Source organism: Apium graveolens, chromosome 7 (genome assembly GCF_009905375.1).
Source record: "Apium graveolens cultivar Ventura chromosome 7, ASM990537v1, whole genome shotgun sequence".
Classification (NCBI taxonomy): Eukaryota; Viridiplantae; Streptophyta; class Magnoliopsida; order Apiales; family Apiaceae; genus Apium; species Apium graveolens.
Window position 1 is genome coordinate 32,418,060 of NC_133653.1, and position 72,089 is coordinate 32,490,148.

Below are 72,089 nucleotides of genomic sequence, written 5' to 3' on the forward strand. Positions count from 1 at the left end.
AAGTTAACATATTCATTCAAGACTCTAGTATCTTTGAGGATGTTAGATATATTTGACATGTCATGTCTAATCTGTTGTGTTTAGTTTCAGAACTTAATATCAGGACGTACTAGAAATCAGAACTTACTGAAGTCAGAACTTATATCAGAACTTAAGGCCGTCAGGATTTATATCAGGACTTAAGTACGGATACTTCAGATAAGGAAAGCAGCTGATTAACAGAAAAGGATCGTGACTAAAACAATAGAAGATATGCATGAATAGTTAGAAGACTAAAAGATTGTAGAAGATAATATCTGATTGATATATTTTAGGAGACAGAGTTATTTTCCATATCAATTAGAAGATATCTTGTAAATGTGTACTATATAAACACAGCTTAGGGTTTACACTATATGTGTTATCATTATCGAGAACATTATACATTGTAACCTAGCAGCTCTTAGTGATATTGTTCATCACTGAGAGAGAACAACTGTTCTATTGTAACAAAGTTTATTATATTGAATATACTTGATTACTATTACATACTTGTGTTTGAAATCAATTTGATTATATAAACACTATATTCAACCCCCTTCTATAGTGTTGTGTGACCTAACAAGTGGTATCAGAGCCTTTCTGTTAACACACATACAGTAAGATCCAAACAATCAATCATGTCTGAAGAAACACAAACTCCAACTAAGCTCACCAAAACTCAAGATACTCAAAACACTCAAACCCACAGTCGATATGAGACTATTAGGGTTCCCATACTGAGACCATCTGAGTATCCTATATGAAAAGTGAAGATGGCTATGTTTCTGGAAGCTACAGATCCAGAATACCTTGATAGAATTAATGAAGGACCATATAACCCTACCAAGCATTCTGTTGTAGTTGTTGATCAACCAGCAAAGACCATACCAAAGGAGAAAGGTGAATACACACCTGAAGATATCTCATCTATTGCCAAAGATGCAAGGGTAAGGCATTTGCTGCATAGTGCAATTGATAATGTCATGTCAAACAAGGTAATTGGATGCAAGACTTCAAAGGAAATATGGGATGCTTTGGAGACAAGATGCCAGGGAACTAATGCAATCAAAAAGAACAGGAAGACTATACTCACTCAAGAGTATGAGCACTTTGACTCAAAAGCTGATGAGTCATTAACTGATTTATATGACAGGTTTTCCAAACTCTTGAATGATCTGTCACTGGTGGACAAGGAATATGATCTTGAAGATTCAAATTTGAAATTCCTTTTAGCTCTTCCTGAAAATTGGGATTTGAAGTCTACTACCATAATAGACAACTATGACCTTACTGAAACTACTCTTGATGAAATTTATGGTATGCTCAAGACTTATGAACTTGAGATGGATCAAAGGAGCAAGAGGCATGGAAGAAAGTCAAGGATAGTTGCACTTAAAGCTGAGGAGGAATCTTCTAAAGTTGTTGTCTCAAAGAAGGGAAAAGGAAAGGCTCTTATCATAAAGTCTGATTCAGAGTCATCATATTCTTATGATGATAATTCAGAAACTGAAAGTTTATCTGAAGTTGATGTTGATGCAGAGATGATGCAACTATGTGCTCTTATGGTGAAGGGTATCACAAAGATAGCCTACAAGAAATTCAGAAAGGGCAAGAAGTTTTCCAGGAAAGGTGGAAGTTCTGATAAGAAAGGGTTCAGAAAGTCTGAAGGCAAAGGAGGAAAGTCTGACAGAGGAGACAACTCAAATGTCAAATGCTACAATTGTGGTGAAAGAGGCCACATATCTCCTGACTGCAAGAAAGGAAAAAGTGATAAAGGCAAGGCACTTGTCACAAAGAAGAAAAGCTGGACAGACACTTCAGATTCTGAAGATGAAGTGAACTATTCCTTGATGGCAAATACTGATAGCAGTACTGACACTGCTGAATTGAAGGTACCTCAAACAACCTTTGTTTTTCATACTGATGATATTACTGAGTTGAGATTATACCTTAAAACCATGTTCATTAGTTTTAGAGATCGGACTTTAACATGTGAAAGATTAACATCTGAAAATCTTGTTCTTAAAAACAGAAATGACTATTTAGAAAAGGAGTTAGTTTTTCTTCATCAAACTAAGAAAGAAAGAGATGATGCTTTGTATGTTAGAGATGAAGTGCTAAAATTGAATGAACCTCTAAAAACTGATTTAGAAAAGGAAAGAGAGATCATCAGAACTTGGACTAACTCTGGAAGAACAACTCAGAATTTACTAAGTAGTGGAAACTGGAAAGAGGGCTTAGGTGATGGAGATGATAAAAGTGAGAAAGGAACTGTGCAAATTGAGCCAATTGTTGTTAAACAGACTGCTAAGTCAAAGGTAAATCCTGTTAAATTTGTAGCAAAAACTGTTATGTCTGATTCTGAAAAGATGAAAGATTCTAAGACAGAAGTAAAAGAAAAGTCAACTTCTGACAAATTAAAACAGGATAAACCAGCTGAAGTAAACATAGGCTTAATTACTAAGAAGCAGCTTAAGCATAAGTTGAAGGAGATTAGAAATGTGAACAAGGTAAAGGAAGCTAGAAAAAATAGGAATGGATAGGAAGGTGTGAATAAAAGCAATAATTATATGCCTGTTCCTAATGCTCCTAGAAAGAAATGTTACAACTGTAGAAACTCTAACCATCTTGCTTCTTTTTGCAGGAAAAATAAAGATATAAATTCTTTACCTCCTAAATCAGGAGTTAAGAGTCAGTCTGTTAGGTTTAAACCACAAAATCCTTGTTTTCATTGTGATAGTTTATGGCATTCCATTTATACTTGTAAGGAATATCATAGTTTGTATTATGATTATTATCAAATAAAACCTTCTTTGAAGAAAGTTAGTGTAATTCCTTCTAGTGTAAATTCTGATGCAAAATCTGATATAAAGTCTGATAAACAGTATGTTAGCATAAACTCTGAAATTAAATCCGCTGTAAATGCTAACAAACTTAAAAAGGCCAAAGGATCCAAGCAAGTCTGGGTCCTTAAGACTAATCAATAGTGGTCTTTGTGATTGCAGGACAACAGGAAAAATATCCTAGTTCTGGACAGTGGATGTTCAGGACATATGACTGAAAATAAAGCCCTGCTATCAGACTTTGTGGAGAAAGATGGCCCAGGAGTTTCTTATGGAGATGGCAACATAGGAAAGACTCTGGGATATGGCAATATCAATCTTGGGAATGTCATCATTGAATCAGTAGCTCTTGTCTCAAGACTTAAACATAATATGTGAAGTGTGAGTCAAATCTGTGACAGAGGTTATCATGTGGATTTCTTTGAAGAATACTGTGAAGTTGTAAGTAATTCTACAGGAAAAGTGGTTCTGAAAGGTTACAAGCATGGTAACATATATGAAGCCAGAATTTCAACAAACTATGATGGTTCTGCAATCTGTCTGTTAAGTAGAGCATCAATTGAAGAAAGCTGGAATTGGCACAAGAGACTCTCTCACTTAAATTTCAACAACATAAATGAGCTAGTAAAGAAAGATCTTGTGAGAGGACTGCCAAAATCAGTATTTGCTCCTGATGGCCTTTGTGATTCATGTCAAAAGGCAAAACAAAGAAAATATTCATTCAAGAGCAAAACTGAATCCTCAATTCTTGAGCCTTATCACTTACTGCATGTTGATCTATTTGGTCCAGTCAATGTCATGTCAATTGCAAAGAAGAAATATGATATGGTTATAGTGGATGAGTTCACAAGATACACTTGGGTGTATTTCTTGCATAAGAAAAATGAAACTGTATCTACTCTAACTGATCATGTCACACAGCTGGATAAATTGGTCAAAGATTCTGTTAAAATCATAAGAAGTGATAATGACACTGAGTTCATGAATTCAATTATGGAAGAGTTCTGCAAAGAGCATGGAATTAAGCAGGAATTTTCTGCACCTGGAACTCCACAGCAAAATGGAGTTGTAGAAAGAAAGAACAGGACTCTCATTGAAGCTGCACGAACTATGCTTGATGAAGCAAAGCTGCCAACCTACTTTTGGGCTGAAGCTGTGCAGACGGCTTGTTTTACACAGAATGCTACACTCATAAACAAGCATGGAAAAACACCATATGAGATGGTGAAGAAAGAGAAGCCAAATATGAAATTCTTTCATGTATTTGGATGTAAGTGTTTTGTTCTTAAGACTCATCCTGAACAGCTGTCAAAATTTGATCTAAAAGTTGATGAAGGAATTTTTGTTGGATATCCACTTTCCACAAAAGCCTTCAGAGTCTACAATTTAAGAACAAGGGTTGTCATGGAATCTATCAATGTATCTTTTGATGATATGAAGATTACTGGACTTTAAGATTTCAATGATCATGATCAGCTGAGATTTGAAAATGAAGATTTAAATTCTGATTTTGTAAATTCTGATGGCTTAAATCCCGATCTTGTAAGTTCTGAAAGGTTAAATTCTGATGTCATTGAAACTGTGGTAACTACTCCAAGAGAAAATGCACCTGTTCAGGGGGAGAAAGCTCAAGATCCTACCACAACTCAAGACTCTTAAGAAGCATCAGAACCTGACACTGGCTCTTTAAGTTCTGATTCATCAAGTTCTGATGAGCCAAATTCTGATAATTCTGGAAACTCTGATTCTTCAAATCCTGAAGGATCCAACTCAAATTCTGAAGTCTCAGAGAGCATAACTACAGGGGGAGCATCAGAAAATAGTGATGGAGACAACATGGATCATGGGGGAGGAACCAGTTATAGAGAACAACTTTCATTTGCAAGGAAGTGGACTAAAGCACATACACCTAACTTAATAATTGGAGATCCTGAAGCAGGTGTCAGAACTAGAACTACAACATCAAATTAATGTCGCTATAATTCCTTTCTATCTCAGACTGAACCAAAGAAAGTGGAAGAAGCTCTTCAAGATGCTGATTGGGTGCAAGCAATGCAGGAAGAGTTAAATGCAATTGAAAGAAATAAAGTCTGGACTCTAGTGCCAAGACCAAAGAACATATCAATTGTTGGCACAAAATGGGGGTTCAGAAAAAAAACTGACAGTGATGGCATAATTACAAGAAACAAACCAAGGCTGGTTGCTAAAGGCTACTCTCAACAGGAGGGTATTGATTATGATGAAACATTTGCATCAGTTGCTAGATTGGAAGCCATAAGAATCTTTTTGGCTTATGCTGCTCATAGAAGTTTAAAGTTTTTCAAATGGATGTGAAAAGTGCATTTCTTAATGGAGAATTGGAAGAAGAGGTATATGTTGAACAACCTCCAGAATTTGTAGATCCAAAATTTCCTAATCATGTCTACAGACTTGATAAAGCACTTTATGGCCTTAAGCAAGCTCCAAGAGCATGGTATGAGACTTTAACTCAATTTCTTCTGAAAAGTGGATTAATAGAGGCACAATTGATAAAACACTATTCTACCTCAACCATGGAAAAGACTTACTTTTGGTACAGATATATGTTGATGATATCATCTTTGGTTCCATAAATTCCAAACTCTGTGAAAGGTTTGCAAAGCTAATGCAGTCAAGATATCAAATGAGTATGATGGGAGAACTTAGTTATTTTGTTGGGACTTCAAGTTAAGCAAAATGAAGAAGGTACTTTCATAAATCAATCCAAGTACACCAGAAATTTACTCAAGAAATTTGGAATGCAAGACTGTTAAACTACATCCACTCTCATGGCCACGGCAACCAAGTTAGATAAAGATACTGGATCATCAGTAGATATTACTAACTACAGAGGTATGATTGGCTCTTTACTCTATTTAACTGCTAGTAGACCTGATATTATGTATGCTACCTGTCTTTGTGCAAGATTTCAGGCTGATCCAAGAGAACCTCATCTAATAGCTGTGAAAAGAATTTTCAATTACCTCAAGGGTACAGCTGATCTAGGATTGTGGTATCCTAGAGAATCAGATTTTAAGCTAACAGGTTACTCAGATGCAGATTTTGCAGGATGCAAAATAGATACGAAAAGCACTAGTGGAAGCTGCCAATTTCTTGGAGGCGGATTGGTTTCTTGGTTTAGCAAGAAACAGAATTCAATTTCCACATCAACTGCAGAAGCAGAATACATTGTTACAGGAAGCTGTTGTGCACAGATTCTTTGGATGAAGAATCAGTTACTGGACTATGGGTTAGAATTTTCTAAAATACCCATTTACTGTGATAATCAAAGTGCTATTGCTATGACAGGTAATCCAGTTCAACACTCAATGACAAAGCACATCAGCATTAGGTACCATTTCATAAGGGAACATGTGATGGAAGGTACAGTGGAATTGCATTTTGTTCCAATAGATCAACAACTAGTAGATATCTTCACAAAACCATTATGTGAAGCTACTTTTACAAGACTGGTAAATGAACTTGGAATGGTTTCAGGTTCTTTCTCAAAATCTGCTTAGTTTTTGTTCTCATGCATCAGACTTTATGATCAGTGTTTACAGATTGTCTTATCTCTATGTAATCTGTGCTTAAACTGTAATATATTAAATATTGATTGTTATCTGATGTGATTCTATATACTCTAATAGCGTTTTGAATGTTCTGTGATTATTCAATCCAATGAGGATTACTGCGCTAGATGCTGACCTAGTAGTCTTTAACATACTAGAAATCCCATGTTTGAAATAGTTATTTATGTGAAAATATATTACACAAGCAAATTCTGATTTTGAGCTTAGTCAAGTTTAAATTGTGTATCTTATTACTAAGTCACAAACTAGATTTTTGCTTCTTATCTGTCAAATTCTGATGTCAGTAAATCTTAAGGATGAACTACATGCTTGATAAGCCTCACTTATCTGAAGAAAAGAAAAGAAAAGAAATCAAAATCAGGTACTCCTTTGAGATCAAGAGTAAATATGTGAAAGGGAAGACCCAAGTGCATTGCTGGTATTAAGTAATATGCATTGAAAAGCAAATAATTTTTTCTTGGTGACTTTTCACATTCTCTGATTACTGGAGAAATACTCTAATAATAGCATAAATTCTGATAGCAATTGTGACTCACTTACACTGAGAAGCCACTGTAAAAAGAATGTCAAAAGATGCATAAAATGAGCATAAAATAGTTGAGGTGGACTCTTGCATAAATTTATTCTATTGTAGACTTCAATATTGAAGACAGATTAAGCACTTTTCTTAGTTATGCCTTATTTCTAAGATATACTGAAGTTTATCAGACTTTAATCATTATCTGATCATTTGTAAATGCACACACTCTCACTCCATGTAAATGATGAAAATTACTGTAGTGATTAAGTTGTTTTTGACAAACAGTTTAGTATTATTTGTATAAATTCTGAGGACAAGTTCTGATGAAAGTTCTGATGATTAAACTCTGAAGTACCCAGTCAGTATTTGTATGAAGAATCACAGAAACAGACATTCACTTTTTGAGTACAGAAGCCATATTCTGATGACTGTTAAGTTCTGATAATAGTCAAGTTCTGATGTAAATTATGATGCTTACGTGGCATTATCTAATTACTTGACTTATTTGTGGTTTTACTGTAATGGTCATATTTACCAGAAAATAATTCAGTGAGATAAAAACAGTCATAATCATTTGGTTAGTGGGAAATGTATTTGCCTTGACAACTGCATTTGCACAATAATTACTGATTATTTCTCGTGCCCACTAACTACTGCTTTAACTATTTACTGGCTGACAGGTGTAAAGTGTCTGTTTTACTTCCAAAAAGAGTTGTTGAGTGGAGAGAGTATATATATGGGAGTTAAAAGATTTTACAATCTTTTACATACTTTCTAATTTTTTTTCTTATCTCTATTATTCTCTCTCTTACAAATATTCTCTGAAGCTCTATCTTTCACAGGCATTTTATCAAACACTTTGCAGACACACATTTTCTCACTTATTTCTCACAGAAATGGCACCAAATGACATCATTTTCAATGGAGCCAAGTTTGTTCCCAACAACTACATGGCTATTCTTAGCAAGAATGAAGCTCCATCAGACCTTCACTTCGTTCAAGACTTTCTTGCTAACAGTGAGATTGGGTATGCATTGACCCAACCAGAAGCACTCTCAGGAACTCAAGTATTGGAGTTTTGGAGGAGTGGTGTTTATGATGATGGTGATGCAAATGGGTCCCCAAGCATCATATTTACAAAAGGGGAGGATGAGCATGTGGTGACTTTGTCAACTGTTCGCAAGCACTACATTTTCCAGAAAACTGTGTTTACAGTTCAACAGTTGAGGAGCCGGCCCTTCAGCAAATGATGGAAAATCTGGGCTATGAAAGGTCTTTGGCAAAACTGGGGCAATTTAAGAGACCCCATATCAGGAGGGAGTGAGGTTTTTTCTTCGACAGCATCACCAAGGCCTTTGCCAACAAGTGCTCCAACTTTGATGCAATCCCAATCCTGAGTCAGCAAATCGGGTATGCTCTCATTAATCAAACTCATTTTAATTATGCTAGTGTTGTGCTAGGATTTATTGGGATAGGATGAAAGAGGACAGAAATACTGTATATTTTGCTAGATTTTGCCAACTTATTTACAGTTTCTGTAGTTCTGATAAGGCCCAACTAGCTAGTGAGTTGATTAAACCCTTTAAACTTGCTAAAAGAGCCTTCACTGGCTTATTATCTACTGATAATAAGAAGACTATACTAAGACCCCTCCAAATTCCCCAGTCAGTCAAACGGGTCTTAGTAAACTCAGACCCAAACACCTATACTGCTATATATCCTGATATACAACCATCTCAACCTCCATCAGTACCTACAAACAATCAACCAGCAACCACTTCTCAACCTCAACCAACTCAACCAACCATCAGAACATATTTCCAGCAAACTCAATCATCTCAACCTCAACCATCATACCTACCATCAGACCTTCATCCTCCAGGCCTGAAAGAGCAAAATATGTTCCTAAATCTCCACCAGGAGAAGAAGGATGATTCTTAGGGATGAATCTGATGATGAAGAAGAGCAAGTCCAGGTTCATGCATCAAAACCTGTGATAGTGGAAGCTGAAAAGGCAACTTCTCAGAAAGAAACTGAAGCTAAAAATTCTGATATTTTGAAGAGAAAAAGAACTTCAAGTTCTGATGCTAATCAAGCAACTCCTACACCATCTAGGAGATCTAAGAAACAGAGAGCATGAAGGCATTTGGCACAACCTCACTCTGAGGATACTGAAGAAGCTGAGGAAGGAGATCAGGAATCTTTGATCTCATATCCAATAGTAATTAAATCTTTTCCACCTCTAACTCAGGCTGAAGACATTGTTCAGGATACAGTGATCACACCTCATGTCTCTCCTATTCATGACAATGTTACAGTTGAGGATTCAGGGTTAAGTCCTGAAATTGACCTTCAAAGGTTGATAATTCCAACTGTGTTGTATCTGGAAGCTCCAACAGTACAAGTGACAACTCCACCTCTTTCTCCATTACATGTTGATATTCCTACAACACCAATTCAGGAGATAAATTCTGATGATCAGAATTTAGATGAAGTTGTACCAGAATATCTAACAGCCACACACACACTAGTACTGTCAGAAGATGATGAAATTCTCTCAAGTTCTGGAGACAGTGCTCCAGTAAATGCTCCCATTCTTGGAAAGGATGCACTGGTTGAAAATTTTGTTGAACAAGCTGCTCTTATTCCTTGGGAAGAAACTCACAGAGGGGTTGAGTGGACCAAGAAATGGAATGAATCTGATTTCATTCCAAGCTCAAAAGTTCTGACAGAGCACATTGCCAAAGCTGATGAGCTGATGACAAATTCTGATTTCAAGACAGAACTCAAAGTCACAGCTCTAAGTATCAAGTCTCTTCAAGGTCAACACTCTACAACTCAAGAAAAGGTTGACAAACTTCTGGAAAAAGCTGAAAAGTTGAATATGGAGATCAAGCTAGATAAAAAGAGGTTTATCAGACCTATTTCTGAGAAAGTTGAAGTTATTGAGAAGGTTCAAGAACAGCAACAGGCCCAAATTACTGAGGTCCTGCAGAATCAAGCATTTTAAAAAGCTCAACTTAATAAAATTCAATCTTCAGAAGATCTTATTCTCTCTCTCCTACTACCAGATGATGCCAAAAAGAGGGATAAGGTAGTTAAGTCTAAATGATCTAATACTCAAACACTGAAGAAAAAGGATGACAATGAGGATGACCAGGGAAACCCTAGCAAGGGCAAGGGTCAAGGTCAAGGGGAAAGCAGCAAAGTTTCTTCAAGGAAACTAATTTCTGATGCTATCAAATCTTCTTCAAAGAAGAAGACAAGTTCTGAAGCTACTCAAACTCAAAATCTGATAGCAAGTTCTGATACTCAAAATCTGATATCAAGTTCGGATGTTCTGATTCAAGCTGAAAGTCAAGACTCTCAGAAATTCTTGCAAACTCTGAAGCTAAAGGGAAAGCAGACCACTGTCTACTACAAAGATCCTAAAATTTAGACACTTGATGAGGAGATTACTAGAAGATTATTTCTCAAGCATAATCCTGGAATGGATTTAGAGAATCTCAAGGAGGAAGAAGCTAGATTTGCAGCTGAGAAGACAAATCTAAATTCTAAAGCTTCTGATGCAAAGAAACCTCCAAGGCCTAAGGCAAAAGGCATTGTGATCAAGGAAAAGTCAAATTCTGAGGCTTCAAAGCCCAAGACAAGATCACAAGTTGATATTGATCCCAAAGATAAAGGGAAATAAAAAATTGATGAACCAGCAAAGCCACGGGAGATGAAGATTCCTCAAATCCTGATGATACCTGTATGCAAACTGGTTCAAGTATTTGATGATGCTGCTGCAGTAGATGAGACTGTTCAAACTCTGAAGAGAAGGAAGATAACTGAAGAATCTAAAACAACCTCTGACACAACTCAAGTTGTTCAGAATGAAGAACAGCAAGCTACAGAAGATACAGCAAATCCTGATCAAGTCATCAAGATATCAACCTCTGACAAAGCTCAAGTTGATTTGAGTAAATTGACCTTTACTGATAAGAGAAAAATCCTATGGAAGAATGTTAATTCATCAGATCCTAAGAAAAGCCAGCTGCTATCTGATTTCATGATTGTTGGATTAAAAGCCAGAGAAGCAAGCGACAGAGCTGGATTAGGTTCTGAAGAAGCTAAAATCAAAACAGGAGTTGAAGTACTTACAAGAGATCCGTTTCTATTGACTGATAAACCTCTTGAAGAAGTTACACAGAAACACCTTGATAAGGTTATATTTGTTCAAGTGGTACTGGATGCTCATGATAAACACAATGTCAAAGAAAATCTGATTCTATTTCTTGACGATGGAAGAATATATCAAATGTCAGAATCAGATGTGCTGAACAAATCTCTGAAAGAACTTCAACTCTTTTATTATCTTTTAGAGATAATGTCTGAGATTACCAGGAGATGGTCAAATTTCATAATGAAGACCATAAGAGATAAAGCAAGAATTTCTGGTTCAAGGGATACAGAATTCATTCCAAATATAGTTGAAGATGATGGAAGTGAAATTCCAATGAAGAAGGATTCTGCTAAACTTAAAGTCATTCTGAAAGAGAAATATCTGTGCTACAATGAAGATTCTTCTCATCCAAGGGTGATCATATTTGGTGATGGTTTGGAAAGGAACCATATCTCAGCATTAAGGACTGCAATCTACCAGGTTGGAAGTCAGGGTGAAGAATTGAAGTAAGTCAAAGCTACAATAACTCAAGTCCTGAGGAATAAAGAATAAAAGCTGATAACAAACTTTGTTAAGAATCACTTTGGATTCAGATTGACTCAGTAAGATTGGTTAAAGCTACAAGGACTGTAAGTTGTAGTTAGTTGTCTTATTAAACTCTCATTGCATTTGTACTTAAATGTTTTTGACATCATCAAATCTATTAACTTGTATATTTTTCATAATTTACAAGTTGGGGGAGATTGTTAGATATATTTGAGATGTCATGTCTAATCTGATTTGTGTTTCGTTTTCAGAACTTAATAACAGGACTTATCAGGACTTACTAGAAATCAGAACTTACTGAAGTCAGAACTTAATATCAGAACTTAAGGCGTCAGAAGATATATATCAAGACTTAAGTGTGGGAAGACTTCAGATAAGGAATGCGGCTGATTTTCAGGAGAATATCTAGACTAAAACAAAAGAAGATATGCATGAAGAGTTAGAGGACTAGAAGACTTGTAGAAGATATCTGATTGATATATTTTAGGAGACAGAATTATATTCCATATCAATTAGAAGATATCTTGTAACTATTGTTATTCCTAGTGAACTAACAATGAGATTTACAGAAGGGGGGTTGAATTTAAATCTCAAAACTTTTTCAAGTTTTGAGCAGTTTCAAAGGCTGTGTGTTTAAGATAAACAAGTGTGTGAATTGCTTTAAGCTAATACAGACAGATATATATTCAAGCACAAAAGTACAGAACACAACAGACCTTAAAAACTTTTCTGGTGGATTTGTTGTTCCACCAGAGATGGTATTTCAGAAAATCTGTGATTCAAGAAGTTGATCACAGCTGCATCCTAGTACAAACTAGATAATTTTTCTCAAGATTTTTCTAAACAGCTCTGGAAAAATTCTTTTCTAATTACTAGCTGCTACTTGGTTTATATAACACCAAGTTTACAAGTGAAGACAAAAATAAAAAGTACAATAATAAAATAAGTTCTCCACTTGTTTCTTCTTCATTTTACTCCAGTGCATTGTTGACTATTGCCTCTTTATACTAGAGTAGAACGGCTGCTTTTTCTGATGTTCCTGAAATAGGCTACCACATCTCAGTTGTCTCTGTCAACCCATGTGCCTCTGTTTGTAGGTACAACTACCACTTGTCAACTGCTATTTAACAGAACATCTGTTGAAGCCTTCATCCGTTGATGGCTTTATCCGTTGATGTGTTAGCAGTTGAAGCTCTATCTGTTGATGCACTCATCCGTTGAAGGATGTTATCCGTTGAAGCTTTAGAGACATCCGTTGAAGCTTTGTTTCTCATCCGTTGAAGGTCTTTAAGTTATCCGTTGACACCATTTCATTTATACAAAATTACAAGGCATGAAATATTTACAATTGGCCTTCCTATCTGCATATCCTTTAGTAGTCAACATGACTTATAATTTCCCTCAACATTTAAGAATTATATCTCAAATTCAGAGACTGAAATGTGCTACAACACTAGATTTATTTCTAAGTAAAGCTACACCATCAACGGATAGCCAAAGTGGTCTTATCCATTGAGGCTACAAACACTAGATTTCTACTTAAGTGTTTTGTTAAACATATCATCAAACTAATGTACATATATTCCTAACAATCTCCCCCTATTTATGTCTATAAGAATTGTAGACATAAATTCAAGGTTAACTTGATGATAACAAAACACTTAACAAATATATGAACTGAAACTAAGTAGAAATTTAAAAGTGCTGCAAAAGTGTATGTACTAGAAGGTAATTGAAGATTTACAGTGTTTCCAAGGGTGCTCCTCTAGCCTGAGAAAATCATCTTTTTCTTCTTTGATCCCTGGTTTTCTTTCCTAGCCCTTTGTCATTTTCTTCAATTTGGAGTTGGAGTTATCTGAAGAATTCAGCTTCATCTTCATCACTGATATCCAACTTAGATTGCATTTCTTTGAGAGTTTCATTGCTGGCAATCTTGAGTTGGTCTTCAAATCTGAAAAATCTTCTGACTCCTTTATCATCTCTGAATTCCATCAACCAATGAGGTGATTTGTGAATTGTAGTTCCCCTTTCTTGAATGAGTAAGGTTCTGGGCAAAGCATTGGGCTCCCTCCAGGTTTTCCTTATGTTGGCAATCTTGTTGAGAATTTCAGTCTTGGCAGTCCTGGTAAAGCCAGAATCCTTTTGTATGGCTGAAAAGACTCTGATCAAGGTAGAGTAGCCTTCATTCAGAATCCTGTAGAGAGGCCATGTTCTTTCCCCAGCTCCTTTGTATCTGAACACCAATCTCTCTGGTAGCTGTCTGTAAGCAGCAATTCCCCTTACATCCTCCAGCTCATCCAGATAGAGTTCAATGTCTGAATTTTCTTTTATGTCACAGATGTGAACATAATCATCCTTAGAAATGGGTGGCTTAGGATTAGGTTTATGTTTTTGAGTGAATTTCTTAGAGTTTAGGGGAGGTGTAGATTTGGATTTTCTTTTCTGTTTCTTTGGTAGTGGAAGAGTGGTTAAAAAGGTAGGCAAATTGATGGTGTCCCAATCAATAGGTTCCTCTTTTGGGATGATTGGTTCACCATGGATGTTTATAGTGGGATCAGCAATAAAGGGTTCAGGTATGGAAGGTAGAGATTTAGTTTCTTCAGTATTGCCTTCACTCCTTCTATTTGCCTTGGCCTTTCTTCTGTTTCCCTTCTGCCATTCCTCTTTTTCCTCCATGCTTTCACCAAATATACTCCCAAAAACCTCATCTAAGTTTGCAATCTTGTCTTCACCCCTGACTTCAATTCCTTTCTCATTTTCAACTAGACTTGACTTCAGCCTTGAGTTTTTCAGCTTCTTTCTTTAACCTTTTGGTTTCTTCCCTCTTGGCTATTGAGAATTTGGGATGTCCTTGCATCACACATATGCTCTTTCCCTCTCTAAAGATAATAGCCATGTTTCTCCTTACTGCCTCATCCATGGTCTCCTTGTGTTTTATGATGCTAGTACCCAAAACTTTGTCTTCATCAGGCTTTGGAAGAGGAAAGTCCACTTCTTTCATCTGAGCAAAGTCTAGAGGGTTCTTTGTGGAGTCCTTGCTGGATCTGGTGTTGGGCTTGAGAACCATAGGTTTTAGATTCTTGAAAGAAGTCTCTCCAACCTTATTTCTCCTTTCTGGCTTGTGCTCCATATTGATTGGTTCAACCTTTGTGCTATGTTTCACAGATATTGATTTATCTTGTGTTGAGCCAAACAGCTGTTGCATCCTTTCATCAATTCTCCTCCTTTGCTCTTTCACTTGAATTTCAGCTGCTGCTAGCTGGATTAAATCAATTCCATCAGGCTTTCCTTTGATTTGAATGATTGGAGAAGTAGTGATGGCAGGAACTAGCACTTTAGATATTTGGATTTTTGTAGATGGCTCTCCTTCCCCTTCCCTTTTACTGTCCCCCTTTTTGTTATCATCAAGGAGAGGGGTCAATCCCTGTGCTTTTGCCAGCTGCATAAGTAGATTTGTTTGAGATTGTTGGTTGTGAAGAATGGTGGCCACAGAATCTTCAATAACTTGAACTCTGTCTTCCAATTTGGCCAGCCTCTTTTCAGTATGTGATTCCTTTTTCAATCTCAACAAAATGTCCTGCATTGTACCAAAGGGCATGACTGAATCCAATTTTTCAGAATTGTAGGATTTCAAGTCAGCAATATCCTTTCTGAGTTCATCCACACTCAGATGATGTCTTACTTGCTGCAACTTCATGAGATGCAGTGAGTCCAAGTGAGCTGTAAGGATAGCCTTTGTACCAGCATGAGAAGTTTTCTGAATGGCCTGTTTGATAGTACTGATTTGTTTGACTAAGGAGACATTGAATTGCCCTGTTGTAGACTCCTTTGTGAAGGCCCATTCAGGTAGATTTGGAATAGAACTAGGGCCTTCATCTCCCCCTAAGTTCATGCTTCCATCAGAAGAAACAAAGTCATCATCATCAGAATTTACTCCAAATTCTTCAAATGACTCACCAGCTGTTGAAGGCATCTTGTTAATAGCAGTTTTGTCCCTTTGAAGAGATGCTGTTGTATGTACTAGATGTAGTGTCTTTTCTGCCTCCACATTGCCCTGTGCAGCCAATACTTGATAGGCTGAAACAGGATGAGTAAAAGTGTCAGCATCCAAGGAAATGTTATCAATTACAGCTTTGTAATGTTGCTGAAATTGTCTTTCCTTTTCAGCATCATTCACAATCATTGACTCACTAGCAATGGCTGGATCCATCCTTATAACTGTTGTACCTGCCTTTCTCTCATTTTCTCTATGTTCTTGCATCAGGGGCTCCCCCTGGCTCACACAACTCACTCCCTCACCTTCACCTACTAAGGTGGTACTCCTCTCACTTTCTTTTGCCATGCTGGAAGAAATAGCATGCATATTTGAGCTCTCAATCTCTCCTTTTGCCTGGGAGCAAACCAGCCTCTCACTCAAATTGTCACTCCCTTCCCTCAGTCCTAGAAGTGATTGTACAGTAATCAAGTCTTCTACACTTGGAATTATTTCATTTGTGTGTGTAGAGACTATCAACGGATGAGGAATAGCCGTTGAAGGTGAAACTGATGGTATCAACGGATAACTGTTGTTAAGCTTATCCGTTGAAGAACAACCACTTGTCAACGGATGAGTGATATCCGTTGAAGAAGGAAAAGAAGTAGAAATTGAAAGTGATATAACTGTTGAATCTGTGTAGATTGATATGAGTTTTGGTGACACAGATCCTTCAATTACATCTGAAAGAATTTGCGGGTGATCCAACAAATCATCTAAAAGATGATGATCACCTGTATTTGAGTGGGGCTCCTCCCTGAGTTGTAAAGAGGGAGAATCAGGAATTGATGGGAATAACATATCCACATCTAGAGATGGTGAAGAAGTGTGTGGTGATTGATGTGTGTTAATTGTGAGAGAATGGGGCTGTGACTCCACATTTGTTGGAGCCACATCAAACTGAGTTTGACAAGGCATAGATACAGATGGATGTATCTGTGCAGTGTGTGCACCCTGTGTAGAAGATTGGGTTCTAGCTCTCTTTCTTCTAATAAAGGCTTTTGTTGGTGAGTGTTTGGCTTTAGTGTCCCTCCCTCGTTTGTGTGTTCCTGGTTGGGAACTATTTTCAATAGTTACATCCTTTTGGGAGGATGCAGCTAGGGATATGCTAGTAACCTTTTCAACCACCACGGCTTTTTGAGAAACTGTGGCTTGGCTAGCTTGGGAAGCACTTTTCTCTCCTTCCTTATCCTGGGGGTTTCTTTGATGTTCACCCCTCCCCTCACCACTCACACCCTGTTCACTCCCCTCAGGGTTAATGGTAGGTGTTACAACTGTTGTCTTTTGAGAAACAACAGAGGTGGTTTTCTTTGTCTTTGATTTTGAAAGTTTAGTTTTGGTGACCTTGGTAGGAATCTGTTGGGGCATTGTCACAGATTCCATGGCCACACTAGAAGATAAAGAAATAGAGGGGTTGGAAGAAGTAGGAGTTGTAGAAGCACTTACCTCACCTACCTGTGGTGCATTCATGATTGGTAAATATACCAATGGCACACTGCTGTTGAGATCCATTCTCAATAAATCTGCAAGAACTCTTTTCTCTTGTGCCCAGCACTTGAGTTTATTATTCTCATTCGTAATGACCAAACCTTCAGCAACATGGTTAGCCAATAACATAAAGAATCTAGCATAATAGATGTTATTAGGTCTATTAGCTTTGTTACCTAATCTAGTACCCAATTCTAGCATAATATAGTTGCTAAAATTAAAATACCTACCAGAAACAAGCATATAGAGCATATTAACAAGAGATGAAGTTATGGCATCAAAATTGCTAATTTTCCCAGAGAAAACCTTGATAAAGGCATCCCCAAGAAAACTCCATTCTTTCCTAAGGCCTTTTCTTCTAATACTCCCTAAACTAGCAGAGTTAAGAGAATAACCTATGGAATCTAACATGCTGGATACATCATTATCAGTGTGTGGTGTCATGGCATTGTTCTCAGGTAATTTAAAACATGCTAGTAAGTCATCACAGTTAACACAGTGATTTTTACCTTTGAGAGTGAAGGAGATAGTCATATCTATGGAGTTGAACTCAGCAGATGTCCAAATCTCCTCAACTACTTCACAGTAAATCGTTGGGGCTTCCAGTATTGCATAGCTAAGTTTACAGTTTTTGATGAAGTCCATCATTTTGTGATAATCTGAGTGGGCTTCATTCTTTTCTACCAAAGCTATGAAATTGTTCTTCTCATAGATGAACCCAGATTGAGACATAATCTTTACTACTGGTGCCATTGTTGTGAGTAGAAATTGCAGAGAATAACTTGAAGGTTTTGCAGAGAGAAAATGGTAAAAGCTTTGAAATTTCAAGAAAGCGTAAAGTAAAAATGAAAAATCAGAAGGGCTTATATACTTTCTCAAATAAAAAAAACATAAATAAGAGATTAAACAATAAATATGTGTAAGTGAATTTCAGCCGTTTAAGAATAAACTGTAAGTATTCTGAAAACTACCTTTAAAACAAATACATACAGCTGTATGTATGAGTATCAACGGTTAAGGCAATAGAATCAACGGCTGTGAAACACTTGAATCGACTGATGTGATATTTCAATGGATAAGGTAAACTGTCATCCGTTGAAGAGCACTTCAGTTTTATCCGTTGACGGATAAAAATTCTAGAAATGTATATGACTTTCAACGGATAATGAACATCCGTTGACAGAACAATTTTGACTTTCAACGGATAGGGAATATCCGTTGATGGAATAATCTATGTTAAAAATCAAATTTGTTCTTGCAGCTAATACATTTCAGGCTTCAATTCAAATTGCAATAAGGACATGAATTTTAAGAGTAATTAAGCATACCTAGCTCACTTACCAATCTTGTGAATGTTGATTCATCAAGTGGCTTGGTAAATATGTCTACAATTTGTTGTTCACTTGGAACAAAATGAAGTTCCACTGTACCTTTTATCACATGTTCCCTAATAAAGTGGTACTTGATATCAATGTGCTTGGTCCTTGAGTGCTGCACAGGATTCTCTGTTATGGCTATGGCACTTGTGTTGTCACAAAAAATAGGAATTCTATCAACATGTAGTCCATAATCAAGGAGTTGATTCCTCATCCATAACACTTGAGAGCAGCAACTTCCAGCAGCAATGTATTCAGCCTCAGCTGTAGAAGTAGAGACTGAATTTTGCTTTTTGCTAAACCATGATACAAGCTTGTTTCCCAGGAATTGGCAGGAGCCTGTTGTACTTTTCCTGTCTATTTTGCAACCTGCATAGTCTGCATCTGAGTAGCCAATTAGATCAAAACCAGACTCTCTAGGGTACCAAATTCCTAGATTTGGAGTCCCCTTGAGATATCTGAAAATTCTTTTAATAGCTACTAAGTGAGATTCTTTAGGGTCAGCTTGAAATCTAGCACAGAGACATGTAGAAAACATTATATCTGGTCTACTGGCAGTTAAATATAAAAGTGAACCAACCATGCCTCTATAACTTGTAATGTCCACAGACCTTTCAGTCTTATTTAATTCAAGTTTGGTGGCAGTGGCCATGGGAGTTTTTGCAGATGAACATTCTATTAAGTCAAACTTCTTTAAAAGATCATAAATATATTTAGTTTGACTAATGAAAATTCCATCACTAACTTGTTTAACTTGTAAACCAAGAAAATAGGTTAGTTCTCCCATCAGGCTCATTTCATAATTACTTTGCATTAGCTTAGCAAACTTTTTACAAAGCTTATCATCTGTAGATCCAAATATTATGTCATCTACATAAATTTGAACAAGTATACTAGAGCCATTAACATTCCTAAAGAAGAGAGTTTTATCAACAGTACCTCTAGTGAAGTGATTCTCCAAAAGGAATTTTGATAAGGTTTCATACCAGGCTCTAGGTGCTTGCTTCAGTCCATAGAGTGCTTTCAACAAATAATACACATAGTCTGGAAAATTTGGATCTTCAAACCCTGGAGGTTGACTTACATAAACTTCTTCCTCCAATTTCCCATTTAGAAATGCACTCTTGACATCCATTTGATAGACTTTGAAATTGGCATGGGCTGCATAGGCTAGAAAAATTCTGATGGCTTCAAGTCTTGCAACAGGAGCATATGTCTCATCAAAATCTATTCCCTCTTGTTGAGAATAGCCTTTAGCAACCAATCTGGCTTTATTCCTTATGACAATGCCATTTTCATCCATCTTGTTTCTGAATACCCATTTTGTGTCAATAGGACTCTTGTTCTTTGGTTTGGGTACCAGCTTCCAAACTTTGTTTCTCTCAAATTAGTTCAGCTCTTCCTGCATAGCTAATATCCAATCTGGATCCAATAAAGCTTCTTCCACTTTCTTAGGTTCCTCCTGAGATAGAAAACTACTATACAGACATTCATCTTGAGTAGCTTTTCTTGTTTTTACTTTAGATGATGCATCACCAATGATCAGTTCAAAGGGATGATTCTTGGTCCATTTCCTTTGAGGTGGAAGATATACTCTAGATGAGGTGGCCTCAGTATTGTCATGATGTGAGACAGAATGTTGATTAGTTGAAACTCCCCCTGAGTTGTTGGTCCTTTGCAGGGAACTTGGAGTTTTATCAACTGATGATGTAAATCGATTATCCGTTGATGAACTATGATCAACGGATGCTTCATTTTGTACTTCAACGGATGATGCACTATGTCTTTCAACGGATACTGCATTGCCTCTATCAACGGATGCAGAATTTTGTGCATTATCCAAGGGCATGTTTTGAATCCCTTTTGAAGTGTCATCTCCATCAGTCTCTTCTTCACTATCATCATAATATATCTCAATGTTGTCAAATTTGAGTCTCTCATGGTGTCCCTCATCTGTTAGTCCATCAATTTTTTTATCATCAAACACAACATGCACAGATTCCATAACAATGTTGGTTCTTAGATTGTAGACCCTATAAGATTTTCCAGCTGAGTAACCAACAAATATCCCTTCATCAGCCTTTGCATCAAACTTCCCTTTATGGTCAGATTGATTTCTCAGTATACAGCATTTACATCCAAAGACATGAAGAAAGTTTAGAGTTGGTTTTCTTCTCTTGAACAACTGATAAGGAGTCATGCCTTTAGCTTGATTGATCAAAGAAATATTCTGAGTGTAGCAGGCATAATTAATAGCTTCAGCCCAGAAATATGTTGGTAACTTTGATTCTTCAAGCATTGTTCTAGCAGCCTCAATTAAAGATCTGTTCTTTCTTTCAACTACCCCATTTTGCTGAGGTGTTCTTGGAGCTGAGAACTCATGCATGATTCCATTTTCTTCACAGAACAGCCTCATTGTCAAATTCTTGAACTCAGTTCCATTGTCACTCCTGATATTCCTAACCTTCAAGTCAGGATGATTATTGACTTGCCTGATGTGATTGATAATGATTTCACTTGCTTCATCCTTTGATCCAAGAAAATAGACCCATGAAAACTTTGAGAAATCATCTACAATCACTAAGCAATATCTTTTTCTTGCAATTGACAATACATTGACTGGTCCAAACAAATCCATATATAGCAGCTGTAATGGTTCATCAATTGTTGTTTCAAGCTTCTTTTTGAATGATGCTTTCCTTTGTTTGCCTTTCTAACAAGCATCACACAAACCATCCCTTGAGAATTCAACAAGAGGAATTCCTTTAACTAAGTCCTTTTTGACTAGATCATTCATTGTCTTGAAATTCAAATGGGATAGCTTCTTGTGCCATAGCCAACTTTCAACTGGACTTGCTTTGCTGAAGAGACAAGTAATAGATTCTGCATCAGTAGAGTTGAAGTCAGCTAAGTACACATTTCCTTTTCTAACTCCAGTTAGAACCACTTTGTTTTCTTTCTTACTGGTGACAACACAGGCTTCAGAATTGAAGGAAATTGTATTCCCTCTATCACATAGTTGACTGATGCTCAGTAAATTGTGCTTGAGACCATCAACTAATGCAACTTCATCAATGATGACATTCCTTGTTGAAATCAAGCCATATCCCATAGTAAACCCTTTGCTGTCATCTCCAAAGGTTATGCTAGGGCCAGCTTTCTCCTTAAACTCTGTGAGCAGGGAGAAATCTCCTGTCATGTGTCTTGAACAGCCACTGTCCAAGTACCATAGATTTCTTCTATTTCCCTGCACACCATAAAATCAATCAAGTTGATTTTGGTACCCAAGGGTCCATTCATGTTAGCCTTTCTCCTAGACTTCATTCCTCCTGCATCTTTAGACTTAGGTAACTTTGAGTCAACCTTGATCTTAGATGTAGTTGGTTGAGGTGTAGGGTTAGTCACAGAATCATTTAGCACATTTGGAATTTGATAAGGCATGGATTGTGCAAATATGTTATTCCATATAGGCATATTGTATGGCATTTGAGGCATACTAAATGCAGCAAGATAAGGATTGTTAAAATATGGCATGTTTGCAAAATGTGCATAAGGATTCTGTTGAGACATAACAGGCATAGCATGCAGAGGTGATGCAGACATATTAGGCATGGAAGAGGGTACAGGTATGGGAGTTTTCTTAATAGATTTGCAATTAGCAGATAGATGATTAACACTATTACAATGCACACAGCTTTTTCTAGGAGCATACTTATCAGGTGTGTAATTGTTATGTTTGTTAACCCCTACCTTCCCATTTCTATTAGATTTCCTTTTAGTTTCCTTTTTATCCTCAACCACTTTGAGTCTATTCTTTAACTGTTCTAAGGTCATGTGTCCTATATTCACCTTACTGAAATCTTTGGATGTGCTTGCTTCTTCTTTGACAAAGTTCTTGGAAGTTGAACCAAACTTTTTGTTGAGTTTCTTTAGATTTTCACTTTTAAAAACATCTGCCTGTTTTAATTGAGGAACCTTCAATGGATGCTCCTTTTCTTCCTTCAACGGATAATTTTCATCATCCGTTGATTCCACATCCGTTGACAGCCCATCAATTAATTCCATTTTCTTTTTCCTCACAAAATGATTCAATTCCTTGTACCTTGACAATTTGAGCACTAACATCCCTAGATGTCTTCCAGGCTTTAATCACCTCTTGCTCTCTCTCTAATTGATTAGAAAGTATTTCTACTTTCTTAACAGATTCAGCTAGTTCATTTTCAACAGATATACAATGTAGCTTGGTTTTCTCTAGGTCAATCAACTTATCTTCTAACACAGCATTTCTATTACTTAAAAACAGATTGTTCTCTTTAATCCTACTATTTTCTTTAGCAAGAGATTTAAGAGACACACGCAAGTGATACAATTCAGTAGACATGTCATTAAAAGCATCATTGCACTCTTCTTTAGTAAGCTGTGTTAAATCAGTAGTGATTACCTGGTTGCTTGATGAACTAACTTCATTTTCCTCAGAATCAGCCATGAGAGCCAAGTTGACATATTCCACATCTTCATCCTCTTCTTCTCCATCAGCTGCCCAGTCTTTTTCTTGAGTAATGAAAGCCTTCTCCTTTTGCTTGAGCAGATCAAAATATTTCTTTTTGTAATCTACTTGGTCAAATTTCTTCTTTTCAGTAGTTGGCTTTCTGCACTCACTTGCAAAGTGTCCACTTATACCACAATTGAAACACTTGAACTTGGATTTGTCCACCATGTTCTTATGAGGTTTAGTGGCTCTAGTGTTTTTCTTAAATTTCATCTTTGTAAATCTTTTGGATAGAAATGCAAGATGCTCATCAATACCATCAGAGTCATCTTGGCTGGAGTTGTCTTCATTCTCAGCAACTTGCTCCTTACCCTTGCTTGATTCTGATTTGCTTGTGCCATCTTTGGAGTTTAATGTTGATCTCACAGTTTCTTGTCTGCATTCTTTCTCATTTTCAGCTACCAAGGCAACTAAACCTCCTTTCTTTCTTCCCTTCTCCAATACCTCATCCTGTTCCAGCTCTAGTTCATAAGTCTTCAAGATTCCATATAATCTTTCAAGAGTGAAGTCCTTATAATCTTAAGAGTTTCTCAAGGAGACAGTCATGGGTTTCCATTCCTTTGGCAAGGATCTTAAAAATTTAAGATTTGAATCCTTCACATGGTACACTCTACCATACAGCTTCAGTCCATTCAACAGCTTTTGGAATCTATTGAATGTGTCATTTAAAGATTCATTTTCTTCAAAATGAAAATACTCATACTGTTGAATGAGAAGCTGCATTTTGTTTTCTTTTACTTGTTTTGTACCTTCACACAGTAGCTGAACTGTGTCCCAAACCTCTTTGGCAGTTGTGCAATTTATCACATTATCAAACATATCCTTGTCAAGACCATTAAACAAAATGTTCATAGCCTTCTTATCCTTGTGGACTTCTTCTGTGTCTTCCATTGTCCATTCTGCTCTAGGTTTTGGAATGGATTGACCAACAACAATTGTAGCTGTAGCAACTGTGGCTACTTTGTGGGGAATATGAGGACCATTTTCAATGCAGTTTACATAACCTTCATCTTGGGAGAGTAGATGAAGGTGCATTTTCACCTTCCAATGGTGATAACTGTCTTTGTCAAGAACTGGGATTTTTACTCCAATATCCTTCTTACTCATCTTCGTTAGTTTCCAAGAACTTTAAACTCTTTGTATGTCAAGAGCCTGCTCTGATACTAATTGTTATTCCTAGTGAACTAACAATGAGATTTACAGAAGGGGGGTTGAATGTAAATCTCAAAACTTTTTCAAGTTTTGAGCAGTTTTAAAGGCTTTGTGTTTAAGATAAACAAGTGTGTGAATTGCTTTAAGCTAATACAGACAGATATATATTCAAGCACAAAAGTACAGAACACAACAGACCTTAAAAACTTTTTTGGTGGATTTGTTGTTCCACCGGAGATGGTATTTCAGAAAATCTGTGATTCAAGAAGTTGATCACAGCTGCATCCTAGTACAAACTAGATAATTTTTCTCAAGATTTTTCTAAACAGCTCTGGAAAAATTATCTTCTAATTACTAGCTGCTACTTGGTTTATATAACACCAAGTTTACAAGTGAAGACAAAGATAAAAGTACAATAATAAAATAAGTTCTCCACTTGTTTCTTCTCCATTTTTACTCCAGTGCATTGTTGACTATTGCCTCTTTATACTAGAGTAGAACGGCTGCTTTTTCTGATGTTCCTGAAATAGGCTACCACATCTCAGTTGTCTCTGTCAACCCATGTGCCTCTGTTTGTAGGTACAACTACCACTTGTCAACTGCTATTTAACAGAACATCCGTTGAAGCCTTCATCCGTTGATGGCTTTATCCGTTGATGTGTTAGCAGTTGAAGCTCTATCCGTTGATGCACTCATCCGTTGAAGGATGTTATCCGTTGAAGCTTTAGAGACATCCGTTGAAGCTTTGTTTCTCATCCGTTGAAGGTCTTTAAGTTATCCGTTGACACCATTTCATTTATACAAAATTACAAGGCATGAAATATTTACAATTGGCCTTCCTATCTGCATATCCTTTAGTAGTCAACATGACTTATAATTTCCCTCAACATTTAAGAATTATATCTCAAATTCAGAGACTAAAATGTGCTACAACACTAGACTTATTTCTAAGTAAAGCTACACCATCAACGGATAGCCAAAGTGGTCTTATCCGTTGAGGCTACAAACACTAGATTTCTACTTAAGTGTTTTGTTAAACATATCATCAAACTAATGTACATATATTCCTAACAACTATGTACTATATAAACACAGCTTAGGGTTTATACTATATGTGTTATCATTATCGAGAACATTATTCATTGTAACCTAGCAGCTCTTAGTGATATTGTTCATCACTGAGAGAGAACAACAGTTCTATTGTAACAGAGTTTATTTGAATATACTTGATATTTGTTACATACTTGTGTTGAAATCGATTTGATTGTATAAACACTATATTCAACCCCCTTCTATAATGTTGTGTGACCTAACAAACTTAGATGTTGATGTTGAACCTATCTCATTTACTGATTTGAGACCATCAATATTTAAATTAAACTTAAAAGGTGTTAACTGAGACTTGTTCTTTTTGACATGCTTTTCAGCATTTATTAGTTTACTCTTCTTAGCTTTTTTGAAGTTCTCAATATTCGATTTGTCTGTGTAACCTAATCCTGATCTCCAACAATCACTTTCTATAATTTCCTGAGTTGTTTTCCTGAACTAGCCCAAAGTTTAATTACTTCTCTTTTTTTAGCTAATTCATTATCTAAGTAAGCATGATTTTCTAACAATTTATCTTTAACATACACAACATCATCTCTTTCTTTTTGAGTTTCTAGGATGAAAACCAACTCACCTTCTAGGTAATTATTTCTTTTCTATAAGTCAGAGTTTTTAATTCTGATCCTAGCATTTTCTAGAGTTTGATCCCTATAATTAACATGCAGAGGTTTGAGAAATGTCCTTAATTCAAAAATATCATCAGTATCAAAAGCAAGAGTGGTTTGAGGTACCTTCATCTAAAGAACCTCAAATTCAGTATCAGCATTTTTTATGAGAGCATAGTTGACTCCCTCATCATATTCTAATGTATCATCCCAATTCTTCTTCTTTGTAATCAAGACTTGTTTCTTCTCAGCTTTTGGCTTTCTGCAATCAGCTACAAAGTGTCCAACTCCATTATAGTTGTAACATTTGATCTTGGACTTGTTAATCTTTCCAAATTTAGACTCCTTTTCATCATATTTCCTGTAGTTCTTCTTATCGGAGTTTGAAGAACTGGAACCTCTTCTGGAAAATCTATTTCCTTTCTTAAGTCCTTATACGCCATCTTCCTGAAGCTTTTCACCATCAAAGCAATCATCTGCAAGATTTTATCATCATTCCCATGATCACTTTCAGAGTCTAAAGAAATATCAGAATTTGAGACATCATTAGTATTTGATGACTAAGTATCAGACTTTACAATCATGGCCTTTCCTCTTGAATGAACTTTTTTCAAAGCTCTTTCTCTAGGTTTTTCTTCAACCCTGAGTGCAACTTTTCTAGTCCTTGAACCATTCATCTTGCTCCTTTGCTCCATCTTCTGTTATTTCCAGTGGACTAACAATGAGATTTACAGAAGGGGGGTTGAATGTAAATCTCAAAACTTTTTCAAGTTTTGAGCAGTTTGTAAGACTAAGTGTTTGAGTGATCAAATGTGTGTGAATTGCTTGGAGCTGATGCAGACAGATATATATTCAAACACAAATGTAATGAACACAAAGAACTTAAAAACTTTTCTGGTGGATTTGTTGTTCCACCAGAGATGTGTTATTTCAGAAAATCTGTGATTCAAAACTAAATCACAGCTGCTTCCTAGTACAAACTAGATGATTTTCTCTCTTGATATTTCTAAACAACTCAGGGAAAATTCATATCTAATTACTAGCTACTACTTGGTTTATATAACACCAAGTTTACAAGTGAAGACAAAGATAAAGTACAATAAGACAATAGTTCTCCACTTTTTTCTGTTCCATTTTTATCCAGTGTAATATGGAATTATCTGTTGACTTTCCATTTTGAACCAGACTAAAAACGGCTGCTTTTTCTGCTGTTCCTGAAATAGGCTACCACATCTCTGTCAATCCATGTGCCTCTGTCAGCTTTGTTAACTGTCACTATCAACTGCTATGAGACTGAGCATCCGTTGAAGCTTTCATCCGTTGATGGCTTTATCCGTTGATGCTCTAGCAGTGCATCCGTTGAAGCTTTCATCCGTTGATGGCTTTATCCGTTGATGCTCTAGCAGTTGAAGCTTTATCCATTGAAGCGTTAGAGACATCCGTTGAAGCTTAGTTTCTTATCCGTTGAAGGTCTTCAATATCAGTTGATACTTCTTCACTTATACAAAATTACAAGGCATGAAATATTTACAATTAGCCCTCCTACTTGTACATCCATTAGTAGTCAACATGACTGATTATCTTCTAACAACATCTAAGAATTACAGCTTGAAACCAGAGAGTGAGATGTGCTACAATACCAAACTTATTGCTAAGTAAGGCTACTCCTTCAACGGATAGCCAAGATGGTCTTATCCGTTGAGGCTACAAATACTAGATTTCTACTTAAGTGTTTTGCTGAACTTATCATCAAACTAATACACATATTCCTAACAATCTCCCCCTATTTATGTCTACTAGAACTGTAGGCATAAATTTGGGTTTAGCTTGTATGATAACAAAACACTTAACAAATATATAAACTGTAACTAAGCAGAAATTCAAAAGTGCTGCAAAAGTGTATATGCTGAGATGAAATTGAAGAAATACATTATTTCCAAGGGTGCTCCTTTAGCTTGAGCAAATTACTTTCTTTTCCTTTGATCTCTGGTTTTCTTTCCTAGCCTCCTGTCATTCTCCTCTATTTGAAGTTGAAGTTGTCTGTAGAATTCAGCTTCATCTTCTTCATTGACATCTAACTTAGATTGCATATCCTTGAGAGTTTCATTACTGGCAATCTTTAGCTGATCTTCAATTTTGAAAAATCTTCTGACTCCTTTGTTGTCTCTGAACTCCATCAACCAATGAGGTGATTTGTGAATTGTAATACCTCTCTCTGGAATGAGTAAAGTTCTAGGCAAAGCATTGGGCTCCCTTCAAGTTTTCCTTATGTTGGCAATCTTGTTGAGAATCTCAGTCCTGGCAGTTCTGGTAAAGCCAGAATCCTTATGTATGGCTGAGTAGACTCTAATCAAGGTAGTGTAGCCTTCATTCAGAATTCTGTGAAGAGGCCATGTTCTTTCCCCAACTCCTTTATATTTGAACACTAGTCTTTCTGGTAGCTGTCTGTAGGCAGCTATTCCCCTTACATCCTCCAGCTCATCCAGATAGAGTTCAATGTCTAAAAATTCTTTTATGTCACAGATATGAACATAATTATCTTTAGAGTTTTGAGGTTTGGACTTAGGTTTCTGTGTGAATTTGATTGAGGCTTTAGAGGGTGTTGATTTGATTCTTCTTTTCTGCTTCTTTGATGGTGGAGAAGAGGTTAGGAAGGTGGGCAATTTGATGGTGTCCCAATCAATTGGTTCCTCCTTGGGAATGATTGTTTCACCATGAATGTTCATGAAGGGGTCAGGTACAATGGGTTCAGGAATAGAGGGTAGTGGTTTGGATATTGATTGGGTTTCTTCAGTCTTATCTACCTTCTTTCTCTTTGCATTGACCTTCTTTCTTTTCCCTTTCTGCCATTCTTCCTTACTTCTTTCCTCCATCTCAGTACCAACCATGTCCCCCATAGCTTCATCTTTACCTTTGTCTTCAATTTCTTTCTGATCTTCAGCCTGACTTGACTCTAGCTGTTTTTCAAGCTTTGCTTGTGCTCTTTTGTCAGCCTTTAGCTTTTTGGCTTCTTCCTTCAACCTTTTGCTTTCTTCCTTCTTGGCTATTGAGAATTTGAGATGTCCTTGCATCACACATATGCTCTTTCCCTCTCTGAAAATAATAGCCATGTTTCTCCTTACAGCCTCATCCATGGTCTCTTTGAGATATGCAATACTTCTTCCTAAAAGCTTGTCCTCATCTGCTTTTGGAAGAGGAAAATCCACCTCTTTTAGAGGATTCTTTGTAGAGTCCTTATTGGATCTGTTGTTGGGCTTGAGAACCATAGGTTACAGATCTTTGGAAGAAGTTTCTCCATCCTTATGCCTCCCTACTGGCTTGAGTTCCATAATAATTGATTCGACTTTTGTGCTATGCTTCACAGATTGTGATTGAGAAGTTGTAGAACCAAATATTAGTTGCATCTTTTCATCAATCTTCTTCCTTTGCTCTTTGACTTGCAATTCAGCTGCTGCTATTTGGATTAGATCAATTCCATCTAGATTTCCTTTGACTTGAATTGGTGGAGAAGTTGTGATGACAGGAACTAGCACTTGAGAAATCTGAACTGTTGTAGATGGCTCTCCTTCCCCTTCCCCGTTATTCTCCCCCTTTTTGTTATCATCAAGGGTAGGGGTCAAGCCTTGTGCTTGTGCCAGCTGCATGAGTAGATTTGTTTGAGTTTGTTGATTCTGAAGAATGGTGACCATGGAGTCTTCAATGATTTGAACCCTATCTTCCAATCTGGCCAGCCTCTTGTCAGCATCAGAGGCCTTCCTTAGTCTCCCCAACTGTTAGGTCCCAATGTGTTTGTAGAAGGGGGGTTGAATACAAACGTTACCAAATAATCGAATAAAATGCGGAATAAAAAATGTGAAACAAAATTCAAGTTAAATAAAAATATTATTAAACTTGAAATGTGTTACAACAACTGTATCGATTACAAGGTATTAATCTCAAATCAATTATCACAAATCTAGAATAAATTCGACATGAACTTTTTCTATTTTTGCAATAATTAGAATCAAATGCTAAACGCGATTTGAGATTAAGTTCTAGGGATTTTAATCCGCTAGATTGATACACAAGAACAAGATAAATAATTCTAGTGGTTTGGATTTAACATTAACAAACTAGAATTTGATCTTGAATTTCTGCAGAGAAGAATGATATTTTTCAAGGCGGCTGCTCTCTTTTGTTCTTGTCTTCTCACTCTTTGTTAAAATGACTTCTGCTTCTATTTATCAACAGCTGATTTAATTGAATTGGAATGACAATCCTTTAAGCTTGTATGACTTTCGGTAGGACAATTGAATGAACTAGCAAGACAATCTGAATGAACTAGCAAGACAATCATCCTCCTAGAGTGACTTTCGGTGTAACAATTGAATTTGGCCTAGCATGACAATCGGTATGACAATCCTGATTGTCATGCTAGTTCATTTTCAATTGTCTTGCTGATTTAAAGCTTGAATTTAATCCAATTAAACTTCTGAAAATTCCTAAAATTCCTAGAATTAATTCAGAATTAATTAATCAATTAATTCAATTAATAAATAAATTATTCTTCGCAGATATAATTTATTTTCTTAATTAAATTAGATGACTTAATTAATTAATAGAGAATTAATTCTAGTCTTGAGCAGCAACCATTCTTCTGCAAACCTTCTGAAAATCACTGAAAATTATGAATCAATTCCACCACTTCAACGTTGACACTCGATGTACTGTCTGGTTCATGAGTGACTAACTTCCGTGACGTTTCTTCATGTCTTGACTCTGACACTTTGATTTTCTTCAGATTAAATCCTTGTAATTAATTGATACCCTGACGAGATCTCTGTCATTTGATTAAATCCACGATCTTGATTTATATCACTGAGGCATGATCAACTTCTTGAACTTCTTCCAGTGAATTAACTCCTCAAGTCTGTAGATGAACCTTGTTTCTGAATCCTTTGACAGATATTACTTTGCGAGATCTCTTTGACGGTCGATCCACTATTTACTTATTACATTCTTATTTGAGTTGAGTTGAATCCTCGAATATACAAATAGGTCTATGACATATGACTTACAATCTCCCCCTATTTGTTTGTTAGACAATAACACACAAATACCTAGAGGATAACTCAACTAACAAATAAGAAAAAGATATAAACATACATGCAAAGTAAATAGCAGAAAAGTTCTGGATGATCCAAGTAGATGTTCCTCTAGACTGAACATATCTTCAAGTAGTTCCATCTTCATTTGTACAACCACATTTCCTGTTGAGAAGCCCATATCTCTTGCTTCTCCCCCTATGAGAATCAACTGATTAAAGAAGATCACCTTCGTTTTACCACCTCTCCCGTACAATAGGATCCGCAGATAAAAACCAATGGTTCTCCTCTAACAGCTTCTTCCCTTATCAGAAAATCACCTTGTGTTTACCACCTCTCCCGTACAATAGGATCCGTAGTTACAAACAACAATGGTGTGGTGTAGTGTACATTTTTAGGATCTTTTTCTTCCTCCCTGCTATTTCTCCCCCTTAGTTGAGGAATCCTCCAAACTATTACTTAAGCTTTTATCTCCCCCTTAAAGAAGGAATGTATGCCGTCGTCTGAAGGAGTTCTCATATTTCACTTGGATGGAAAAGAAATAACAAGTAGTTTCATCTTTCTTCCTCACTGTGAGTGTGTGATTGTGTTTTAGTGTACCTCACATGTGTTTCACTCTTCTCTCCACTCGTGTTTACACTCATTCTCACAAGTGTATCACTCTTCTCTCATAGCTCCATAATCCAGCTGTACCTGCAAGGAAAATCACCTTAGCCATCCTTAAGGAGGTCATAGGTGGTGCAATGGGAGTTCGCAAATCCCCATCCTTGTTAAACTCGTCAGATGAATCTGAGTCATAATTTACAAGTTGCTAGTTTCCCTTTTAGGGTTCCAGATTTGAATTCTGGGAAGATAAACAATGATCCAACGATTTTAGCATAAAGATCAAAGTTCCCTTCTAATGTCTGTGAAGACACTTCCTTGTGACTTATCAGGTAATATCTGAATCATTGTCAACAAGTTGCCGATCTGCACCTATGTCAGATCCACTATCCGCAGATGCATCCAGGGGATTTAAGCCTGGGGAGGTAGACACTGACCACTGACATATGGCTTTTGGATCAGTATCCTCTCCTAACACCTGTAAAGGCAATTGGTCCACTAACGAACCTTGAACAATCGAATCTGACCTTAAAATGGTCGAAACTCTTGTTTCCGTCAACTCATCCTTTGTGTGTGTAACCTCTCCTTGTGCATCAAGAATTGTTTATGTTTGAAGTGGTGACACTACATCGGATACCTTGGCCGACAGGCAAAATTCAATAGACTCACCCTGTTGAGAGAATGAATCTAGTAACTGTTTTTGTGCCTTTTCAGCCATTACATCTTTTTGAGAAGATGTATGGGGGCTAGCAGTTGTCTCGGTTTAAATACTACTCATCTATGTAGGAGACAGAGCTACTGGGTTGACTACAGAACCTTCCTTATGTGGTGCACTAGGCACTATCTCCCTCACGCTCATTCATACTACATTTAGTGGTAAGAGAGTGTTGGTTGGTTCTGTTTTTGTGTTTGTCTTTACAGTCTGGGATAGATGTTGTGGGTTTTCAACCTCATGACTGTCAATGAAAGAAAGTCATTGGAGACTGAACCTGTAACACAGAATATATGGTAATAGAGAGAAAATGATTTACAATAGTGATTTCAAAAGATTTTACATGACATAAGAAATCACTAATGTAGAAAGAAGTTTGATTTTGTTTTTCAATATGAATGAGTTTTTGATAAAACATTGATCACTTAGGGTAAAGTCTAAGTAATTCTCATTCATATCAAAAGCTTACAAATATCTGCAACATAATGTTAACAACATATCATTGACCGATACTTGTCAAGTACTTTAGATACTAATTGTTATGTTGCATTATCAATATACCACTACACATATAAAACAATATGATTGTGCCTAGTGATAAAATAGTTATAAATATGACGACTCTACTAGTTCATATAAAATTACAACTTCTGTTAGAGTGCCATACCATGTCCTTGACGATTGCTTGAGCAGAATACTAGTTCATACCAACCTGAAGTGAGATTGTGAAGAAGAGATTGCATAGTCCAATAGATCTGCAGCTGCAAAGTCCATGAACTGTGGTGCACTGACTTCCTCTTTTAATTCACCAATCAGGAGTACACTTGTACACATCTTACTAGAGTACAATTCCAAGTGTAATGTGCAGCAGATGCCTGATATGTCGTAATATTCTCAAGTCTCGTCACTGGTGCTATATGTTAGATACTGCTTCCTGATAATAACCTAGCACAATATACAAAATTACAGTGATAACATTCCCAGCTTGCAAACAGCCATATCCCTCGGATAAACCTTTGCTGTTATCTCCAAAGGTAACCAGGGGGCCAGCTTTCTCAATCACATTTGATAGCAGGGCTCTATCTCCGGTCATATATCTTGATGATCCACTGTCAAGAATCCACACTACCGGTTACACCTGTATACTGCCCTGCACTTCAAATGGATTAGACCTTCTTCGGAACCCAAACTTGGTTGGGCCCGGCATACTTGTAGAACTGTCCTTTGTCAGGCAAAACAACATTTTTAATCTTAATTGTCTCAACTTTCTCAATGACTGAACATTTGACCTTGTAAACAGCCTTAACAAATTTCTGTTTAAGCTTAGGCACAAATGTCTCCTTTCTAGCCTTAGAAGGACTAGCAGTCTTAGACCTATCATGCTTCTTGTTATTCACATGCTGACGAGGAGTAGTCTTATCATTAGACACATACTTACCATTAAAATAAGCATACATCATATTAAAAGCACAAGACATACAATTAGCAACACCACATGCTTTATGAGAGTGATTAACATCAGGCAATTTATGCATGGTAGACATGGCATTATTGTTATCCAACTCATGTGTGTCTGAGTTAGTCTCAGTTGCTTTCACAACTTTGACTGGAACTTTCGACTCACTTGACTTGGAAACAATCTTCTCATAAGCATGATCCTCAGCACGTATTTCTTCTTGAATAACAGAAGAGGTCGCATCAAATGGTTCAGCAATTGATGCTTTATAGAGGGGTTCATCAACACCCTTAAGCACATGTGGTACTTCCCTCCCTTTAGCACAGACATGAGGAGGGGAGTTTATGCCTAATTCTCCAATAGCAGCATTGTAATCATAACCTATTCCAGATGTTTGATTAACAGCATGCTTACTGTAGAACTCTTTAGCCTTCGTACAAGAATTGAAGTAGGCTCTAACCTTAGTCTCAAGACCGGTGATCTTGTCTTTGAGAATAGTTTCGAGTTTTCTATAACAGTCAACTCTATTCTCTAGAAAAGATACCTGTTCTTTTAATTTGTCTTGATTAATGTGCACAAGTCTTAATTCATTGACCTCTTTCTCAAGGTCTGTGATCTGTAAACTTAACAGTTCATTATCACGATGTGCACAATCTAAGTTACCTCTTAGATGATAAACCATTTCAGCATCAGAAAGTTTTACCTCTATTCTTGACGATGAAGCTTTTCCATCAATAGCCATAAGAGCAAGATTTCCTTCATCTTCATCTTCACTGTCAGTATCATCCCAGCTTCTTCCCTTTGCCAGATAAGCCCTTTCAGAGTTCTTTCTTACTTGCTTTGGCTTCCTACATTCTGTGGCAAAGTGTCCTAACTCATTGCAGTTATAGCATCTAATGGTGCTTCGATCAACCATCCCTGTTTTGTACCCACCACTGCTGGTGTTAGAGGATGAAGATCCACCTTTCTGGAATTTGTTGTAGTTGGACTTGTACTTAAGCTTGGGATTCCTTCTGAATCTGACATGGGAGAATCTCTTGACAATTTGGGCCATTGATTCATCTTCCAATTGCTCCAGCTCTTCCAAGGAATAAAAATCATCACTTGATTGATTTGTAGTAGGAGGATCATATTCTGCTACTAACTCATTTTCCTCACCCTTGGAAAACTGTACCATTCTTTCTAACTGTTGATATTGTTGTTGTTGTTGACCTTCAGCTACAAGTGCAGTAGATGTGCTGACCATTCTATCCTTTCCGTAGACTTCCTTCTGTTGAATCTGCTCCAACTCATAGGTTTTTAACACTCCATAGAGCCTGTCCAAAGAAATCTCACTCAGATCTCTAGCTTCTCTAATGGCAGTGATTCTATGTTCAAGATGAGCTGGCAGTGTTAAAAGGAACTTTTTGTTGACCTCCCTGATTGAATAATACTTTCCATTGATGTTCAGGTTGTTGATCAACGCATTGTACCTCTCAAACACTTCAGTAATTCCTTCTCCTGGATTTGATTTGAAATGTTCATATTCAGAGGTTAGGATTTCCAACTTGTTCTCCCTAACTTCCTCTGTGCCTTCATTAATCACCTCAATAGTTTCCCACATGTGTTTGGAATTTTTACAGTTCATCACATGTCTGTTCATCAAGGGATCAAGGGAATCAATTAATATTAATTGAAGGCTGGCATCCAAGGAGGCTTCTTCCTTCTCAGCAGGAGTAAAATCTTCAGGCTCTTTTGGATAGGTTCTAGCTTCAGTAGTCACCACACCATCTATTATTACCTCCGGTTCAATAACTATCGGAGTTTTTATACCCTTCTTTAACAAGTTTGAATATTTGGGATTTGCAACTTGTAAAAATAATAGCATCTTCTTCTTCCACATGATATAATTCTCTTTATCAAATTGTGGAATTTTAACGGTTCCAACTTTATGTGAAGTCATTATGAATTTTTGAATAAATAAAAATTCAAGGAGTTGAAAAATCACAAAAGTCTAGGATCTTGATTTGTTCGTTAATCAGAAGGCTCTGATACCAATTGTTAGGTCCCAATGTGTTTGTAGAAGGGGGGTTGAATACAAACGTTACCAAATAATCGAATAAAATGCGGAATAAAAAATGTGAAACAAAATTCAAGTTAAATAAAAATATTATTAAACTTGAAATGTGTTACAACAACTGTATCGATTACAAGGTATTAATCTCAAATCAATTATCACAAATCTAGAATAAATTCGACATGAACTTTTTCTATTTTTGCAATAATTAGAATCAAATGCTAAACGCGATTTGAGATTAAGTTCTAGGGATTTTAATCCGCTAGATTGATACACAAGAACAAGATAAATAATTCTAGTGGTTTGGATTTAACATTAACAAACTAGAATTTGATCTTGAATTTCTGCAGAGAAGAATGATATTTTTCAAGGCGGCTGCTCTCTTTTGTTCTTGTCTTCTCACTCTTTGTTAAAATGACTTCTGCTTCTATTTATCAACAGCTGATTTAATTGAATTGGAATGACAATCCTTTAAGCTTGTATGACTTTCGGTAGGACAATTGAATGAAGTAGCAAGACAATCTGAATGAACTAGCAAGACAATCATCCTCCTAGAGTGACTTTCGGTGTAACAATTGAATTTGGCCTAGCATGACAATCGGTATGACAATCCTGATTGTCATGCTAGTTCATTTTCAATTGTCTTGCTGATTTAAAGCTTGAATTTAATCCAATTAAACTTCTGAAAATTCCTAAAATTCCTAGAATTAATTCAGAATTAATTAATCAATTAATTCAATTAATAAATAAATTATTCTTCGCAGATATAATTTATTTTCTTAATTAAATTAGATGACTTAATTAATTAATAGAGAATTAATTCTAGTCTTGAGCAGCAACCATTCTTCTGCAAACCTTCTGAAAATCACTGAAAATTATGAATCAATTCCACCACTTCAACGTTGACACTCGATGTACTGTCTGGTTCATGAGTGACTAACTTCCGTGACGTTTCTTCATGTCTTGACTCTGACACTTTGATTTTCTTCAGATTAAATCCTTGTAATTAATTGATACCCTGACGAGATCTCTGTCATTTGATTAAATCCACGATCTTGATTTATATCACTGAGGCATGATCAACTTCTTGAACTTCTTCCAGTGAATTAACTCCTCAAGTCTGTAGATGAACCTTGTTTCTGAATCCTTTGACAGATATTACTTTGCGAGATCTCTTTGACGGTCGATCCACTATTTACTTATTACATTCTTATTTGAGTTGAGTTGAATCCTCGAATATACAAATAGGTCTATGACATATGACTTACACCAACAAATCTTGCATAGTACCATAGGGTATAACTGAATCCAATTTCTCAGCATTATAGGATTTCAGATCAGCAATGTCCAGCTTGAGCTCATCCACACTTAGATTTTGCTGGTAATGCTGCAACTGCAAGAGATGCAGAGATTCCAGATGAGCTTGAAGAATTGCCTTGGTACCAGCATCCTGAGTCTCCTGAATAGCCTGCTGAATGGTCATGACTTGTTTGACCAAAGTAACACCAAACTCTCCTGGTGTTGATGGTTTTGCCCATGCCCATGCAGGAAGATTAGGAACAGAACTTGGGCCTGCTACTCCCCCTAAGTTCATGCTCTCATTCAAAGAATTAGAGTCATCATCATTAGAATTTACTCCAAATTCTTCAGATGGCTCACCAGCTTGAGAAGGCAGCCTGTTGACAGCAGCTTTGTCTCTGAGAAGAGATTCTGAAGTGTGTACAATGTGTAGTGTCTGTTCTGCCTCCACATTACCCTGTGCAGCCAATAATTGATAGGCTGAAACATGGTGAGTAAAAGTGTCAGCATCCAAGGAAATGTTATCAATGACAGCTTTGTAGTGTTGCTGAAATTGTCTTCCCTTATCTGCATCATCCACTTTCATTAACTCACTAGCAATGACTGGATCCACCCTTATAGATTCTGTACCTGCCTTTCTCTCAATTTCTCTCTTTTCTTGCATCAGGGGCTCCCCCTGGCTCACACACACCCTCACACCCTCACCTTCACCTTCTAAGGTGGCACTCCTCTCACTTACTTTTGCCATGCTGGAAGAAATAGCATGCATTTGGTGACTCTCAACCTCTCCTTTTGCCTGGGAGCAACCTAGCCTCTCACTCAAAAAATCACTCCCTTCCCTCAAGCCTAAAAGTGATTGTACAGTTGCCATGTCCTCTACAGTTGGAGTTGTTTCTGTTAAGTGTGTAGAGGCCATCAACGGATAGGGAGTATCCGTTGAAGTGGAAACTGATGGTATCAACGGATAACTGCTGTTAAGCTTATCCGTTGAAGAACAACCACTTGTCAATGGATGAGAGATATCCGTTGAAGAAGGAAATGATGTAGAGATAGAAAGTGATATAATTGTTGAATCTGTGTGGATTGATTTTAAGTGAGGTGACACAGATTCTGCAACTACATCTGAAAGAATTGGCTGATGATCCAACAAATCATCTAAAAGATGATGATCACCAGGTTTTGAGTGGGGCTCCTCCCTGAGTTTTAATGAGGGAGAATCAGGAATTGATGTGAATATCATATCCACATCCAGAGAGGGTGTTGGAGAGTTTGAGGAATGGTGTGTGTCTATATTGAGAGAATGGGGCTGTGATTCCACATTTGCTGGAATCACATCAAGCTGAATTTGAGAAAGCACAGATACTGGTGGGTGTATCTGTGCTGTGTGTGTCCCTTATATGGAAACTAGGGTTTTGGCCTTCTTCTTCCTTGAAAAGGCTTGAATTGGTGAATGTTTAGCTTCAGTGTCCCTCCCTCTTTTGTTCTGTGTCCCTGGATGGGGACTATTTTCAATAGTTACATCCTTTTGGGAGGATGCAACTAGGGATGTGCTGGACTCCTTTTGAACCACTACAGTCTTTTGAGAGACTGTGGCTTGGCCGGAATGGGTACCACTCACCTCTCCCACCTTATCCTGGGGGGCTTTTTGATGTTCACCCCTCCCCTCACCACTCACACCCTGTTCACTCCCTTCAGGGTTTATGGTAGTTGTTACAACTGTTGTCTTTTGAGAAACAACAGAGGTAGGTTTCTTTGACTTGACTTTGGAGATTTTAGATTTGGTGGTTTTGGTAGGAGCCTGTTTGGACAATGACACAGGTTCCATAGCCACACTAGAAGGCAAAGAAACATTGGGGTTGGAAATAGTAGGAGTTATAGAAACATTTACCTCACTTACCTGTGGTGCATTCATGATTGGCAAGTATACCAATAGCACCTGGCTGTTGAGGTTCATTCTCAAAAGGTCTGCAAGGACCCTTTTCTCTTGTGCCCAGCATTTGAGTTTATTATTCTCATTGGATATAACCAAACCTTCAGCAACATGGTTAGCCAATAACATAAAGAATCTAACAAAGTAGATGTTATGTGGTCTATTAGCTTTGTTACCTAATCTGGAACCTAATTCTAGCATAACACAGTTGCTAAAATTAAAGTACCTATCAGAAACTAGCATATAGAGCATATTAACAAGAGATGAAGTGATAGCATCAAAATTGCTAATCTTCCCAGAGAAAACCTTAATAAAGGCATCTCCAAGAAAACTCCATTCTTTCCTAAGGCCTTTCCTTCTAATACTACCTAAACTAGTAGAATCAAAAGCATAGCCTATGGAATCTAGCATAGCAGAGACATCTTTATCAGTGTGTGGTGTCATGGCATTATTCTCAGGCAACTTAAAGCAAGATTGTAAATCATCACAATTAATGCAATAGTCCTTACCTTTGAGAGAGAAGGAAATAGTCATATCAGTGGAGTTGAACTCTGCAGTTGTCCAAATCTCCTCAATCACTTCACAGTAAATGGTTGGGGCTTCCAGCATTGCATAGCTCAGTTTGCAGTTCTTGATGAAGTCCATCATCTTGTGATAATCAGAATGGGCTTCCTTCTTTTCAACCAAGACTATGAAATTATTCTTTTCATAAACAAATCTTGTTTAAGACATAATTTTGACTACTGGTGTCATTGTTGTGAGTAGAGGTTGCAGAGAAGAACTTGAGAATTGAGAGAGAAAGAGAATGATAATTGCAAGAAAGCGTAAAGTGAAAATAAGAATTAAATTGGGCTTTTATACTTTCTTGAATTAACACAAATTAAAATAATTAAATGATACTTTTAAGTAAGTGAAAGCCGTTCAGGAATAAATGAAACTGTAGAAATTCTGAAAACTACCGTAAATATAAATACATACAACACTGTATATCTGTATCAACAGTTGAGTAAAAGAATCAACGGCTGTGACTCACTAACGTGACACATCAACGGATAAGGTAAATAGTTATCCGTTGATGAACAACACTATTTTATCCGTTGAAGGATAAAATTACCAGAAATGTATTTCTCTTTCAACGGATAATGAATATCCGTTGATAGAACAATTTTGGCTTTCAATGGATAGGGAATATCCGTTGATAGGATAAATCTTGATTAAAGCCAACTTTGTTCTTGCAGCAAATTCATTTCAGGCTACAAGACATATTACATAGATGACATAGATTATGAATAGTTAAGCATACCTAACTCACTTACTAATCTTGTGAATGTTGATTCATCAAGTGGCTTGGTAAATATGTCTGCAATCTGCTTTTCACTTGGAACAAAATGAAGTTCCACTGTACCTTTCATCACATGTTCCCTAATGAAGTGGTACTTGATATCAATGTGCTTGGTTCTTGAGTACTGCACTGGATTTTCAGTAATGGCAATGGCACTTGTGTTGTCACAAAATATTGGAATTTTGTCAACAGTTATATCATAGTCAAATAACTGATTCCTCATTCACAGTATTTGTGCACAGCAACTACCAGCTGCAATGTATTCAGCTTCAGCTGTTGATGTGGAAACAGAATTCTGCTTCTTGCTGAACCATGATACAAGCTTGTTTCCTAGAAATTGACAGGTGCCTGTTGTGTTTTTCCTGTCTAATTTGCAACCTGCATAATCTGCATCTGAGTAGCCAATTAGATCAAAACCAGACTCTCTAGGATACCAAATTCCTAGATTTGGAGTCCCTTTGAGATATCTGAAAATTCTTTTAATAGCCACTAAGTGAGATTCTTTAGGGTCAGCTTGAAATCTAGCACAGAGACATGTAGAAAACATAATATCAGGTCTACTGGCAGTTAAATATAAAGTGAGCCAACCATGCCTCTATAACTTGTAATATCCACAGACTTTTCAGCCTTGTTTAATTCAAGCTTGGTGGCAGTGGCCATGGGAGTTTTTGCAAGTGAACAATCCATTAAGTCAAACTTCTTTAAAAGATCATAAATATATTTAGTTTGACTAATGAAAATTCCACCACTAACTTGTTTAACTTGTAAACCAAGAAAGTAAGTTAGCTCTCCCATCATGCTCATTTCATATTTACTTTGCATTAATTTAGCAAACTTTTTACAAAGTTTATCATCTGTAGATCCAAATATAAAATCATCTACATAAATTTGTACAAGTATCTTAGAGCCATTAACATTTCTAAAGAAGAGAGTTTTGTCAACAGTACCTCTTGTGAAGTGATTATCTAGAAGGAACTTTGATAAAGTCTCATACCAGGCTCTAGGTGCTTGCTTTAGTCCATAGAGTGCTTTCAACAAATAATACACATTGTCTGGAAAATTTGGATCTTCAAAACCTGGAGGTTGGCTTACATAAACTTCTTCCTCCAATTCCCCATTTAGAAATGCACTCTTGACATCCATCTGATAGACTTTGAAATTGGCATTAGCTGCATAGGCTAGAAAGATTCTGATGGCTTCAAGTCTTGCAACTGGAGCAAATGTTTCATCAAAATCTATTCCCTCTTGTTGAGAATAGCCTTTGGCAACCAATCTGGCTTTATTCCTTATGACAATGCCATTTTCATCTATCTTGTTTCTGAATACCCATTTTGTGTCAATAGAACTCTTGTTCTTTGGCTTGGGTACCAGCTTCCACACTTTGTTCCTCTCAAATTGGTTTAGCTCCTCTTGCATAGCTAAAATCCAATCTGGATCCAAAAGAGCTTCTTCCACTCGCTTAGGTTCCTCCTGTGATAGAAAGCTACTATACAAACATTCATCTTGAGTAGCCCTTCTAGTTTGTACTTTAGATGTAGCATCACCAATGATCAGTTCAAAAGGGTGATTCTTGGTCCATTTCCTTTGAGGTGGTAGATTAGCCCTTGATGAGGTTGCCTCAGTATTGTCATGATGTGAGATAGAATGTTGATTTGTTGAAACTCCTCCTGAGTTGTTGATCCTTTGAAAGGAAATGGGAGTTCTGTCAACTGATGAGGTGAAGTGATTATCCGTTGACAGACTGTGATCAACGGATGCTTCGTTATGAACTTCAACGGATGATGCACTTTGTCTTTCAACGGATGTTGCATTGCTTCTTTCAACGGATGCAGCATTCTGTGCATTATCCAAAGGCAGACTCTGGTTTCTTCTTGAGATGCCTTCTTCATCATTCTCATCTTCACTATCATCACAATATATCTCAATATTGTCAAATTTGAGTCCTTCATGATGTCCCTCATCTATTAGTCCATCAATCTTTTTATCATCAAACACAACATGTACAGATTCCATGACAATGTTGGTTCTTAGATTGTAGACCCTATATGATTTTCCAGCAGAATAACCAACAAATATTCCTTCATCAGCCTTTGCATCAAACTTTCCTTTGTGATCAGATTGATTCCTTAAGATGTAACATTTGCAACCAAAGACATGTAGAAAGTTTAAAGTTGGTTTTCTTCTCTTGAATAATTGATAGGGAGTCATGCATTTTGCTTGATTGATTAGAGAAATATTATGAGTGTAACATGCACAGTTAACAGCCTCAGCCCAAAAATAAGTTGGGAGCTTTGACTCCTCAAGCATTGTCCTTGCAGCTTCAATTAGTGATCTGTTCTTCCTTTCCACCACACCATTTTGTTGTGGAGTTCTTGGAGCTGAGAACTCATGCATGATCCCATTTACTCCACAGAACATCTTCATGGTTGAATTCTTGAACTCAGTTCCATTGTCACTCCTAATATTCCTTACTTTGAAATCAGGATGATTGTTGACTTGCTTGATATGATTGATGATGATTTCACTAGCTTCATCCATTGATCCAAGAAAATAAACCCATGAAAACTTTGAGAAATTATCTACAATCACTAGGCAGTATCTTTTCTTTGAAATTGACAATACATTGACTGGTCCAAAAAGATCCATGTGTAGAAGTTGCAGTGGTTCATCAATTGCAGATTCAAGCTTCTTACTGAATGATACTTTCTTTTGCTTTCCTTTCTGACAAGCATCACACAGTCCATCCCTTGTGAATTCCACTAGAGGCATTCCTCTAACTAAGTCCTTTTTGACTAGATCATTCATTGTCTTGAAATTCAAATGGGACAGCTTTTTGTGCCATAGCCAACCTTCAACTGGACTTGCTTTGCTGAGAAGACAAGTAATGGATTCTGCATCTGTAGAGTTGAAATCAGCTAAGTACACATTCCCTTTTCTAACTCCAGTTAGAACCACTTTATTGTCCTTTTTACTTGTGACAATACAGGCTTCAGAATTGAAGGAAACAGTATTCCCTCTGTCACATAATTGACTGATGCTCAATAAATTGTGTTTGAGACCATCAACCAAAGCAACTTCATCAATGATGACATTTTCTTTTGAAATCAAGCCATATCCCATAGTGAATCCTTTGCTGTCATCTCCAAAGGTTATGCTAGGGCCAGCTCTCTCCTTAAACTCTGTGAGCAGGGTGAAATCTCCTGTCATGTGTCTTGAACAACCACTGTCCAAGTACCATAGATTCCTTCTTTGTCCCTGCACACAACAAAATCAATCAAGTTGATTTTGGTACCCAAGTGTCCTTGGGTCCAGCCTTGTTAGTCTTTTTCCTAGACTTCATTCCTCCTGCATCTTTTGACTTAGGTAACTTTGGGTCAACCTTGGTCTCAGATGTGGTTGGTTGAAGTGTAGGGTTAGTCACAGAATCATTTAACACATTTGATTGAATTTGATAAGGCATAGGTTGTGCAAACATGTTATTCCACATAGGCATATTGTATGGCATTTGAGGCATACTAAATGCAGTAAAGTAAGGATTGTTAATGTATGGCATGTTTGCAAAATGTGCATGGGAATTCTGGTGAGACATAACAGGCATAGCATGCAGAGGTGACATAGACATGTTAGGCATGGAGGGATTTGAAGGCATGGGAGCATTTTTAACAGATTTGCAATTATCAGATAGGTGATAACACTTTTACAATGTACACAGCTTTTTCTAGGAGCATACCTATCAGGTGTGTAATTGTTATGTTTATTAATCCCTACCTTCCCATTTCTTTTAGATTTTCTTTTAGTTCCCTTCTTATCCTCAACCAACTTAAGCCTATCTTTCAACTGATCTAAAGTCATGTGTCCTATATTCACCTTACTGACATCTCTGGATGTGCTAGCTCCTTCTTTGACAAAGTTCTTGAGAGTTGAATCATTCTTTTTATTTTTAAAAGAACTTGCCTGTTTTAATTGATGAGCCTTCAACGGATGCTCCTTTTCTTCCTTCAACGGATAACTTTCATCATCCGTTGATTCCACATCCGTTGACAATCCATCAATTAATTCTAACTTCTTTTTGTTTTTCTTCCAGGCATCCTCACAGAATGATTCAATTCCCTGAACCTTGGCAATTTGAACACCAACATCCCTAGATGTTTTCCAGGCCTTGATTACCTCTTGCTCACTTTCTAACTATTTAGAAAGAATTTCTACTTTCTTAACAGCTTCTTCTAGTTCACTCTCAACAGTCAAGCATTTAAGTTTAATCTTTTCAAGCTCAATTACCTGACTCTCTAACACAGCACTCCTATCACTTAAAAACACATTATTTTTTTTGATCCTAGTGTTTTCTTTAGCTAGTGATTTAAGAGAAACACGCAAATGATATAATTCATTGGACATATCATTTATGGCTTCATTGCATTCATGTTTAGAAAGCTGAGAGAGATCAGTAGTAATTACCTGGTTGCTTGATGAACTAGTTTCATTTTCATCAGAATTAGCCATCAGGGCTAGGTTGACATATTCCGCATCATCATCTTCATTTACCCCATCTGCTGCTCAATCATCTTGAGTGAGAAAAGCTCTTTCCTTTTGTTTGAGCAAATCAAAATACTTCCTTTTGTAATCAACTTGCTCAAATTTCTTTTTCTCAGAATTTGGCTTCCTACACTCACTTGCAAAGTGTCCACTAATGCCACAGTTGTAACATTTGAACTTTGATTTGTCCACCATGTTTTTGTCTGGCTTAGTGAACTTTGTGTTTTTCCTGAACTTCATCTTTGCAAACCTCCTGGACAGAAAGGCCAGATGTTTATCAATATCATCAGATTCATCCTGACTGGAATTGTCTTCATCCTCAGCAACTTGCTCTTTACCCTTGCTTGATTCTGATTTGCTTGTGCCAATTTTGAGACTTGGCATTGTCTTTTCCTCATTTCTGGCTTCAACTTTTTCACTGTCAGCTACAAGTGCAACTGATCCTCCTTTTCTCTTTCCCTTTTCCAACAGCTCATCTTGCTTCATCTCAAGTTCATAAGTCTTCAATATTCCATATAATCTTTCAAGTGTGAAGTCCTTATAATCTTGAGAATTTCTTAGAGAAACAGTCATAGGCTTCCATTCCTTTGGTAGAGACCTTAGATATTTTAAATTGGAGTCCTTGACTTGGTACACTCTCCCATACAGCTTTAATCCATTCAATAGTTTCTGAAATCTGTTGAATGTATCATTCAATGATTCTCCTTCTTCAAAATGAAAATATTCATATTGTTGAATGAGAAGCTGCATTTTGTTTTCTCTAACTTGCTCAGTGCCTTCACAGATAAGCTGCACAGTATCCCAAATTTCCTTAGCAGTTTGGCTATTGATGACATTGTCAAACATATCTTGATCCAGGCCATTAAACAAAATGTTCATGGCTTTCTTGTCCTTGTGGACCTCTTAAATATCTTCAACAGTCCATTCTGCCTTTAGCTTGGGAATAGACTGTCCAATAGCAACTGTAGCAGTAGCAGCTGTAGCCACCTTGTGTGGGATGTGAGGACCATTCTCAATGCAGTTGATGTAGCTTTCATCTTGAGAGAGAAGATGTAAATGCATCTTCACCTTCCAGTGATGATAGTTATCTCTTTCCAGGATTGGAATCTTTACACCAATATCCTTCTTACTCATGATGTTAGCAGAATAGATCTTTAAACTTTTTGTATGTTAAGAGCTTGCTCTGATACCAATTGTTATTCCCAGTGGACTAACAATGAGATTTACAGAAGGGGGGTTGAATGTAAATCTCAAAACTTTTTCAAGTTTTGAGCAGTTTGTAAGACTAAGTGTTTGGGTGATCAAATGTGTGTGAATTGCTTGGAGCTGATGCAGACAGATATATATATTCAAACACAAATGTAATGAACACAAAGAACTTAAAAACTTTTCTGGTGGATTTGTTGTTCCACCAGAGATGTGTTATTTCAGAAAATTTGTGATTCAAAACTAAATCACAGCTGCTTCCTAGTACAAACTAGATGATTTTCTCTCTTGATATTTCTAAACAACTCAGGGAAAATTCATATCTAATTACTAGCTACTACTTGGTTTATATAACACCAAGTTTACAAGTGAAGACAAAGATAAAGTACAATAAGACAATAGTTCTCCACTTGTTTCTGTTCCATTTTTATCCAGTGTAATATGGAATTATCTGTTGACTTTCCATTTTGAACCAGACTAAAAACGGCTGCTTTTTCTGCTGTTCCTGAAATAGGCTACCACATCTCTGTCAATCCATGTGCCTCTGTCAGCTTTGTTAATTGTCACTATCAACTGCTATGAGACTGAGCATCCGTTGAAGCTTTCATCCATTGATGCTCTAGCAGTGCATCCGTTGAAGCTTTCATCCGTTGATGGCTTTATCCGTTGATGCTCTAGCAGTTGAAGCTTTATCCATTGAAGCGTTAGAGACATCCGTTGAAGCTTAGTTTCTTATCCGTTGAAGGTCTTCAATATCAGTTGATACTTCTTCACTTATACAAAATTACAAGGCATGAAATATTTACAATTAGCCCTCCTACTTGTACATCCATTAGTAGTCAACATGACTGATTATCTTCTAACAACATCTAAGAATTACAGATTAAAACCAGAGAGTGAGATGTGCTACAATACCAAACTTATTGCTAAGTAAGGCTACTCCTTCAACGGATAGCCAAGATGGTCTTATCCGTTGAGGCTACAAACACTAGATTTCTACTTAAGTGTTTTGCTGAACTTATCATCAAACTAATACACATATTCCTAACATCTTCAGTTCATGAGTCTTCAACATTCCATAGATCTCATCCAGAGATGTGTCTTCAAGATCATAGTTGTCTCTTATGGAAGTGACTTTCAAATCCCACTTCTCTAGAAGTGCAAGAAGAAACTTCAGGTTTGAATATTCTAGATCATGCTCTTTGTCAACAAGAGATGGATCATTCAACGGTTTCTGAAACATATCATAGATTTTAGTCAATGATGACTCGTCGGCTTTTGATTCAAAGTTTTCATACTCTTGAGTGAGTATGGTTTTCCTATTTTTCTTAATAGCACTGGTGCCTTGACACTTTACTTTCAAAGTGTCCCAAATTTCTTTTGCAGTTTTACATCCAATCACCCTATTAGACATAACACTGTCTAGACTGCTATACAACAGATGTCTAACCTTAGCATCTTTCAGGATTGATGCTAAATCTTCAGGAGTATAATCATTCTTATCCTTATCGACCATCTTTTCAGTCTCACCAGAAATAGCAACAATAAGTTTCTTGGGCCTGTGTGGACCACCATATATCATGTTCAGATATTAAGGATCTGTAGCCTACAAGCACATAGCCAGCTTAACTTTCCAGACTAAATACTCATTGACTTTGAGAATTGGAACTCTAATGGTTTCATATCTACTCATATTGTTGTTGATTTGTTTTGTGGCCGGTGGTGGTGGTGGTTGTTGTTGAGTTTCTTTGTCTGCCATTATTGATTATTTTCTGGATCTTAAACTATTTTTGTATCAATAACAAGCTCTAATACCAATTTTTAGGCCTTTAAGTATATTGCAGAGGGGGGTGAATACAGTATTAACAATCAATTTGAATTAAAACTCAATGATCAGTAATAGTTTTTGTATTAATATATCAAAACTGATTATAATACTCTCTCAAAGGATGAACATATATCCTTGAGAACTGCTAGGTTACACAAAATGATAAATAATAATCGACACATATAGTATTAACTTAATCTGTGCTTATATACTGCACAGTTACACAATCAATCTAGTTGATATGATATATATGTATAAGGAATCCTAATACATATCCAATTAATGATTGCTATAATAAATCAAAGTCCTACACCGACATATCTTCTGCAAATCAAGTCTTCTAGATATAATCAATTACTTCCTGGAGTCCAACTTTGATAGATGTTGATAAACAAATACTGATAATAAACTCTGATATGTCAAATACTGATAAGCTCGATAGACCTTGATATCTTTTAGTAGTAAACTCTGATGGCAAACTCTGATGGTAAATATTGATATAATCAATCATATCTAAAAGACCATTACTTTAATATTTAACTCATCGTAAGAATGATATAAACTGTAAATAAAATAAAATTTAAGATATAAAATTAACAAGTCGGGTTGTGTATGTGTGTACGTGAGTGTATGAAGAGGAGATGAAACTACCTAGTATAAGAAGAAGACTCGTTGAAGAAGATTATAATCAATCAAAAATTCGCTCCAATTTGCTTAAATTTGACCTGAAAATCACCACACCTCGCCCAAATTCGGCCCAAAATCAATGCATATGCAATCGATGGTGTGACTGAGATGTTAATTATAAAATTAATGTCTTGATTATGTCTTATTTGATTCGCCTCAAAATGGTAAAAAAATGCTTCATATATGTTTGTTTGTTGTGTGAATTAGATGTTATAAATGTTGCATGTTTTGTTAAGTCAGAGAAGATAAGGGCAAAAGAGTAAATTAAGCAACCGCAATGTATCATTGCGGCAACTACTTACAACTGCTATGAAATATTGCGATAGGCGGGGATAGATTAAAATACTCTTTTGCCCTTTACTTACAAATTATCAATTATTAAATTTAATGTTTAATAATAATATTGACATATTTAACAATATTACTTAATAATATTATTAATATATAATATTTTAATTTAAAAATAATAAATATGAATAAGATTATTTATTTTATTAAGATACATTAACTAATATTAAAAATAATTAGTGTAAACAATTTTATTAAGATAAAAAGGAAATATTATTATAAATGAATTAAAATTAGAGAAAGGTAAAGCTGGCAGAAAAATAAGTGGGCCATTGCCGTAATGAACATTGCGGTAGTGACGTATCTCCATTGTTCAGTTGTCCACTCAATAGCCCAGATTTGTTGGTTTGAAAAAAGATTTAACCACCAATGGTTGTGGATAGGGACCGTAATATGAATGCGAAGATTTTGTATGGTTTGATCCTTTGCTTGGTGTTAATTAAATGGTTGGTTTATAATCGAATAGGTCATGAAGAAATTTTTATGTGCTACGTACTAGGTGATTACGAATTGTTGTATATTGGATTGTTAATTGAATTTAGTATATATGATGTGTTAACAAGAATATAGGTTGAAGGTTTTGTACTTGATGTTAACTATGCGGATTAATTGATTTTATATTATGAGTTACTTGTTTCGTGGTTAGTTAGAAATTCAAAATTTGTTCATTGTTGAATTTTGAAGAGTTTCAAAATTTGTTCATAGTTGAATATTGATGTGGTTGATTAATATTTTTTGTAGATAACTAGTTGTTAGTATGATTTTTGTTTGAAATTGGTTGATTGGTTAGTGTATAAATGAACATGTAACGACTGGGAAATTACGCTTGTATTATATCGTAATAAAGATAAATTATGTGTTTTATGTCATTTATGTGTAATTAGTTATAAAACCCTAACTGCTATGTGCTATGTGTGTTCCGTATCACCAGTATATTTTCCGGATAATTATCGGATATTTTATTTCGTGTTAAAAGCTTTTGTATCAAAACTTATACGACATGAACTATGTTTTAACAGCTGATATTTCAAATAAAATAATTGGCCTTATTTTTCTTAGAACGGCTTGTACCATCGCATTATTCTGAACATCTAGATATTTTATAAATTTTCTCGTTCTGCGAAAAATGACTTTTCCGGGCCCCTTTAGGTGTTAAAAACCCCACAAAAATTATATTTTTATTTTTATAAAATTATATGACTTTCAATTATATCATTTCTTTGTATTTTTGAATTATTCACAATTTTTGGGAATTTTTGGCATATATATTGTATATATTAAATATTTAAAAATTAAAATCTAATACTCAAAAATTATAAAATTAGGGGCCAGTTAATTTTATTACATGTATAATTAGGGCCTTAATTTTAATTAGGAGTATTATTTTACCTATTATAAATAGCCTAATTTTTATTAATTAATTATTATTAAACTATTAAAATTCAGAAGAAAAAAAAAGTCAAGATATTCTCTACAGTCGGGTTAGGGTTTGTGATTCGGGTCAGAAATTCAAGCAGTGATTTTGATCGATTTCCGGTATCAATTACAGACATGTAAGTACACAAAATGAAACCCCTTGATCTGTTCGTTCGATTTGTATCATCAATTTCATGTTCTGATTAGTATATTTCTGATTTCGATTTTAGGGTTCATAATTGAAATTTGGGGTTTTTAGTTCTAGGGGCTATTGAATGATTTTGATGACTGATATAGCTTCTCTGTGTTGTAAGCAATTGATTCATGCTAATTAGTTTAACAAACGATTCCTAGATATGTGAATTCGATTTCTAGGGTTTATACTTAATTTTGATTTAATCATTTTTTATTTTAGAAGAAACTGAGGTTAGTAAGAGTTTAGGGGTTTGATTGTAGGAATTTCAGGATTTATTTTAAGCTATTAACATCGAGCTTTTATGTACGATTATATGATTTCGATGTTTGGTCGGAGTTTGAGTCGGTTTGATCGGAGAAGATGATTCAGGGATGATTCAGGGATGATTCAGGGATGATTCAGGGATGATTCAGAGATGTTATGGTCGTGGTTGGATTGCTGTGTTGATTTGCAATGAAAACCCAGTTGAAAACACACCAGACGGTGTTGTTTTTGGCACGAATTAGACTTGCCGGAATCCTGGTCGGTCGCCGGATTCTGGGCAAGTTCCGACCAGTTCATCCCCAACCCGGGATGTTCTTGGTGACCCGGTTACAACCCGTTTTGCAACCCGGTTTTGATCTACCCTGACAGAAACTCAATTCCTGACATGTATTTCTGGGATTTTTATTTTTATTTTATTTTTATTAATTATAAAAATGAGTTTTACTTATTTTATTAATTGATTAATTATATAATTAATTGATTTATATTATAAATAATTTTGAAATATTTTCTAAAAATCAAAATTATTTATTTCTTTAATTGTCTATTATTTATTATTTATTTATTAATTATTTAAAGATGATTAATTATTTTGATAATTAGTCAAATTATTTTCAATAATTCATTATAAATTTATTTTAATTCCAAAAATTATGGAAAATTCATTTTTAATTCTGATTTTTCCTAAATAATTATTTAAAAATATTTTTTAGGTTCAATTATTTGGAATAATTAATTATATTGGATAATAAATTGATTTATTATTATTTATCGAACAATAATTGAACCGTTTATTCGATTTAAGCGAAATGAAAGCCCTTCGACTCAGAAAAATGATACGTTTTCATTAAAATAGTTTTAAATCCTAATTTCTTTTAGAAACGAGTCGACTTTCGATATTTATTTACTTATAAGCCCTATTACTTATAGAGATGAGTCACATAAATTCCGAAAAATAGGAAACGAGTCAGATATTGTTCAGAGATGCGAATAGCGAGTCGATTTTGATTCTAAAAATTATTTTAAACCTAGGATGACTATGTGACTTATGTGCTATGTGAATTATGTGGTTAATCGAGTCCTAATTGTTATTATTTTTTATACGAGTTAATTATACGCGTACGGGTAGATGATAAGGGCTATGTGAAGTCGGTTTGAGACGCGATTGAGATACAAGTTGACTAAATAAGCCTATTTCTTTGATAGAGACGAAGCTAAAAAGGCGGATCGAGCCGGTGATAGACGAAGGTGATATATTTGTGGTAGATCGTGTGAGAGGCAAGTTTTTCCCCTATCCAAAATTCAGAATAGTGAATTGCTTTCAGAATCTTAGCGTAGTTACACACTGATAATTCATGTTCACAAACACTGATACACAATTATTATTCCTTTGTTCATATCTCATTATCATTCCTGATTTCTCCCAATTCGTTGAATCCTTCATTCATATTCCAATAGTTTATATATATACATATATTCCGATATTGGGATACATCAAAACATCTCGATCGTTCCGGTTGCTCACCTATGGATTGGATGGTGACGATTAGGATCAGGTTTACACTTGATCCTAAGGACCGGAATTAACCGGATCCTTGTGTTGGGCCATAGAGCCTGGGTACCCGAATGGATCTATACATTGAGGTATGGATCTGCATTGTATCATGGCTGATCAGCAAGATATAGGTGCCAACTTGTGTCCAGTTTAGTTGATTGATACTCGCCGATAATGGCCTTTGTGCTTTTCTTGCGAGGTTATATCTTTGCAGATGTAACCAAATTACCGGTTCATTTAGCTTATTATAACAATGTTTATATATATTGTGGACTTGTTGAGCAACTTATGGCTCACCCTCTTTTTATTGTTATTCACCTTATTATTTTCATTTAAGAAGGAAAATGAAACCTATCAGGACTTGCGTGGTAAAGAAACGAGTCAAGCAGCGGGACCCTCTAATACCAAAAGTGTTGATCCCGATTTAGGAAGAAAGCTTTGAGTTACCAGAGCAGGTGTAGTATAGATAAATGTGGTGTGTGTTTGATTTAAAATGAAGTTAGTATATAATTTGTTTAGACAATTATTTGTAATAAAGAGAGTTCTGTGAGATTTTAAATTTGGTTTGTAATAAAAGCCAGAGTGTTGTTCTTGTTTTCATACTTTAACCTAAAAGATCCTGGTTAGTTGTGTAAAGGGGTTAGATATATGTTGCATGATCATTATACAGGTTTGGTAATTAGCAAGTAACCCCCAGATCTATACCCAGGGTTTGGAGGGTGTTACACAACGGGTCATGGCAAATTTTTTGTGAAATTAAAAGTATAAAAGAGAGTCCAATGTACTATTGTATTTGTAGTCTAAACTTATAATGGTTTGCTTATAAATTAGTTAATTATGAAGATAGATGTGCCTAAAGCGAGAATTGTAGTAGTAGGCTTGGTAAAGGAAAGTTAAATTGTATATGTGTTATGTGATATTATAATATGATTATGTGCTTGCCCGATTATATGATAGAACGAGATTTATAAAGATACAAGTATGAACGAATAAGACTGAGATTATGTGTTACTTGATAATATTTTTATCTGATTACGTGATCGAATAAGTTTGATAAAGGTACGAGTATAAGTGAGTATGATATGTTAATGTGTATACATGGACAATGTGGTTACAGTCCATATTGTATTTACAGCCCACATTGTGTATATATATATTATATATGTTGATCTGTTAAAGCGAAATGGGTAGATTAACTTAGACGTTCAGAGTCGAACGCCGAGTTTAATATAAGATACTGAAGTAGTGTCTTTTATATTGTGTAGATACGATACGTGAGTACATGAAGAATAACAAAGGAAAAGGCGTTATAGAAATCTTACGAGTGTTAAGCTAGTTAATTTTTGTAAGGTTCGAAAAGCGAGGACGCTCGGGTTAGGAAAACAAAGGATACTATATCCTAAGTGACGGTTGTAATTTCTTAGTCAAGAAGGAATATTTTTTCCGGAAAGTAACTTTGTCTTCTCTTATGAATGAAAAATGATATGAATTGATAAAGGAACTGATATTATTGATACCGTTACCCTAATACGCCTTAATATACCTTTGTATTAGCCTGTTTCGTTCCAAATACTGACTGTAACGCCCCCAAATCCGGGGTTAGAGGATTTGGTTGTTACGATGAAACCTCAATCCAAAATAACATGTTTAATAGCAAATAATTCTCAATAATTGAAATATAACATCTGCGACCCCAAAATAATACAAGATCTTTTAAGGTTATAGTTTTAGAAACAAGAATTCCAAATTTCCAAATACATTTTTCACTTTCTTTTAAAACCCTTTCAACAATTTAAAACTCAAAGCTAAACCCCCTAGTATAACTTCGAAAGGAAGTATACTAGGCCCAAGTACACGATAATACAACTATATTATATATATATATACAAAAAGCTTTACACAACAGAACTTACACTAGTCTGCAAATCCTTGACCAACCACCTTCCAAAAACTTCTTCCTTTACTTTCTCAAATTTCGCGGCTAAATAACGCAAGTTAATCCTCACTGGAAGGTTAAATTTAAAAATAGACAAATATGAGCGAAAGAAATGTTCAGCAAGTTCAGTATAACATATATATGGTCTTTTTGATATAAAAACAATATCTGCAATAAAACAGAACATTTATAATTCTAATTGCTGAATCAGAAAATTAAGTTAAGGAGTCCAATAATTATTTCCTCAACTGTACTCACCACCATTTTGACATTTTGGGTGAAATTGCTTCACCGATACTTTGAATCTTGATGAGAATGAAACTCGTAAAATAGTGTTTACGGAAATATCGTAAATAACAACATGAAACAATGAGTATGAACTGAATCATAAACTTATATCCATTTTACTCAAACCCCAATCATGATATCAATACTTATTTTGATGTCATATCAAATTAGATATCAATACTAACTTAGATGCTCACAACATACCAGTACTGAAGTATTGAAGTCAATATCAGTCATATATATCAATACCACTTTTGATATTAACGACAAATTAAATATCCATATCAATCAGAAACTGGATCAAAACTACATTCCATATTTTATCCAAAATAGAAACACTAGATAAATCATTTATTATATAATTATCAAAATAATTTAGAAACAACAATTTAGAGTGGAATCCTTGAACGACGGTCTGTTGCCGCTGGTGATCAGCCACGGAGCAACACCGGTATGCCGCAAATAGGCTTACTTAGACCTAGTTGGATTTGTGCAGCCAGCTGAATAGGCTCTTCTCTTTGCAAGAATTAGTTCTTCGAGAATGCGCTGCAAGCCTAAGATTCGTATCATCTAGCGTAGAATCCCAATTGGCGGAATTGGCTCTGGAATCTTTTAGGTTCTTGGCTTTCCTTTTTGAGAAGGTAAAAGAATCAAGGTATGAAGTCGCTTATTATAAGCTTTTGGACAGAACTTTGGAAGTATAGCCAACTAAACAAAGGGATACCCAAGGCACACATTGGCCTAGCAAGGTATTATAAACAAGTATAATACATAGCTCACACTAGACCGCCGCCACGGCCTCTTACGCAACCATCCAATCTTAAAACCTTTTATTGAAAGGGATCATAATAATCGATACCCTTATAAATTTTATTCCCCCATTCACTTGGGCAGGAATACTCGCAACAAAAATCATCTTTCTCAAAATCTAAAACATTTAAAAAATACAGTAATTGGATAAGTAAAAACACTTAACTATTCTAAACATAGAATGGAAGAAGAGTACTTGCATAAACAGAATCAATCACTTTGATATGTAAAAGCATTTAACTATTATAGAATTAAAATAGAGAAGGAAGACTTGCATAATCATAACTAGCAGTTTGATATGTAAAACGTTTAATCATTCTGAAATTAGAATAGTATAGAGAAACTTGCCTTTGGCTTTTAGAAATTAGTCACACTCGCCATAACACAGCTATTCTGACATCTCATGACATCACCCTCTTTTATTCCGCTAATTCTCTGATATGCCGCTCATACGGTTGGTATGCCTGATATGCAACAATATCCTGCTTTACACTTGAACCATACGTCTGAAATTAGCAGAACCCGGCGACCGGCCTGAGCTCCGACAGAGCTCCGGTGAGCTCCGTTTGGGTCGAAAATGACACATTTCGATCTAGATTTCAGATTCGTTCTGCTTAGAATCAACCAATAATCTAATTATGCCCTACAATTGACTGGTCGAAAATCAAATCCGACCAAAACGGCCATTGAAACCGGCGGAACTTTGAATTATCCAGCCAAACGATGAATTCTTTCGATACTTAACTAAAAATAAACGTTTTAGATGTCAAATCGAAGCTTACAATACATACAATTAAACCCCTATATCTATATTATCTTAAAGGCTACTATTGCCTATATAGCATTTACCCACTAACTTACCCATGACCCATGATCCATGACCCACTTTATTTTTTTACACATAAAACTTTACATTATATAAATATCCATGGATGTTTCACATTTAAATCTATTTCAATCCATATACAAACTAACCTCACATGTCTATCTATACAAGTAAACTGCTCCCTAATTATAGCAACTGATTACTACGTTTAAATTTTTTTGAATTGAAACCAGAGTCATATTATTGTATAAGTTTTACCTTCCCAAAATATTAAAATTCATGAATCTGTATTACCTCTCACAATTTCTTCTCTATTATCTATGTGAATCTGCAATTTCTTCATGTATTTGACATATATGATACTCACATATATGTTTATCCATGTATTTGATTCCTTTGCTTATATGATACTCATAGTTTCATAATTTTGAATCGTATTTTTGCAGATAATTGTCAATGGATGCTTGTGAGAAGCGTGTAATTATTATATTTCATTAATGATTCAAAAGTATGCTCATTTTACCATTATTTTTCATATGCTATTTTGTTATTATTTTTTTGTGAATCTTTTGATATATCTCGATTGCGACCGGGATGCACAATCGGGTGACCTTTTATTCTTATCACGATTCAATTAATTTTTTGATTATGTAAAAACTTAAGTTTTGCACTCCAACTGTTTGATGTTAGTTCTAAACAACTATTTTTTGTTGTTTTCTTGCGGAATGGTATTAAAATGAAAGATGATGAAGTGGAATAAGATATCTCGGCTCTATTTGATGAGGTACAGATCTGTTATTGTATGTATTTCGGTTATGGTATGAAGTTAACGAGTGTAGTTTTATTGATAGTATGTATGTTTGTATTTTTCAGCAATCTAGAGATAGTCACTAGACGAGTTTTTTATTATTTCAACTAATTATAATTTGTTTTTAGATATTTAAAATTTGACATTGATATATTCTATCAAGTGTTTGAGAAGCTCTCTTATTATTTTAATTATCCATACTTTGATGTTATTCTATGCCCGAATTGTTTTTGGTGAATGATGGATATTTTTAAGAATGACTGAAGTAAAAACATTATCTTCCACTAAATGTTTTAAATATGTATACAAATAATAGTTGAGGTCAAATATACATACTTGCCGTAAAATCTTTAATATGCTGCAGATATTTTTAAGAAATTTATTAATGGGATAATGAGAGAATTGTATTGTGGACATTTATTAGAAGATAAACATGTTTGTAAATTTGTAACTAATATTTGTTTCATATGATTTTTGAAAATAATTTTGTTATAACAGATTTTAAATAGTGGAGAACAAGAGAATCTGCAAGTTTTAGTCCTTATATCAGGGTCACCTGTCAAACTAAAGTAAATTATCTTTTACACCATTTGATTAGGTTTAAATTAGCAAGAAAACGGGCTACTTCTATTTCATTCTCTTCATTTTAATAAGTATGACAGTGGAAATTCTTTGTATAGTTCTCACATATGGCGAAGAACAACAGTCGCGATATAAATTTAGACCATTGATATTAAAATTATTATTTTATTTGCAAAAACCAGTTGTGTTTTTCCTACTTTATAATACCAAATAATTTGAGCCACTTTGAAACAAACTGAATAGAATTACCATAAATATTTTAATATGAACCTTAATTGAGAGTTGAAGGAAATACAAGAAATATGTCAACAGGAACCTTACTTGAGAGTTGAGAGACTTGCAAGTCAACTCAGAAAATGTTATTGTATTTATTCTAATTTATTGCTCTTAAGCCTATGACTATGTTTTTTAACATTTTTTTTGTTAAGTGCATACTTGCCCAAGTTTCCAATAACATGAGCAATTTTTCTTTTTATTAACTCTATTTTTTTTGCATATTATCATCATAAGGATATAAGGAAATCGATTAGTCAGAGTTAAATTTGGTGTCAAAAGAGAATTTGCGTTGACAGAACATGAGAGTTCAAAAGTGAGTAACATCAAGTAATGCCTACTAAGTCCAATGTTCCAGTGAAGATTAATATTGTGCCAAAGATTTCTCATATTCTGTCAACTGGAATATTAACACTTAAAGTAAGATCAGGTGATAAATGTGGAGTTAATCCACCTTCTCAGCCTACCTCTATAATTAGTGATGGCGTACAGTTATCGTTGGATCATACTTCTCGGTATTTTCCTGGAAAGCTAAGGTATAATTAATTTTGTTATAATATTTTTATATTTCATGTTTTTAATAATAATAAATAAAGTATGTTTATCTTATACATATATGTTCATCTTATTAATTTTTAGAGAAAAAAGAATTTCCTTTTTTTATTATTTTTCGTTTTGTTGGTAAGAAATTTAGGAATAAAAAACTTTGGAGGAATCCAGGGAAGGCTTAGAAGGATGTTGATAGGTTTAGTTATTTTAGAAGTATGAGTTTTTATAACCAAGTCTAAACAAAACTGCCTGATGATCTAAATTCTTACGTGCCTAACCTGAATATTAAATATTATTTTAATGCAAGCTCAGATGGGGTACTGGAATAAAAAAATAGTATTCTGATATTGCAATGAGGTGCCGGTTTAGGTGCCGGTTTAGAGCATTCTATAATTCACATGGTACTAATAGTTTTAGTCAATTTATTTTGCATCAAGTTACTGCTTTATGTAAGACCAGCCTATGTGATTTTGTTACCTTGAGAAATTATTGAACATCTATTAAGGTTGAACATTTGCTTTTGCAAATTGCTTTTTATGAAGAGTTAGATGTGGCAAAAGCAGATCAACTTGGTGATTGATTAATATCATAGTCCATTTTTAGTTCTTATTAATGTTTATCTTATAGTTAAGTATGGGTATGGTTCTATATATGTGTTCAGAAGTTAAGTGTTTGTGGTGATGGAGTTTATGATTTTAGTGATGTATTGAACTTGAGGATTAGCTTCTTTCCTCAATATATTTTGGTTTGGCAAAAAATTAAAGGTAACTTTTCTACCAAAGTGTTGTGTTATGTTGTGGTTTTCCTTTACAGTTTTCTGTAAAATATTAGTAATGTGCTCCATGTATTTAACATATGATACACTAGCAAAACCACAAGATTACAATAAATTTAGAGCTAACTAATCATGATTAAAAGTCTGAACTCAATACTTCTATTTTGCTCCCAGGTTTGTTGTTCCTGCTTTGCTTTGCCTTTTTGAGGAGATTTTTTCTTCTGCATACAGATGATCCATTGCTAGGTCCTTTTGATGCACATGAGAGATTGAGTTTCCATTTGATAGCTTAATAACAAACAAAAAATTAGATTGAGATCTTCCATTGTGCATGTGACACTTGCATACGTTTAAATGATTGTAATAGATATGTGAATGATTTGTATATATATTTTCTTACTTTGACCATTGTTTCTTTAAATTAACCTAATTTTAATCATATAAACAAAAAGTTTTAAAAATATAATTGTTTAATTAAGAGATAAAATTATATTTTATACAAATCAAGAAAATTACTAACATTCCTCTTTTTTTCTATTTATCACATTGTGATTTTATTAAATAAGAAAAAACCTTAAATAATATATTTATGAAGTTTGTTTTTTGAATGAAATTTTCCTAATTTGTTTTTAATATAAAGAAATGATAATTTGCATTATATAGTTTGAAATCCAATTATTACATTAAATTTGTTTCATTGAAAATGGCTTAATATTTATGCATAATATTCATAACATTAATCTATTAATAGATACTACTATAATTATAATTATAATTATTATTATAATTATTATTATACTAATTATCGAGAAATCTTTCAGTGATAATTCTTTTTAAAATTATTTTTCATATGGAGTGTATAGACATATGAATTTGCAATTTACAACATTTAATTTCAAAATTTTAGTTAAAAATAATAGCATAATATAATACTATAAGAAAAAATAAATCTAAAAATATAGTTTATGATTATAAGTTATTTAAAACTATACAACATGGAGAAATTCAAACATAAATATTTGCTACTTATATGTGTTTTATTTAAAATAATAAATTCAGTTAAAGGTTTTAAATAAAAAAATCCCATAAAATTTTAACGAGGCGTACATTAATTTTTTCGTAAGGCATGAGTTAATGAGAAAAATAATATTTCAATTTAAAATTTTTGTTAAATTTAATAATTAGCTGTGATATATATATATATATATATATTTATATATATATATAATTTTTAAATGCATGATACAAAATTTTGAGATTTTAAAAATAGAATTTTTTTAGACTATAACACTTAAAACTGACTTAAGAAAATGGAATCACTATAAATTGTCAATGAATAAAAGAATTATGATCATTAATATTATGATATAAAAATTTGATAGAACAATATTATTTTCAAATAATAGTAATGTAATTGTTTTTTAAATTACAATGTATGTTATGAAAATAATTGTTTTCTTCTAGACCACACTCGAAAGTTGATAAAATATAAAATGTAATAAGAATATTGTTAAAAATATCAATTGGGTAACTAAAATGAATTTGAATAATGTGAAAAGTAATAAGAATATTTTAAATAAATTTAATAATATTAAAATTGATTCCAAATGTCACTTCTCCAAAATTATAATAAAATTATAAATATTGAATCCGTGCATACACATAATTTATTTTTTAGCCAATCTGATACATGTAACCACTACAAAGTATAATATGTAAAAATTTAGAAATGATTTTCACATGAATGTGCGTTTTCTTCAATATTTTGAAATTTCTTCAAGGAATTTAGGTAAGATATTATTATATTTAATTGTGTTTTTATCACTTACTTCAAAATATATAGAATTTTATAAATTTTTACACATGCTTCAGTAATGTATGGTTGTCAATAATAAATATTAAATTTTTTATTGATTATTATATAACATTTGATTCATAATATAATTAATTACATTTAATAAAAAAATTAATATTTAACAAATATTACGAGGATATATAAAAAATATATCAAATTATTGTACGATTTAAATAGATTTTTCCATGATATTTTTGAAATGAGGAAAAATAGAAAATGAAAGGTATTTTAGTTTAAAAAAAAATATAGATAGTTAAATACAGAAATTAAGTAAAAACAACGAGTACCGACCGATTATTTATTTTTAATATTGCAACTATTATGATATAGTACCAATAACATTACTTTTATAATAATATTATTTTTCTTATATAATGTTTTTTTATTTAATTAAATTTTCTCGGATATGTGAAATTATGCATTTAACTAAATTTCATTTCAAAATTTAATTCATAAATAATAGCATAATATAACATTTAAAGAAATAAAAAAATTGGAATTCAAAATGTGAAATTTATGAATGATAGTTATTTCAAACTTTCACCAGTGAGAAATTCTATCGTTAAAGCTATGGAATGCTAAGATTTTAAAAAATGTGAATCATGTTTATTTTACATTTATATATAGTAGGTATCAACATGATAAAGGCGAACCATATACAATTTAGGTTATTTTGTATTTTATTAAAGATGGTAATATATAAAATCTCTATCATACTTTTTTTACTTATATAATACGGTGCGTCGTCAAAAAAAGCCGAGGAACAGTCAATTGATATGTTATTTTGATTTTAATCCAATTTCAAAATTATTATATATCCTATATTATCTTGTTTTGGTTAGAGAATACGATACGTGGTCGCAAAAGAAACAGAATAACAGTCAATTTATATCTTATTTTTATTTTATTTTAATTTCAAAATTAGTATATATCCTATTTTCTACCTTTTTAGTTGCAGAATACAAGGCGTCGTCTTCGACGGTGGGAAACGATCAATAAAGATTTTATTTTTGATTTATTCCAATTTTAAAATTATCATATATTCTATTATACTTTTTATTTATAGAAGGGCGTCATCGAAAATAAAATCGAAAACCTATCGATTAATATCTTATTTTGATTTTAATCCAATTTTAAAATTATTGTATATTCTCTATTATAATTTTTAGTTATAGAATACGGGGTATCATCTAAAACGAAACCGAGAAAATGTTAGTAAGTTGATTTTATTGCAATTTCAAAATTACTGTATATCTTCTTTTATATCTTTTTAGTTGCATATATAAAAACGTCAAGAAACTGTAAATAAATATATTATCCTGATTTTATTCAAATTTCAAATTTATTGTGTATTCTTTATTATACTGTTTTAGTTATAGAATACAAGGTGCGTTGAAAACGAAGCCGAAAACAGTAAATTAATATGTTATTTTGATTTTATTCCAATTTCAATTGCATATCCTATTTTATACCTTTTTTAGTTGCAGAATACAAAGCGTCGCTGAAAACGAAGCCAAGAAATAGTCAACTAATATCTTATTATGATTTTATTCCAATTTAAAATTTATTGTATATCATCCATTATACTTTTTTGTTATAGATAACGAGGAGTCGTCGAATACAAAACTGAGAAACAGTCAACTAATATCTTATTTTAATTTTATTGAAATTTCAAAATTATTGTATACCCTCTTTTATACTTTTTAGTAGAATGTTAGGCGTCGACGACAACGCCGAGAAACTGCACATAAATATCTTATTTTAATTTTATTTCAGTTTTAAAATTATTGTATATCCTTAATATAATTTATAGTTATAGAATAGGAGTCGTTGTCTAAGACGACGCCAAGAAATAGTCAATTAACATTTTATTTGATTTTATTCTAATTTCTAAATTATTGTATATTCTCTTTTATACCTTTTTATTTGTTGAATACAAGGTCTCGACCGACAACGCCATGAAACTGTCAATAAATATCTTATATTAATTTTATTCTAATTTCAAAATTACCATATATTATCTATTATACCCATGATTATAAAAATTGGAAACCGGTATTAACCGGTTGAGATAAAGATTAGGGATTAATCAGCTAATCAGGTTTTAATCGGGCGTATATTATAATATTCAAATATTTATGAAAGTATTTAGATTACATTAAACTTTAAAAAATAGAAGTAACATTCTGATGTAAAAAAATTATATTTCCAAAAATTTCATATGAATATATTAATACAATTATAATTGAAATTTTGTAACAATTTTACTTCACGATACAGTGTAAAGAAAAATAATCTAACAAGGTTATTATAATACAGGATTGTACATCAATCGTTATACCTAAAGTAAAAAAGTATGATTAGGTCCATGTATTTGTATTTACTGCGTTGTAAACTTGAAAATAAAAGTCTAGGTATTTGTGTCGTGACTTCTTCCATCTGAGCTCTGCAGTTCTTATGTATCTATATCTTCCCCATTATTCAAAGTTATCAAAGTCCAAATAAATCATACAAACTTTACAATTCCATGTAGTTCGAATACAATTTTCAGATTCATTCCGAGTTTGACCCTATTTTTAACAAGTTTGACCCTATTTAGCCGGAAAACATTTTTTTGGAGATTTTGCATAATCAATCGGTAACTCGCTGATTTAGTCGACCGATTTATTGGGTAAGTCACCGATTTTTACGAACATAATACTACCTTTTTAGTCGTAAAAAATGAGGCGTCGTCGATGTTGGATTTTAAACGCAGCGGGGGCATGGCAAAATACTTTTACACACACAAAATCCAAATAAAAGCATATAAATCGTGAATAAAAATTCGAGGGATCGAATCTAACCTTTTAAAATAATTCGGAGACAACGATCAGAGATTCTTAGCAGTTGCTCCTCAAGTGTGAAGCACTCCACCGGTATCCACCAAGAAAACGATGTTAAGGAGGAGGAAGGAGGTGGAGAGAATTGGGTTTTCCAAACTTTTTGGGTTTTCGGGTTTGATGTGGGTTGGAATAAAATAGGGTCTATAATAGTGTATTTATAGGCAAAATTTTCAGCTGAAATTTTCCCATAAATAATATTATTATTATCCCATTTATTATTCTCATTAATAATTAAAACACCTTTTAATTATTAATCTTTTTTCTAAACACTTTAGAAATAATTCTCTCTCTTGATTTAATTTCCAAAAATTAAATCCTTAATTAATAATATTAAGAACTTTTCTTAATTAATTTATAATCAATTAAATCTCATTTAATTAATTATTAAATTTTCCAATTAATTATTTATTTCACAAATAAATAATTATTAGCCATTATTAATTAATTCCTCCACCAATAAATCATTCTCCTTTTATGGTGTGACCCTGTAGGTTCAATATTAAGCCGGTAGTAGAAATAAATAATAATAAAACTATTTTATCATTATTTATATAAATTCTCTAATTTATTAAATATGATTAATTAATTAATCACATTTATTCTACATCGTGAATGATGCTTCTCAACATATCGCGACTATCCGGATAATATGAATTCACTGCTTAGAATACCAAGAACCTGTCAGTGAATAGTTACCATACAATAAACTCCTTCTACCCTACAATGTTCCGATTAAATACAAGGCATGGATCTCGTGTCAAGCCTATCTAATTCAATCACTTGCTTACCATTTACTATGCGTAGTTCTATGCAAATTAGAAACTCCTTTCTAATTTCATTCACTCTGGCCAGAGATTCCTGAACTAGCATAAGTGGATCAGCCTTGAACATTCGCTTCCTTCACTGGAAGGGGTAGATCCTTTATTAATCATACACTATCTTCGTGTACAAATTCCTATACCCAGAAGAGCCCTAATAATTGTCCCTAGAGACTAAGAACTAAACCAAAGCATAGTTCAGTGTACACAAGATGACTATGATGACCTCAAGTCTAAGGATACTTATACAACTATCACTATGTGAACAACTGCTGACACGTGAGTGAACTCCATCGGTTGTTCAGCTGTGCGAGTCATATTCAGTGAACTTATTCTATAATAAGCACCTACATACTAGCTATAGTGTCACCACACAAATGTCTATGAGAACAGACATCCTTCATAATGAAGTAAGCATAGTATGTACCGATCTTTGCGGATTATTAATTACCAGTTAGTAATCCTATGACCAGGAACTATTTAAGTTTAGAGTTATCATCTTTTTAGGTCTCACTATTATGATCTCATCATAATCCATAAAAAGCTTTACTCTAAACTATGGTATATCTTATTTAAACACTTAAATAGATAAAGCCCGTAATAAAAACAAAACAAGTCTTTTATTAATATCAATAAAATTAAAACAGATTACATAAAAGTTATTCCTAAATCCTCATACATGATTGGACTTAGGACATATTCCTTTCAATCTCCAACTTGTACTAAAGCCAATCACTCTGGTAACTAATACCCATCTCATCTTTATGACGATCAAAGTGACTTTCAAAAAGTAGCTTTGTGAGTGGGTCTGCTATGTTGTTATGTGTGTCAACACTATTTCAATACAATACAAGAAATGTTATCACGCTCCCACTAGCCCTTTTGTAGACGCATGGTTCATCTGCGTTTTTAATAAAATCAAACTCCTTGATTGTCTCATCAAAACGAATGTTCCATCTTTCGAGAAGCTTGCTTTAAACCACATATGGTTCGCAGCAGCTTACACACTAGGTTTTCATTTCCCTTGGAAAGAAAACCATCTGGCTATATGCCAGATCTCATAGTCGTAGTAAGCAGCAATCGCAAGCAAAATCCGAACTGATTTTAACAGGGCTACAGGTAAAAGGTTTCATCAAAGTCAATCAATTGCCTTTATTTGAATCCTTTTACCAAAAGTCTGGCCTTAAAGGTCTCCACCTGGCCATCTGCTATAAATCTATCTTTTGTATACCGTATACATAGATTCCATTCTGGATTTCATGGCACTATGCCATTTCTCTGAGTCAACACTACTCATAGCCTCATTATAGGTTACAGGGTCGTCATCATCAATGATCGACAACTCATTGTCATTCTCAATGACAAGGCCATATTACCTCTCAGGTTGGCGAGACACTCTCCCTGATCTATGAATGGGCTGTTCCACAAAAGGTTGTTCAGTCAGAACAGGTGTTTCCACTCGATCTGTAGTAGTTTGTGCATCTTGAACTTCATCAAGTTCAATTTTGCTCCCACTGTTTCCTTCAAGGATAAACTCCATTTTCAAGAAGGTAGCATGTCTGGAGACAAACACCCGATGATCGGTGTAAAAGTAATATCCTAAAGTCTCTTTAGGATATCCCACAAAACTAGATTTTACGGATCGATATTCCAGCTTATCTGGGTCAACTTTCTTGACATAAACTGGACATCCCCAAATCTTAACGTGTTTAAGATTCGGTTTCCTTTCTTTCCATATCTCATACGGAGTTTGAGGAACAGATTTGGAAGGCACCTTATTCAGTAAATATGTTGAGGTTTCCAATGCATAACCCCATAGGAATACTAGAAGATTTGCATAGCTCATCATGGACCGAACTATGTCTAACAAAGTTCGTTTTCTCCTTTCAGATACCAATCTGGAGGAGTCCACTGGGAGACTATACCATTTACTTTGAGATAATCTAGAAACTCTCCGTTCAAGTATTCACCACCTCGATCTAATCGAAGAGTTATAATACTATATTTGGTTGTTTCTCCACTTCATACTTATATTCTTTGAACTTTTCAAAGGCCTCGGACTTGTGTTTCATCAAACACATATCCGAATCCAGATCTATCATCTATGAAAATAATGAAGTATGAAAATCCACCCATGGCTTGCGTAGACATTGGTCCACTTACATCTGTGTGTACCATTCCTAATTTGCAGTCCTCTCTTCATGTCTACTAAATGGAGACTGCAATGCCACTATAAAGTGAGATTTTCATCATCCCTTTTCTTTTATTAGTTTGTTCAATCTGAAGTAAATTATGTCACATAAATACAGACCATTATTTAAAGCACCACGTCCATAAAGAATATTATTTCTAAGAATAGAACATTCATTATTCTCAATAATAAATGAAAATCCAGCCAAGTCTAACATGGGAATTATATTCCTCACAATCGAGGGAACAAAATAACAATTACTTCAAACAATAGTCTTGCCCGTAGGCCTATGTAAATGAAATGATTCTACATCTTCAGCAGCAACTCTTGCTCCATTTCCATCAGTAGAATCACCTCCTCTTCCTCAAGAGTCCTACTTCTCCTTGGTCCCTGCAACAAATTGCAGATATGAGAACCACAGGCGGTATCTAATACCCAAGTAGAAATGACATATTCACTTCTATCATGAACATACCTGAATCAGAAGCGGTAGTCTCACTACCCTTCTTCTTCAATTCTGCAAGGTAAACCTTGCAGTTCCTCTTCTAGTGCCCCACCTTGTTACAGTGAAAGCAAACAACTTTGCTCTTAGGGTCTTCAGCTTTTGGTGGAACCGGCATTTTCTCACCTACTTTCTTCTTCTTGGAAGGATTCCTCTTCCTTTTCTTAGGATTGGAACCTTCACCAATTAGAAGAACAGAACTCTTCTTAGGGGGAAAATTCGATTCCGCAGTCTTCAACATGTTGTGGAGTTCAGGCAGGCTGACATCCAACTTATTCATGTGAAACTTCACAACAAACTGCGAGAACGAACTCGGAAGCGTTTGCAAGACCAGGTCTTGGCTCAGCTCCCCATCCATGACAAAACCAAGTTGTCCAAGACGTTCAATCAAATTGATCATCTTAAGTACATGGTCATTCAGAGATGATCCTTTAGACATCCTACAACCGAACAGCTCCTTCGATATCTCATATCTAGCTGTCCTCCCCGCCACATCATACAACTCTTGTAGATACATTAGGATAGTGTGAGCATCCATATGCTCATGTTGCTTCTGTAGCTCAATGTTCATGGAAGCTAGCATGATGCATTGAGCAACATTTGCATCATCTATCCACTTACGATACACAACATGTTCATCATTATGTGCATCACTAGCAGGTTCAGTAGGCTTAGGTGAGTCAATCACGTATTCCAGCTTCTCAATCCTAAGAACAATTCTCAAGTTTTGAAGCCAGTCAGCATAATTAGGACCAGTCAATTTGTGAGCATCCAGTATGCTCCTGAGTGATAGTGCAGAAGACATAATGTATATTGTAAATCTGTAAATGATAAACACATAATAAAACTTAGCAAATATTCAATTTTATTTTAAAACACTATATGAATCGGGTCTTTATTCATAAGTGGCTCCCACTAGTTTTCCTAATTTATTCAACCCCCTACGTGAAAAATTAAGCATTCATAATGCTAGTGGGAATAGGGATCCTACATTCCATTACACAACCCCGGCTGTAGCACGAACCGCCATGCAATGTTCAATAGGCAGACAACTCTTGTCAATTACATCTCATGTTATTCCCTAATCAAACTTTAGCCTCTTGAATAATTGAGTCTCAGCTGTAGCACGACAAACTCAATATTCTAAGTCAAGTCTAACCCAACATTCCGTACAGTTGAATCAGTCCCCAAAGGCCCACGGCTGTAGCACGTACCGACCTTTAGATTATTATTCAATGTACACATCTCTATGTAATAGACAAGTATTTCTTATTTCGAAATCAAAGCCCTCGGCTGTAGCACGAACCGACAATGATTCAAAAATAAGAACTACTTTTCTATCATGTTGGAAGGCTATGACCGACACAAGCTCGTTGTATCATTGGCCAATTACTACTTGATATTATTTAATTTTAGAGGGATTATATTACGTTACAATCATAATCATATTATAAAGAGATTCTTCCTTTTAAATTAAATATTTCAAATTAATAATCAATAATCAGATGATTTCCAGATCGGGTGGAGCATTGTCAAGAGGCGTCACTTAATAACCCTTTCTTACAGATCGAAATCTGTTGTTGACAGAATCATCCTTTCTCTCATATCGAAAATTCATATTCAATTACGTGTTTCACAAACACAATAATCTCATGATTGTATTCATAATATTGTTATTAAGGTTATGAAACAATTTCACTATACTAGGTTGTCTAACAAGCGCCTTATGTTCATTTAAGTTCACCTAAATCTATCATCGCATGATAAACTAAGCATATATCACATATATCAACATGAATAAATATCAAGGTAGGCATGTTAAATCATCTAGCACATTAGTCTAAGCATTATACATCTCTATGTATCACATGAAGCATTTAAAAGCAATTAAAACAGTCAAAAACAACTTTAAAATACTTCATGGAAATATAAACAGTTCAAAACTTTTATATAAACTAAAATTGATCACTCCATTAGATCCGTCTCGAAAAAACGAATCCAACGGTATATTGCATGCCTAAAACGGAGTTACGAAACTCCCAGAAAATCAATTTTAAAATCAACAGAAGGGCTGTAACGCATTACAGGAACGTGTTACAGTACCTGTAACGCATTCCGGTGATGCGTTACACCCCTTTTCAGCCATTAAAGGGTGTAACGCATTCCGTGAATGCGCCACAGGTGTGTAACGCATTCTCGGAATGCGTTACACCCCTATATTTTTATTTTTTTTTGTTTTTCAGCCGCCGCCTGACAGCTCGCCTCGAACTCCGCGCCTGACAGCTGTTCCTCATCTTCCGTGCATCACAGAATAAGCAGACAACAGCACAGAATACAGCAGAACAGATATATACATATACTTACAAATAATATATATATATATGAATAATTAATTACGAATTATTAATGATACAACTTCAAAAATTCATAATAAAAAACCTATACATCATAAAATTATGAAAAAAATACCCAGACGATCTACAACACTTGTAGAACCCAGATCAACATTCAAAATAATTCTGAGAAATGATTTCTCATCAGACAAAATTAATCCATGATATAACTTGTAAAAATCATAATTAATTCATACAAGCACATAAAATTCTGAAATTTTTACCACAGATCTATATGCATACAACCTATGCTCTGATGCCAATGTTGGATTTTAAACGCAGCGGGGGCATGGCAAAACACTTTTACACACACAAAATCCAAATAAAAGCATATAAATCATGAATAAAAATTCGAGGGATCGAATCTAACCTTTTAAAATAATTCAGAGACAACAATCAGAGATCCTTAGCACTTGCTCCTCAAGTGTGAAACACTCCACCGGTATCCACCAAGAAAACGATGTTAAGGAGGAGGAAGGAGGTGGAGAGAATTGGGTTTTCCAAACTTTTTGGGTTTTCGGGTTTGATGTGGGTTGGAATAAAATAGGGTCTATAATAGTGTATTTATAGGCAAAATTTTCAGCTGAAATTTCCCATAAATAATATTATTATTATCCCATTTATTATTCTCATTAATAATTAAAACACCTTTTAATTATTAATCCTTTTTCTAAATACTTTAGAAATAATTCTTTCTCTTGATTTAATTTCCAAAAATTAAATCCTTAATTAATAATATTAAGAACTTTTCTTAATTAATTTATAATCAATTAAATCTCATTTAATTAATTATTAAATTTGCCAATTAATTATTTATTTCACAAATAAATAATTATTAGCCATTATTAATTAATTCCTCCACCAATAAATCATTCTCCTTTTATGGTGTGACCCTGTAGGTTCAATATTAAGCCAGTAGTAGAAATAAATAATAATAAAACTATTTTATCATTATTTATATAAATTCTCTAATTTATTAAATATGATTAATTAATTAATCACATTTATTCTACATCGTGAGTGATGCTTCTCAACATATCGCGACTATCCGGATAATATGAATTCACTGCTTAGAATACCAAGAACCTGTCAGTGAATAGTTACCGTACAATAAACTCCTTCTACCCTACAATGTTCCGATTAAATACAAGGCATGAATCTCGTGTCAAGCCTATCTAATTCAATCACTTGCTTGCCACTTACTATGCGTAGTTCTATGCAAATTAGAAACTCCTTTCTAATTTCATTCACTCTGGCCAGAGATTCCTGAACTAGCATAAGTGGATCAGCCTTGAACATTCGCTTCCTTCACTGGAAGGGGTAGATCCTTTATTGATCATACACTATCTTCGTGTACAAATTTCTATACCCAGAAGAGCCCTAATAATTGTCCCTGGAGACTAAGAACTAAACCAAAGCATAGTTCAGTTTACACAAGATGACTATGATGACCTCAAGTCTAAGGATACTTGTACAACTATCACTATGTGAACAACTGCTGATACGTGAGTGAACTCCATCAGTTGTTCAGCTGTGCGAGTCATGTTCAGTGAACTTATTCTATAATAAGCACCTACATACTAGCTATAGTGTCACCACACAAATGTCTATGAGAACAGACATCCTTCATAATGAAGCAAGCATAGTATGTACCGATCTTTGCGGATTATTAATTACCAGTTAGTAATCCTATGACCAGGAACTATTTAAGTTTAGAGTTATCATCTTTTTAGGTCTCACTATTATGATCTCATCATAATCCATAAAAAGCTTTACTCTAAACTATGGTATATCTTATTTAAACACTTAAATAGATAAAGCCCGTAATAAAAACAAAACAAGTCTTTTATTAATATCAATGAAATCAAAACAGATTACATAAAAGTTATTCCTAAATCCTCATACATGATTGGACTTAGGACATATTCCTTTCAGTCGAAAATGAAGCCGAGAAATAGTAAAATTAATATCTTATTTTTTATTTTATTGCAATATTTAAATTATTGTACATCCTCGTTTACATCTTTTTAGTTGCCGAATACGAGGTGTCGTCTCTACGACGCCGAGAAA